Source organism: Contarinia nasturtii, unplaced genomic scaffold (genome assembly GCF_009176525.2).
Source record: "Contarinia nasturtii isolate CC-2019 unplaced genomic scaffold, AAFC_CNas_1.1 Cnas_scaffold_5583, whole genome shotgun sequence".
Classification (NCBI taxonomy): Eukaryota; Metazoa; Arthropoda; class Insecta; order Diptera; family Cecidomyiidae; genus Contarinia; species Contarinia nasturtii.
The window spans coordinates 4,568-76,656 of NW_022202854.1; the positions used below are offsets into that span (position 1 = coordinate 4,568).

Below are 72,089 nucleotides of genomic sequence, written 5' to 3' on the forward strand. Positions count from 1 at the left end.
TCCGTTCATGAGCAACATTTTCTGTTTCTGTTTTTTTTTTTTTTTTTTTTTTCAATTTTAACAATTACGACGATTTGATTACAATTCGGTAAATTATCATCGATTCACTCGAAAATCGATTTAATATCGAACGATGTCTGATGGTAAAAACCTCGTACACTACACATATTCACACGAACAAGTGAACTATTTTTTGGTTTTCCAATGCCTCCAAAGTTTCTTATTGTAAAATCGAAACATTTCATCATTCGACAGACGTTTACTTACGTTGGATTTCCAAATTTTTGTAATAATTTGTAAATGTGCTCACAGAATTTTTTTTTTATTTACCAATTAATAAGGCGGCCTTCTATCGACTAGACGAATATGCAATGAAAAAAAATATATGCTCTTAGTGAAAATAAGCAAACAGGCAGCGGCCATAAGTTTTCGATTTGAGCAGTCCAATGAGGAAAAAAAATGGTGTAGAAAATAAACGGAGCTAATTACTTATTTTTATGGAATACCGAATCAAATTTGGATTTCAATGGCACGAGCTCATTGCGATCATTAGATTTTGATAGAAAATGAGAGGCGAGGAATTATTTTATTGCGCTGATTGTTTACTTTTTTTTACGGTTAACATTGTAAAAATAATAATGCGCTCCGATTTTGATTTCATTTGTTCGGGGTCTCTCGATATCGGCTTTACGTGAAATAACAACGAAAAAAAAAATTGTACGAGAACCCACATCCAACGTTGCATAATCTAACGTTAGACTATTTATTGTAATGTATGGCGTATTCTTGCACGCATGCCATACGGTAAGAAACACATTTCACCGATTCATTTGTTTCACTACGAAAAGCGGCAGTGCATAAACAAAAGACAACCAAAGTGCTTTTGTTCCGTTTGTCGATTTTATTATTCAATTCGTTGGCATTGATTTTTTTTTTTTCAAATTCAAAATCGTTTACCGTAAATGATAAAAAGAACGAACCATAAAATTGTGATGAAGAAAAACGTTACAATTTATTGAATTGATGAATTAGAATCAGACTAATCGGAAAATTCAAATTTTATCAAACATTCTAATTACTAATTTGAATTATTCAAAATAGGGTTTATCTCAATTTGCAAATTTATCGAAAATTAATTGAGTCATAATGATTCATAAGGCAATTAATTTACGGTAGCAATTAAGTGTATACAAGTCAATCGATTGTGCACTTCGCAAAACTTGAATGAAAACAACAGAGAAATAAATAAATAAAATTAAAATACAAAATATTTAAATGAATAAACAAATTGTGTTACATAGAAGTGGCTGCAAATATGAAATCGAAGCCGAATAGCATGCGTATGAGAGTGGCGAGAAGAAAAAGTAGAAGAAGGCTAACGAAAGAGAAACCGAAAGCAATGTAAAATGAGAAGCAAATTACTCATTTATGATTACTTTCGAAACAACAAAATCGGAACAGTTATTTGGCCAATTGCAGACATAAATTCCGCATGTATGTGTGTTACACATTACATGATTTTTATTGCATGGGATTCACTTATATTTTATTGTGTGCGCATAATGTATGTAGTTTTGTTTCGCTTCATATACGCTCCGCTGTGAAAGGGGTCAATGTCAATCTTGTGCATCGAAAAGAGCCAATCACGTTATGCAACTAAATTGTCTTGTGTACACTGTGCGGTTTGCAAGTAGTCAATTCTTTCTTCGTCTTTTTTTCCCTTCTATGAGCGTTGATGTGCACTGACACATCAATGGTTTCGAACTCCTTGCGGTTTCTGTTCGATAAAACGATGACAAAATAAGAAGCGCATCTAAACACTCTCTTTTTTCATTTCTTTTGTGCATCAAACCAAATACAATAAATCCAAAAGAGAGGAAAAGTACTCTTGATTATGTGATTTAAACCACCGTACCACCAGTTTCAAGTCATCAAAATATGTTTTTTTTTTATTGACAGGTTGTTTAGCTCAATTTTTACGCAATTTCTCTCCTCGCCCATATGAACAACGAGGTGAGGTTATAAGCTGAAACACACGAATGTCGATCTTTATCATCGTTTTCAGATATATGTATTATAAATGCCGTGATGCTGACTAGACAATTGCAATTTAAATGTTAACCAATATGCTCACAATTTCTCATTGGATTGTGCACAATAACAGTTGTGTGCAACTCTCATCAATATATTATGCGCTAAGAAAAGATATGACAAGGTAATTCATAAATGCGAAAATTGATAAAAAAAAAATTAAATAAAAGATCAACGATCTCAATCGATAAACGAGTGAGTTGTAGTTGGTGCGTTATTGTATGGCAATTTGTGACTCTGGTCTCAATGCTTCGACACGAAAATCCGGTCAAAATCGAAATAATATTCAATCCACACCCAATACACCATTCGAACGATACAGATCGACCGAATGCGCCAAAAACAAAAACAAAAACCGAATGAGATCACAAAAGACGCAGAATTATCGATGTGGCGGATATGTTCGAATATGTTGTTGTCGAGAGAAAAAAAAACACACCAACAAAAATTAAATATTTTATATGATGAAATCCATCCAATCTGTCAACACACTCATTTCAACTCTGACATACACAACATACCAAATGGCAGTCTTCAATGCGACATTGCAAACAAGCCAAAATGATTTTCATTTGTTTTTCGTTTTCGTTTATTTTGGCATGAAATATTCATACTGATTACAATCAAGCTTGCTATTTAAGATCTTTTTTTTTAAGGCAGAACTCCATTGTTAATACGCTGCTTATTACAGAAATGACACGCTGAAATAACCAGCACACACATCACAACGAGAGTGAAATTAAAACAAAAACAACTGGCTCCAATTTATTCGTCGAATGTGCTAATCTCATATGCATATTTATCGCATGTGATTCGTTACGAGAGATGTTGATTATGGCATTTCCGTGCTGTAAACGATTTTACTCGACAAATTAAATGAATCTCGATCGACCGACTAAGTGGCGAGAATCAGCGAAAGTTCAGGTGCCATTTTTTTTCATCATTTTGTCGTTTACTGTAATTGCCTCAAGTATAATATCACTTTAGAAAAGCATTGCACCGGTTCGATGATGAACACAGCGTTACACGTAGAAATGTATATTTAATTATAATGTGCATTGTCTCAATCATATATAAAACTGGAATCGAGTAAGTTGTCAAGAAAAAAGATGCGCACAATCGATGCAATTTTTTTAACCAATTTTGGTCAATACATTATCTTGGTCACGCCGAAAAAGACCGAGAAGTAGCATGACAATATATAAAAAAAAACAATTGATCAATAAAATTTTATGCGCCATTCGGAAAATTGATGGAAATTTCTTTATTTGGACCGTAACTTAACTTTTTTTTCACTCCCTTTCAGCTGGATGTGGCAAGGAACCATGAATATTTATTATGATCGGCGTTCCGATAACTATTTACAATAAACAATTCAAGGTAGTTTTTACTTCTTTTTTCTTGTTTTTCTCACTCTCCCCATCTTTCCGCCCAAGTGAAAAATTACAAAATATTTATCACGACGCGTGACATCTCTTTTTTCTTGATCTGAGAGCCACACAAAAAAAAATTAAAAAATTTCCATATAAATGATTCATTTTTCGCGAGTTTTGATGTTTCAATAAAGTAATTTGTATGGTGATTAGTAGATTATACACAGGTACTTGATCATACTTTAGGTATTTGGCTGATCATGAGCGAAAAAAAAAATTGGCCTCAGTGAAGAGTAGAAAAAAAAGTGTTCGGAACTTTTCCATAAAGTCTCTTTCGTCTGCGAATGATTTACGGTTTAAATCATCGTTTTGTGTGCTCATTTAAAAATTCAATCACGTAAATGTTGTAGCAACATTGTGATTTTGGATGTTTTTCTTTTCAATTGCAAATTGATGATTAACATTTGAGTTATTGTTTTGACGGCGACGGCGGCGGCGGCGACGGCGGCAACGGCGGCAACTGCTATAAATCTAACGATTAATTGCGAATCATGCACAATGGAAAATTTCAGCATCGTTTAATTAAATATTGGTTTTTCCGCAAAATTCTTGCATTTGATTTTGTGTAGTTAGGACGAGAGAGAATGGAACAATTTAGAGGAAAAAAAAAGATTTGATGTGATAATGATAGCGATAAAAACAAACAATATTAAATCGATTTATGGTATGAATTAATTAATGAATTCAATTTGCAATTGATCACGGTATTATTTGCATTGTCTCGATTGTGATTGTCTATTAGTCAGCAATTGCAAGTAATCAATTTTTTTCTGAACCCGTTTTCATGCCCGTAGTCATGCAAATGGAGAGCAAAAGGAAGTGTGTGGCGCACATAATGACTAATTAATTTGAATCGAGAATTTAGAGATGAATGTTTACATTTCTGGACTTTTGCATGACTTAGAACGTGATCTCGGGGGGAATCCACAAATTATGTAATCAACGGCGCCGTAATTTGATGAATTACATGCATGAAAGATACGCGATGAGAGCGCACTATAGCAGAGAAAAGACTTAAACACACTACGAGACGGGGAACCTTCGAACCAGATGTTATCAACACATTTAGTATGAACAAAAATGTGAAATATTTCACGCATTCATTTTTTTCTTCGTCATGAGTGGCTTTTTTTTGTATTCTGTCTCTTGACTTTGTACGTCTTGTATTCGTCAACATTTCTCATTTCGAAGAAAAAATCGCGATGGAGAAAGACGAAGAGGAGAACAGAGAAGTGAGAGAAAAAATACGCTCTCGACAACAACATGCTTCCATCCGAAATCACGGTTTATTTATTTACCTTAGTTCGGTGTCTATTTTTTTTTTTTTTTTAAGAAAAGAGATGCGACAACCAAAACGAAACAAATAAAAGAAACGAAACGGCGTTACATTCGAGAGTGCGCGAAACTGCGAAGCATCGAAATCTCAGGTATGAATAAACACAAAACGAGCACGAAATCGAGATGAAAATATGCTATTTAAAATGAGGAAAAGTGATATGAGAAAAAAAAAACTGTCGTCAAGTTTAAGGTTAAAATCGTTCATAAATCGTCAAAGATGTGAAAAATATTCGAACGGAGTGTGAGCAAAGCACAAAAACAGAACACACATTTTAAAGATTACGTAAATATGAAGCCGTGTTCAAAAAAATGTGCACAGCATGCCATTTGAAATGATAAGCACATTTGGCAATATCATCGCCAAACTATCGCTATTCTACCGTCCAGTCGAACATTTTTCACTGAAATAACCACATTATAATATTTAACGAATGAATCGATACAGAACATAATCTTTTTTCTGCATCAACAAAATTAATAATAAACGGTACAATGTACGTTGTACTTCTTACAAATAATAAAAACGTGAACTGAACCACAGCTATCACTTTTACTTTCTGATATACATACAGAATAAAACATGTGATATACTTAGATTTGTACATTTCCCATAACGGATTTTCAGTGAATTGTGCTAACTTTGAGCAAAACGAAACGAAACGAAACGAAAAAAGTCGATTTTAATGCAAATTGACGAAAGCGTAATTGAAATTGAATCAAGACCAAAACGAACGAATTTCAATGTACAAGTGAATAAGTGCGCGAAATATGTGCTAATGTAATTAAAAAGCTCAATATTTATTAAGGTAAATGCCGTTTTTGTTGACGTCGTCACTCTATACATTGCCGATTAAATTGTTGCTTTTTATTTTCATTACATCTGTTCGGTCAGGGCATTGTTACGAGACACACTGTATACATATGTATTTGATTTAAGCGAATGGAAAAAAATGCATGAGCATACAAGCAAGCGAGCACAAGTATTACATCTTTCTGGAATGTCGTTCACATTGTAGCGCATACGAGAGGCAATGCAACTATAAAATAATACATTTATTTATTGGATAAAAAAAAATAACCAATAGAAAAAGTTAGCATCTGACACAAGTGAATACCAAATGTACGCGTAAACGCGTTCACTTGTCATGCTTTATTAAAATGTCTATTTTATGCGCTTTTATTCGACTCAAATGTTTATTTAAACATTTATTTTCTTACACTTCAACTTAAGAAGAAAAGAAAAAAAAACACAACGATCAAAATTCAATATGGATGCTCGGAACCGACGCAATCATAAAATTAACATGAATCGTTTGAGAAATAAATCATTGATGCATCTCATACTCTTTTTTTTCTCTGACGCAAACATCAAGATGTATTCACATTAACTGATAACCATAGATACAATCGCCATCCAGCCACATATCATTACAGCAGCATACACAGGTTGATAATTAAAATCATTGTAGTGTTTACTTTTTTCACGAGAGTCTATATAAATCTACTTTTTGGGCATTTTTTTTTTTTTGTAATTGTCGAGTTGAGAAATCGACATATGTACATTTTATTAGACGTTTTATAATGCGCAACATAATATCGTGGAATCAAAATGAAAAACATCGAAATTCATACGATTATTTATCACAATGCAAACATTTGAATAAGCTCGAATTAGCTAATAGCAAAAAAGCGCACCGATCATCGAACCATTTGTCAAAAACAATGATTGATTGTTGCTGCTACTGTGACAAAAGCATTTCTTACTTTCGCGCCTTAGTTAATGCATCGCCTCGAATTTCATATTCTCTTCACAAACTGTTCACTATCAGTCTCGATGTTTACGGTGCGTGCTTGTGTGTGTGTTTTTAATTTATTTTATGTTTGACTGAATGTCATAATTCCGGCCATTGTCTTTGTATCCGTATAACAAAGTGATGCTGCTACTCGTCTGATGCGCACAGATAAAATGCCACTGATAATTGCTATTGCCAAAGATTGAAATGGCCAAAGATCGTCGACGCACTTGCGCACATGAATAGAAACATCGAATACAAATAACAAAATGTCATTGTTTGTTTTTGAGCGAATTGTGTCATCTACCACGGTGACTGCCAATTGAAAACTTTCATTACGATATTGCAGCATAAAACACATAAAACATTGAAATTGAAATGTAAACACCATAAAGAAAATAAAATGTACTCGATTTTTATGCGCGACTTAACTTGATCGTTTGCTTAAAATATCATTTTGCTTTTCAATGAATATCTTTATTTTTTTTTCGTGGATTTATTAACAGAGAGAGAGAGAGAGAAATAAATACATAAATATGGTTTGATTAAAAAAAAAAACTTGAAGTACTCACATTTGGCGCACAATCGAACGGATGGTTCCAAAATGTACTTCCGCAGGCAAAATTGGTCAATCGCTTGTGTTTACCGTTTATTGAAATTTGTCAAATAAAAAATCGACTCACTTGTGGCTCGTCAATTTTAATGCACTATTTTATGCAAAAAAACACTGTTTCAGGCTGGTAAAATCAATTTTGATTTTCGAAAAAAAAAATCCAAAAAAATGAAATTATTCAACTATTCAAATTGTACTATCACCACAATGTAAATATAATCTCCAGAAATTTTGGATGAAAATCGTCTTTCCCGAATATTTTGTGGTCGAATTCAGTAAAATTGTATGATCGTTCTTGGTTTTATTCACCGTTGACATTTTTCTGTCATGTATTGTGGATTTTTAAATAGATTTTCAATTTTTACAATTGCACTAACGAGCATCTCCTGGGTATTAAATTAGTGGATTCTTGGACAAAAATCATCTACAAATGTTATTGATTGTCATTTATTTTGAATACACATTAGCTCACAATTTTATAAATCTCGTACACTAACTTTGTTCTTTTGTTTAATGTCTGGCTTCGGTTTTTTATTTTCTTTTTTTTTTTCAAATTTTTATTTACTCTTCAATTATTTTATAAACTTCGGACCTTTTTGATATTACATGGAAAATTCAGGATAAAAATCCTTTTGATCTTGCTCCGAACGCCGATCAACAAAGACGATAGAATAAAATCACAAATACAATTTATTTTATGTTTCGTTTAAAAAGAAATCTTTATAAAAAAAAGCACAAAATTTCTGGTTGTGGTTTGCTTATAAGTTTTTGGCGGTTTGGCTCACGAATGAAAAACACTTTACGTGCGATGAGTTAAGACATCGATAGCGAAATGAAAATAATACCGATCGTATGCCGCTTTTTCCACTCCTTTTATTAATCAATGTACTTGATGATGTTGTACGCTTTTCGCGTATGTGTGTGTATGTGTATTGTGCTGTTGCGGTGCTGTGTTGAGCTTTGGTGCTCTGCTGCCATAGCTGCCGTTACTACGAAGCACAATACTCTATCGAGACAGTAAATCTTTAGTGCAACAAAGTGTTCATTTAACGCAAGCTTAACGCTCTCTGTAATACGCTATCGCTTCCACGCACTAAACCGTCAACGGCGCAACATGGTGTAGGTACATTTTTATTTTCTTATTCCGGGCCATATAGCATGTATTAAGCCAAATCCAGTTTAATCATCATCGACTTTTGATAAAAATTTCATTAAAATATATAGATTCAACGATGCATAAGAGCCTTGATCACATTTTTTTTTATTGAGTAAGGTCGTAATAATTGTGTCAGCAAAAATGTAGGAAATCTTTTTATTTATCACAAAATCATAGTATTTGAACAAATAAATAAAAATTGACGACTATAAAATGTATTAGAAGATGCGGACGTGAAAAATAATAATTGACCGAAGCCATAAAGTGATATTTTCCGCAAGTTATTTTTCTTTGTTGTGGATCGCTTAGCTTCAACTTCGTCTGTGGTAAATGTACGCGTGAGAGTTTGTTTGTTTGAAAAGCTAGACATATTTGTGTTCTGTTTATGTTTTTCAATGGTACATTTTCATTTCGGCAAGTGATCGTCAACAGAAACTAAAGCAAAACAAAAGTAAACACACAAAGAACCATGAAAACTCATACAATACGAGGGCAATTCGCATACTAGAGATAAGCTGTCGTACAGTGTACAACACATTAACTAGGCATATATTTTTTTTTCAACAACCAGAACGAATAGACAACGAATTTTATTACAAATGCACCAATTTGAATTGGTATATTTTCCGTAGTTTATCGAAATGTATGCGTTTTTAACTGTGTATGCGTGTGCATGCGTCTAAATGATCATATTTGTATTGATTGTTTGTGCGGGTTTTTGCATTTGCGACTACCTGCTACACATTTATAAAACTTTGCCAAACGCGATAACGTTTTGGACATAAACAAATCTACACCGTGAATCGTACACATGTGATCGTCTAACTTGTATGACACAGATACATGCGCTTGCAGTATGCACACCACTCGGTCATTTAAATACACAAACACATGATAAGTTATGAGGCGAAAAAATGTGTGCGATACGTTACCAGGCTTAACCAGCTGGGAGTATGCACCACCCGGTGGCTTATATGATTTAATAATTATTGCAGTCAATCCAAAAATAGCCAATTCTCATCGAAAGTCATTACATTGCAATCGAAAACACGATGACACACACGACTGTTGATACACTTAAGATTGGGCAATTTATGCCATAAAATATAACGACGACAACATTGAGTGGGTTTTCGCGTGGCATTTTTTTTTCTTCGTTCATCTACGTTACGTCGTGTAATTTTTTTTGTTCGCTTCTTTTCAATTTGTTTGGTATTTCTTTCACTTTCACGAATGTATACTATACCCACCGTGCGAGCATTTTGTTGATATGACGATAATCGTGTGGATTGACGATCTCAGGCATTTGCATTATTTAAAAAAAACGTTACTATATATTTTTTTGTTTTGCAAGAATGTAAACAGGCACAAAAAAAATCATATTTTTTTTTTCTGTCGCATCCGCATTATTGGAGTAAGCCTCGGGAACAGGATTTTTTTTTACTGACTCACCGAACGCAAGCGAATTGTGATAAAGAAGTGTCAGAAAACCCAAAAATTCTTTTGTATTTTGGCAGAACGTAATCAATTACGTAGTTCACATACATTTCCTCGATTTCACACTCGTGAAATTTTGCTGACATATCGTTCCGATGTCGCTCCTATTATGTGGGGAATAACAAAACCGTGTTATACGTACATTCATACAACGAAAGAGAATGACAACTATGACGATTATCGAGAATGAGTCTTTCTATCGCATGCGTTGTATAAAAAACTTTGCGATTAAGATTACGGACAAACATCTCTATTCTTTGATGATGACAAATCAAACAAAATCCCAATTTAAATATTTCAACAAAAAAAAAACAAATTTCCTCATATGATGTTCATCTTTTCTTAAATGTTGGAATAATGTTTGCATTTGAATTTAACTTTGATTTAATATTAGAGTTCAATGTAGTGATAACATTGACAAAATATATATCGGTGTTTTCAAATACATAATTTTTTTTTTGCTCTCTTCGTTTTTTTCCATATTTCATATGACTTTGAAAGTTGAACGAGAGAAGCTCGCCGGTGTGATTGTATTGAGAAAGTCATTGCTCCGATTTTTTTTCTCTCTGTGTGTGTCAATTTGCCGATTTGCAACATCGATCAATTGCTAAATCTTTTGAGAACGCAAACAATGTCAGCATAAAATCTGTGCTGCACTTGGGGGATTCTCTTTACATTTTTCCCATTCGAAAGGTCAAATCAATGCAAAATTTTATACGCCTTGATCGTGTGCGTTTATGTGTAAATTGATCTATCTTGCCGTCCGTTTTTTGCATTTGTTCCATCGTTGCAACTAATTTTCATCTTTGCTACTACGAGCTACTGTGCTTGACTGCATACTGGATATCCAAGTCAATCAATCAAATATCAAATTGCTTTTTCAAAAAATCAACACAATTTACTTCAAATTCGCTATGAGAAGAAACAACGAAAAAGTAACAAAATCACCTGTCTGAGTATGCTTATGCACATATATACTCCCAAACCGAATCGAATCTGAAAACTGATTTCTTGTTGATGAAAAAAAAAATTGAATAAATGCACCTACTTGCAAATGACTTAACACATCGAAGGTCGCCACTATTAGTTATGCGTGTAAATGTGTTTTGGTCGTTTTTCTGGTCATTTTTGCTTGTTCATTTTTACATTTACGTTGCATTTTATACACACATGTACACACCGAGTGTATTTCATGCAATTTTGCAAACATTATATTGAGATAATCGTTCGGTGTGGCGCATGCGGTACCACGAAATCAATACTGAAAGGGAAAAAAACAGTTGTGTATTTTTTCCGCTCCTCTCTCAATCAAATTGATTGTCTTGTCTCCATTTCCTATAAATGCACCACTCGGGCCAAATGAGATTATATTTTTTAGAAAATATTTTAATTGAAACGGTGCCAGCCATTTTAAAGAAGTGTCATTAAACGAGTTTAATTACACACGAAGATAACGCGACGGTTCTTTCCCAATCCAAAGAAAAATCAGAGCGGCACGTGGAAAGTTACATTGAATTATAGCCTAATAAATCGTTTAAAATACTGAAATAGTTGCTCTTACGACGCACCATCGTATCCATTGCTATTAATGTGACCGAAAAGCAATATCAAGAAAAATACCGTCGACATAATGAAGCACACGAAAAAAAAGAGCACGAAACAAAACAAAAAGAAATTAAATTCAAGTTCTTTTTTTTGTTTTGTTTTTATTTTCTTGATATTATTCTTCGATTTGAATTAAATGCATAATTAAAACTAAATGCATAATTTAACTTGAGTGAACCTGAAAAAAAAGAGTTAAGTACTTCGAAATTGGTAGTGAGCTTGAATGCATCAGCTGGACGAGCGAATTAATGCATGTTCTTCGTTTTTTTTTTATATTTTGAAATATTTAAAAATAATACAAACCAAAAAGAATTATGGTCAAAGGGGATCTGAATGTGTGAGCTTGTGTTTGCGCTTTCCACTATACCGTTGTTGTTTTTTTGCGTGTACGCAGGTTTTTATTTTGTTTGCATACACACTGAGTGCGCGCTTTGTGCTTTGGATTACGTTGAACATTTGCGTTTGTTTGCAGTTTCTTTGCGATTCAGCGGCATACATGAAAAACTGATATGGAAAATATTGGTAAATGATATAAACGATTCCATTTGCTTCGTTTTTAATTTCATTTGCTGGAAGTCGTCACGCATGACAATGCCGATCTCTCAGCCGTGAATTTCATTCAGACACAATCGGAACCAACAATTCACAATAAAAACATAGCCAAAACGCATTGCACATTGCACAGTGATACATACGATGGTTGGATTATTTCATTTGTTTTTGTTGCCTCGTTAAAATCGCCAATTCTTTCGTTTAAAAGGAATTTAACATTGTCAATCTATGCGATTGGGCCGAAACGAGCGCACACAAACCAAATGCGGTAAAAGCGATAATTAATGGAAAAAAAAATGACAAAGAAACCTAGCAACACATACATGAAACAATTGCAAATACATATATATTATATTCTGCTGACGGTACAATGTTCTTCAATCACGCAAACAAGACACAACTTTGGCTTCTGCTGTCAAAAGATTCTTACCGATAATTGAACTCGTTTACACATACAAACGAATTCCATTTTTTAAAAAAATACATTGAAAAAATAGACCATTTTTAGATTGCGACACTGGATAGAATGCGCTTCCAATGGTCTGTTGACTGTGCATTGTCCAATGCACGCGAGTTCATTTTGTGTTCAAAGTCCGAAATCGTTTTTTTTTTTTGCAATACAAAGAAGAAGTGCAACTTCTTATGGCAAACAAGCATATAAGTGCGAGGAGTGTTATGCTTTATATATGAAGAAAAGAGAAACAAAAAAACCGAAATGTTTGTGTATGCGCGTAACCCACGCACTCAAGGTCACAAATGCCTTACCGTGCCGTCATTTAATTACCTTCTTAAATAAAATGATGGCAAACTAAGATGGTCAAAGGAAGAGAATTTTGTGCACAATTGCCATCGAACTAGCCGCAAAACACTAAAAAGCAAACAAAATTCAACATTTATCTTGTTTAATCATAGGACACATTGCCGTTTGTGTTGCTCAACAAATGGCCGACTATCAAAGTTGATTGCGTTAAGTTCACATAAAATCAATGGCAAAAGAGAATAGTTATATTGAAACTGGGTACTGATAAAGTAATTTAACATAAATAAATTCACTAATAAAGCAATCGCTTCTTGTAAATTGGTTTTGCTTTTATCAATTGACTTTAACCAATCAAAATAATTAACATTTCGACCCCTAATCAAATTTAACAAAAAAAAGTGTGTGAAAATTGAGCATAATATTCAACGCCAAGACACATATTTTATTTAATTACATCATTTTTATTTTAACCAAATGAGACATTAACCGCGATTATATCGTTCCATGAGAATAATTTTTTGCCACGAAGAACAGAAAAAAAATTCAACTAAAAATATCCATTGAATAGACCAGTTTTGGAAGGCGGCTTGTTTTCTTTTGTCATGTTTTGCGGTAAACTAGACTCTTATCAAAGTATTTCCATTTAATTGCAGGATACGCATCTTATACACCAAATGCATACAACACACAATTAAGAAAAAAACAACGAAAATACAAGCAATGCTATCAAATTAAGAGAGCCACTCTTTGAGATCGGACCATGGTAACAATCGATTATAAATTTACAGGACAATTATTTGCGAAATGACGCCATTTAAACCGTCGACATTCGATTGGAATTCAACTTGTTTGTTCGTTCGTCTTTTTTTCATCACATCTGACTACTGTTTCGCACAAAGAATGAAGCCAGTTTCTAAGCATTCGCCGTATAATATATGCAACGAACGATGACAAAAACAACAAAAAAAGGCTACGCACACATAAAAATAAAAATATACCGAGAAACAAAACTGATTGCTGATTAAACAGCCAGCCGATCGTCAACGTTCACATGTATGAAATTTCAATGTTCCTTCTCTCTCTCTCTCTCTCTCTCTCTCTCTCTCTATTTTCAGCGGCATTTTTTGGCTTTGGGTTTCATTTAGGTTTCATATAGAATATGATTGTGTCGCCGCTGAATCGACAAATTCAATTGGTCTTTAACCTTGACCAGCAACAATTCACTTGATTTAGTGACCCTTATTGCAGCCCAAAAGCACAAAAATTCTTGATCAAAATTAAATCAATGAAACGAGCGATGAAGAAAGAGAGAAAATGAAAGACAAAACGCACGGTGGAGCAACGGGAAATTGAGTAATAGAATTCAAAATGTCTATAAATAGAAAAAAGAGAGAAAGAGAGAGAGAGGGACACCAAGAGATTTAAATAAATTATAATTGAATGCGATCGCCAAATTGATGAATATCAAATTAAAATATTAATTTGTGTCGGGACGAAATAAGAGTGAACGTATTCTGAGCAAATCCCAGCAAATAAATTCAACAAAAAGAAAATGAAACATGCAAAATGAACGTTTTGGCACGATGATGATCATAAAATCAAGATGTGTTTTTGTTCAGCGTTCAAGAGAGTTCATTTATCCACCATATGCAACGCGATGAAGACGACAAGAAGTACATGCGAGCGAAAAAAAAACAAACAAACAGAAAGACGGGGGAAAGATACGCACGCCAAAAATGATTTGTTCAGTCAATGAACCAGTGACACTCAGTGGACTGTATTTGTTTCTTTCTCTCTCTCTCTTTTTATTATTAATATTAATGAGCGTGTAAGTCATTAAATTGGAGGTTTTTATCGAATGATAAGCCAGTGAATAGCCATCACCTTCAAAACATTTTCTGTAGTTTGACCATATATTCATATTCAAAACGTTTATTGTCGCTTGAATCTCGTACAGGAAATAAACTTATTGTGTTAGGAATGCTCCGTTATAAGATCCGTATAACACGTTCATTGTACGGCTGTGTAACATGAGCCAGTGAATACGAAGAGAAAAAAAAACGATACATTGCATGAATTTCCCATGTAATTATTGTTTGTTCTAACTGTATCCAATGAAAACTGAGGTAACAAGATACATAAAATGAACTTTAAAAAAAACACGAACGAACAATTGGACGGTGGAAATAAAGTTTGTATGTTGACAGTAGACAACGTGATAAGACGAAAACAACGAATGAAACATGTTGCTATTTTTGTAAAATCCTTCGAAAAATAATATGCAAAGTTGAATCACCGTTAGAGTTTGCACAAACCAAACAAGCCGGAATCAAAGCCGGTGAAATAAATTAGAAAACATAAAAATTTTCCCTATCTTTCGTCTATTATAACCGGTTAATCGATTTTTTATTTGTGGTTTAACGAAAGGAAGTAACTCTCGGTGTTATTTAACGAATTGGGTGGAAATAAAATTGACATTTATAATGTGAATTGAAATCTTTGTGACACAATAGCATAAAAGAACACCAAATGATTGAGGTCAAATAGACCAAGATTTTGTGTTGATTTTCAAATTTCAACAATGACAACATTTGATATAATCATAAATTATGATAGAGTTATTGTAATACAGAAGAACAAGAGAAAGAGAGAAATAGATTGACGAACATCCGAGATACAAATCAACATATCAACAAATAAATGCACACATGTTCACATTGAATGCGACTTAAGACGGGGTGCGTGCTATGGTCGCCTGTCGCAGCTTCTCAAACACGGTGTGCTGTCAATTTTCTATTCTTTTTTTCTTGTTGATAGTTAATACTTAATTTTGTGTATGTGTGTTTTATTTGCTTCACTTGACATCTATGGTCTAGCACAAATCTCGTTAAGCTGATATCAACCAATTATTAATTTGAATAACGAGCTTTGAATTAATTACAAGTGAAAAGTCTTGACATTATTATTTGATTAATTCATTGTTTGTTTGTTGATACGCAGACACAAGTGCAAGCGCAAGCGCGTGTACACATTATGTTCTGGTACCCTGTAATTGAGAGATGGAAAAGCGTTTTTGCATCACAATGAATTGGTTATAGATAAGAACATTGTAAAAATTGAAGTGCATTTTCAGATTTAAATAGCGAATAAATATGTTAATGGGTAATGTGGACTTGGCTCTCATCTAAATCTAATTTACTTGACTCACATGTCGATGTGCTTTTTTCCTTTGCACATATGTGTCGGTGCTGATGTGCGTGTGCGCTCGCACTTTACTATGTGTGTGTGTGTGTTTTTTTTCGTTTGTTCACCTCGTCAAGTCAATGGACACATACAATTTCATTAAAAAGTATAATTTATCGGCGTGGCAGTACTGCGTCGTCAATAATTTATGTCAGCATGTTTCACAATTTTAATTGCTCACGAAACATAATCCATATCAGCCGTAAACAATTCTAACATCATAATTACCGTGAATGACAATTAAATCCGAAATCGGAATGAGGCGAATGAGTGAGTGAAAGATTGGCGATGAGAGAGCAAAAGCGGCACACATTATAAATTAAAATGTTCATTTTTTTCGCGTCGAAAGAGAGAGAATCCGATTTGATGTTAGAGTCATTGCCTTGTCGGTCAGTTCGGCCTAAAATGACAGATTCTAAAAATGTTCTATGCAAATCGCTACGATGATGTCAGATATTATGAAAAATTGAATGTTAGCAAGTTGTCAGCCGATTGACATTAATTGTCGCTTATCGATTGATTGTGTGTTCTTTTCAAATATAAAAGAACTGAATTAAAATATGAAAAACAAAGCCTCTTTTGTAGACAATGTAACAAACAACATCATTAATATGGGATTGGTTTGGTTAAATACGTTTGACGTTCATGTGTTATCATTTTCAAAAAATACGCGGACGTTTCACATGTCTTAACACACGCCAATTTTCAATTCTTAACATTCGTAGAAATGACGTTTCATGTTTACTATTTGAAATGTAACTGAACAATGTTTTGTTTACTTTTCTGCAAAAGTTCACAATGGCATCTAATTGCGTTTGTACTTTTCCTTTAATTTCAGCGCAAAAAAAAGAAACAGACAAAAAAATAAAAAGAAACTACGTCAAACATAGGTTCCAATCAAATAATTACTCGTATTCTAGATATGTTCGTGTGTGATTGTGGTGAATTGGGCGTATTTCGTGGAATTTCACGCTTGGACACGCTGCCCGAATCGATTAAATTGCATTGATGATAAACAAATAAAATAATTAAATCGAAATTGGTTGGCACGGATCAACGATGATGATGACGTCCACGGCGCATCATATCTGAGAAGCAATTGTGCCCAAAGGGCATATCCGTACTAAGTAATCAAATCATTCACAATATTTTACAGATATAAACACCTCGTGTCAATTGATTTGCTTCGCTTGCGACACGACTGACTTTTTTGCACGTACCAAAGCATCATTTGGCGTTTTGCGGTTCAGTTTCTGGTTTCCTTATGTGCGCTCACTCACTCTATAGCCGACTAATTAAATTATTCGCTATCAAAATTGATTCGAAAAATCTACAAAAACAAATAAAATAAGTTTAATTGAATCGAGGCGAAAAACTGCATTTTCCACTGGATTAAGATGTATATTAATCGAATAGAAATCTGAAAGAAATTTCGAAAGCATAGAGCATTGACGAATGATTAAAACAATAGTAGAGTCCCTTATTATTAACATGGCGCAATTGATGTAATTAAATTAAGTTCAGCGAAAACAATAATAATAATTAGATGGAAAATGATTTTATAATTAATTTCAATAAAAAAGAGAAATTAAAAATTAATAAATGGATTCGAATTAAAAAGAACGATATTTAAAATCATCAAGAATTCATTTGTTATTGATAAGATATTTGAATTTTTCGGTTGAAAGAAAATCTGGACAAACTTTTTGATTCTGACCATTTGAATGGGATGCACAAATTGGCTGGTAGCAAATATATAAAAGAGAAAATTGAAGCACACAAATAGCATATGTATGCCGTATTCCGGCACCGCCACCGTAAGTAGGTTTTAAAGTCCATTGAATATCTGTGTTAAGTTCGTTGCTATTATCTACGGGCCGTTTACATAATATCTATGAACAAAAACTATGTGTGGCATACATGTGAAACAAAAGCGTACACAACTTACTATATGTACCGCACAAATAACGAGACTTGCCAAACGCTTTATCGCTTTTTAGTTGTATCGTGTGAGTGTGTGTTTTTTTATGTGCATGCATGTGTGTATTTGTGCTTTTTTGTCTTCTTCTTTTCTTCGGTAAGGTTTTATTTTAGCTTTGCATCGACAATGTTTGGCATTGAAGTTGACGCATTGTAAATGCTTTCTGTTTGAATTAGACAGAGAATAATCGCATCTTTTTTTATATATGTATTTTGTTATTATATGCATCCAAGGTATATGAGGTGTTTTATCTTTCGTCGTTTTGAAACAAAAAAAAATGAAACGCTTGAGATTCTTGGTTCACTTTTGATAAATTAATGGAACCAATTTAAGTCGAATGCTATTTGCTGAATGAGAGTGAAAAATTGCGATATGCGTCTATTGGAATTTGTTCTTTTTTTTTCATCTAAATAGAAGCGAAAAAATTGTTTGAAATGAATTATTTGTATTAATTATGTGATTGTTGACAAGCTAAACTGGATGAATGACAAAAAATGGCATTAAAATGCACACGACATCGTGTGTAAAATCGTTTGTATGGTATAAAATCGTGCGACAGAAGAGAAGAAAAAAAAAAAAACCGGAGTCAATACACAAAATCCGCATCACAAATGAATGAACGAAAAAGGCGTTCATCACCAAACAACCGAGTACTGTTCAGAAATTTTTATTGTGTGTATTTTCATTTCTTGTTTAACATCTGTGTGACATTGTGCACTTGAAAATATGCGCCGCGCTCTGCTACAACGCCAACAACAATAACGAAAAACCAAACACATACATACTTTGTACCGACTCACATTATTTTTTTGTTGTTGTTGTATTTTCTCTCTCTATCTCGATTGCAATGATGCCCATCAGTGTCTTTGCTAAGTGAGTGCAATACGCGTTTTTCGCTATCTCATAAATTGTGTATGCCTTTTATGTTCGTCGCATTGCACTGATAAAATCGATGCATTCGTCGGCAATCGATTCCTCATTCAGACAAAAGACAACTCGGTAAGCCAGACATTGCTGTCATATTTTAGTTGTTACCTTTTTTTTCGTTCTGACTCTTCATGTCTTTTTGCACGTACACGACATATCGATAAAACAAAAAAAGAAAGAAACACACAGCAGTTGAAATAATTGCACCGTAATTAGACCTAATTATATGTTAATTTGAATGCAAAATGTTCACAGAATCAATCACAACACGCGTTTGTTTAATAAATTACAAAAAAAAAATTAAAGCGAAAATCACGTAGAGAGATCTATGGAAGCAACATATCTTCTCGATCACCGGCACTGAGTTCGGTGTGATTGCATTCCTGTTCGCAGGGAATCAATTTCACGTATTTATCCTCGATTCAGTTCGGTACGAGAGCAACGATTAAACCTTATTATGGAAGCATGCAAACGGGGTGCAATGAAATAAGTGGCTGCAACAACAACGACGAAAACAACATCTACGAAAAAAAAATCTCTTTTTTTTTTTAAATTGAATTGTACTTTTACAATATTGCTTGATCTCTATGAGTTATTTAAGGTGGTTTATTAAAGCGCAAAGTATGAATATAAAAAAAAACTTGTGGCCACAGGCGTAATTATGATATGCAACCGCATACAAATTTATAGACTGGTATTTAGTTAACCTCTGGACTTGCGGGTGCATATGCTCAACAAACAACTTTTTAAGTGATGACTTTGATTCAGGAAAAACATTTCAACGATGCACGATTCGAGAAAGCGAAATATACAATCATTGAACATCGAACGCTAATTAAATTAATAATTTCAATTAAATTCGTTTTTTTTTCATAGGAAATTCCTCATTGAGGCGCTAAGAGCTTTGTTATTTGCTTTTTATAAATGATCGATAAGACGAAATCCGCTTACCTTATAATACGAAATAGTTGAAATTGACATGATACAGAGGGAGGGGGAGAGAGAGACGGAGGAAAGAAGGGCTGCGTCGTTCTCACATACACAGGAACTTGATGCCCTATGCGATCAGTTTGATCTTTAGATTATATTTGAGTTTTTGTGCAACTAATTAATATGCTGAGTGTTAATCAAATGATGAAGAAAGCAGCAGCACTAATTTGCACCTTGACCTCGACACAACGATTCAAAACAAAGAATATTCAACAATTCATCCGCTGAGTATTTTTATAGTTCCGCATTTGCTGTGATTAGGGTGTCTGTGCCGATAATGTGTAAATCATATGAATTCATCGGCAAAAAAATAGAAAAATGCCCGATCACAATGACTATTTTATTGATGACACAATAACTTGAAACTATCACTAACTATCTATCATTGCATTGAAAGAAAACACAAACATCTCAATGAAAGTGGTTTCTATAGTTGAACGGCCTCATTATCTATACACAAAATGTGATAATTAAGAACAATTGAAGAAAAAAAAAAACTCAAATCACTTCTTGATGCAAACCAAGAACGGGTGATATTAACAGCAAATGATTTAAATGTTTTTCAAAACTTCCTGTTTAAACGGGCGTGGTGGTCAGACTATCGTATTTTATTTATTTTGCATGAAACGAGTGGTATGAAATGAAAAAGAATATACATTAGAAAAAAATCTATATGAACAGAACATGAACGATAAAAGTTAGAAAAATTCGCAATCAAACACTCATACACAAAGATCGTTAGTTTTTTTTCTTCTCTTCTTAAAAGTTATACTATATGCATGTTTATTGGCCGTTTTAGTTTGTAATTATTATTTACTCTAAGAAATAACCAAGAGTTCGGGCCACACGAAACAGATAGAGATGACAAACACTGTGAACACACGAAATTATCGTTCAATAAAAATGAAAGAGTAAATTATGTAGAATTTTTCAAGCCGATTGCGCGACATTTGCATATGTGACATGAGACAAGCCACACATACATGGTGTGTGATGTGGTTGCGGTGAATCGCTACATGAAAATAGTAAATTAGACGAAAAGTCACTTCCAGAGCGAATGAGGTGGACATGCGTGTGTTCGGCAAATTTGACATAACAGCGTCTATTAAAAGCAATTCAAACACTTGAACGCACATCATGAAGTGGACGCACTTGAAATTGAACAAAAAACAAATTGGCTCGCATTCATACTGAAAGATGATCAATGAAACAGTATGTTGGCTGTTTGTGCTATAGAAAAAAAAGTGATAACGATGGTGTACCGAATGCTCTCTCTCTCTATCGCTCTTCGTTTTATGTGCGTATGTCAAAAGTCAGAATGACTAATTTAAAAATAAAAAAATAGTATATACACGCCGTTGTCTACTCATAATGACCCTTTTTTTCATATGTGAGCAATGCCAAAAGTTCGTTCTTTTAAAAGCACTTTTCTGGATTTATATCAAACAACAAACAAAATGTGAGGCATTTGATGCGAGGGCATTTCATATCCAAAACGATTATGCCTATGAATTAATTGGACTTGTACTTTAATCCTTGGATCACCACTTGATCGGGGGATTTTTTCCCTCTATCACACATAATCTTACGTCATCATATGAACCATCAGATTGAACGATATTGGACGATAAACATAAAGTCATTATGCATCAACGATTATTTATACAGTAACCGAATCGATTTGCGTTACTCTGAAATTCAATCGGAAATCCCAATATCATTTTTACGTAGTGAATTTACCTATTTTTTTCTCTATCGTTTCTATTATATTCATAATTGTCGATTTACGTGGGTATTATATCTTTCTGTTCTATGACGAATTTCTCCTAGAACTCTTAATCGCTATGTGTTTACAAAACCGTTTTATTTATTTCTCTCTTTATTTGTACACGTAAAACACGGTTCGTATACCTCAACACATGTGTTTTAAATCTCGAAATGCGTACACATAAAATTGATTGCATCTCTGAAAACTCTTGATTCTAATTGCGCCACCAATTCAAGCATTGTCTCTCTCTCTCTCTCTCTGTGTGTAAGTATTCAATTTTGTAATTACGTTTAATGGTGTTAATAGCAATTTCGTCGTAATAATAAAAATTTGAACCCAAAATCGGCTGGGTCAAAATCGCTCATTATTATCATCTAATGACCATAACATTGCCAATGTAAGCAGAACGAGTGCGATCTATTGCAGGCGCATGCCTATTGCACCATAGCGCACTCACTTACACATAAATACTTTGCGACTTTGGTGATTGTCAATGGAATTCATTAATCTAACAGCATCCAAGTTTACGTGAAAAGATGTGAAAAAATTTCCATACCAAAATCAAAGCAGAAAGCAACACTAAAATTCATTCCGCATTCAAATGCAAATCGAATGGCAAATCACCATTTTTTTTTTCGAGAGTAAATTACATTCTTCCATCTAAATGCATGTGTGCGGCCGGAGTTAGTGTATTTTTGTTGTGGCAAACAATTAATATTTCATTTGAATTTAATGAGATTTAGAATTGAAAGCTGAAATTGTTGACAATCGCTTCGACGACCGCACAAAATTTAATGAAAAATCTGTGCGGCGAAAGAGAGCGACAACGAAGGGAAAAAAAATGCGTCACCAATCACTCGCAGAATGCATGTTCTGGAAAATGATTACATTAGAAATTATTCAAGTGTATCGAAAGAGAAAAAAAACTTGCACGCTCAATTCTAAGTCGATATCTTTCAACAAATCATACTGAGTAGTGCGATATCGAAGTTCTTTCATTCAAATGAGTTAGATGCACTTTCTTTGACTTTTCCTTGAACAAGAATAAAGGAATTGTTGTATACAACTCTGTATTTTAATTTCCTTGAAATGAAAGTGAGTTGTGTTTCGGCGTTTTGCAAAAGTCTGTTATAAATTTGGCATTGGTAAATATAATATATGTAATGTAAAAACGGTTAAAAAAATATGTTTTTTTTTCTCAATTTTAGCTTGCATCGGAAAAATGTGTGTATTTTTTTACGAGATAGCGAAAAATATCTTTAAAATTTCGACATATACACACAAAAATGGTAACCGTTAAACCATTTTCATGCGGCATGATACCATTTCGAATCATAAACAAAAGCCCATCAACAGCATTGGCAAAGCCAGTGGTAAATGTTTGTGATAATCGGTTTTATGTGAAAAAAATAGTAATTTTCGTATTTGCTTTTATTTTCCATAGATTATGTTTTTTCTCTCACTTCTGTTCAACATTCAGACATTGTATTATGGAGTTTTCTATAATATGTTTTATGCTTTGTGGTAGATTATGGGCTGTGTTTGCACGCATGTGTGTGTGTGTGTGGGTAACATTGTGTTGGAAAGATTGCATTATTTACACATTCGAACGGAAAGGAACGAGTGCGATCTCTCGAGTTATGGCATTCATGTATTACGCATAGAAAGATACTGGCGCACATAGCAGAGTACACTCACGGCAGACGGTGAAAAAACGCGTTTGGCAAGTTTAAAATCAAATCAAGGTCTTTGAGTACATTTCATGCATGGAAAGTAAGTATATAAGTTTTTTTTTTATTTCTTCACTCTTCTGAATGTAAGAGCTGAACATATACAAATATGATGTTGTTGAATTTTTCGTTTGCATTGAGAATTCTGTTGCTGTTGAAAAGCAAAAAACCCCGAAAATCATCAAAAGAAGAAACATTGTATCTTTCACTCCGATGGGCTTGCTCGCATTGATATTTGTCACAGTCTAATAGTTGTAACTAACAATATGTGTATCAGTGTCACATCAACCGTGTTTCCCCGTGACTTTAAGATGTTGGCAGGTAGAAAAAGAATTGAAATTACGTTTGAGATGAATTGGTTTTTATTTTCGGAACGGTTCAACCGATGGAAACATTGATGGTTGTGAAGTAGTTTACAATAATTTCAATGTCAATTTCACTCATTGAATGTAGTACAATAAATCGATATTGATCCGAAAAAAAATTCCATATCTTTGTCATACGACCAAAACTACACGGCATTGTTAAGTGCATTTACAATATGCACATATATTCTCTTTTTTGATTTTTTTTTTCTCACCAGACAAACACATTGTGAACGAGTGCACTTTCGCGTTTGCCATTGTGTTTGGTTTGGCCAACGATTGAAACAGCAAAATCCATGTAATGTAATAGTCAAAAGTCAAACACAACAAAAACCAAAGCAAATAGTAAACATATCAAATTGTGTGTAAATATCCGCATCAGAGAATGAAAGAGTGTCGAAACGAGTTTATCGGTTGTTGTCGGGGATGCAATTTGCAGTTGTTTGTATCAAATAACAAGGCAAATAAAGGGTAATGAATTAAATGTTTACAGTTTTATGTTTTCGATCAAAAAGAGAAAATGTGTAACATTTCCATCAAAACTATTCTTAATTTTGTGGCATGATTGACAGCGTGCATGTAAATCAATTCGGGTTATTTGCTTTTGAATAATGAAACATTGCGCATTTGTTTATTTGGTTAAATTTTTTTCTTCACTCATTGTTGCCCCGAAAAAAGAAAAAAAGAGAGAGAAGAAAATACACCGCAAGATATTTGCATAAATGCACCAAACATTAGAAATGCAAATAGATGGATGTCATAAAATTTCATTTGAAACGACAGTCATGTCAAAAATGTATATGAAAGTAAACAAATCCAACTTTAAAATGTGCAATATTGTTTCTATCAAACACTTTATTCAATGTTTATTCATCTACAGACGTTTTTTTCTGCTCTCCTCCATCGACCGTTTTGAATTTCAATGGCATCGCAAACTCTTTCATATACATCGGTTTTATGTGAATTCAACTAACAACGAGACAATGTACAAAAAAAAATACTGTTTGAAAATTTCAAAATAAACGATGACAAATGCTAAAAAATGTCAACGGTCACAGATTTGATTTCTAGTTTTGAATAATATTTTAATCTAATTCTAAAATGATTCAACTCATTGAAAATCGGATGTCTACCATTTGGCAAAAAGTAACCGTGACGATTGTTGACAAAACATACGCATTCATCCGTTTTTACAATGACACAATAAACTGCAATCCGAAAATACTGCGACACCACAACGACTTTTTTCACTTGAATGTCACACGGCTCTGAGAGAGAGAGAGAGAGATGAAGATTTTTTCCATTAATGCGAACGGATATTGCGATAACTTTATGAATTTCGTGCATTTATATTTGACTCCTTGGCTCTCTCTCCCTCTCAGTCTCTCGGGCACAAGTTCTCTATATCAATAAATTGAATGTATAATAAACGAAACGAATTAATGTTATTATCTGCATAACATTTTAATAAACCGAAACCAGCTGCAAATGCGATTGAATGAGCGTACACATACGCAACCAAAGAAACAAAAATAAAACAGAAAAAAAGCACATAGAGACAAAGAGAGAGAGGGGGAGAGAGTGCGAGCGAGCCTCGCATCACACCGATTCGATGCCGAAGCGCCGAGGGTGACACATTCGCACACATTGCGTAACAAAATCCATTTCAATGTATCACCAAGACAGAAGCACCAATTGACTGTGACGAAATAGCAACATTCGCATTGGATGCACTGCGTCGGATAAAAAGGGAGCACACATTCAACATCACACCCAAACAACAACAACAATGCCGCCGCCAGTGACCGACTCAATCCGCTATACGCACTTTAACAACAGCAACAACAAAAAAAACTAATAAAAACAAATCAGTTATGGTCACGTGGCAGTTATTAGAAAATGTTTCGGCTTAATGGGACAATCGATGTGAATTAGAAAATTTTCTCCACGAATTCACATTCAATTCTATATATTTTACACATTTTAATTGGTTTTTATGTATATTTTGATATTTGCTTTTTTAATCATATTGCCATGCTCTTAAATGGGGTATTCATTGAAATTGGTCTATTTGTCGTGGTTTAATTTAATTTGATTTCATGAAGTTGACATTTTTCACAGTTGAAACAAGAATTAATATCCTTTTCTTCTTTTTCGTGTATTGGTTCTTATGAAGTTTTATATCCCGATTATATGATTGAATGTGATAATACGGCGGGAAAAAATAAATAACGATCAAATAAAAGAGAACTAATTTTATTGAAGGTAAATGTTGTGGATCTTTATTTAAAAGCCTTTTTCTATTTCACTCGATGTTTGTCTGATCTAAGATTTGAAGTATGCCAAACATTGTTATTTGATCAAAAAGTGCATTAAAATCGGCTATATGCTATTCTCTCTCTCTCTCTCTCTCTCTCTCTCTCTCTCTCTCTCTCTCTCTTTCTGAAGTACATATAACAAAATTACACCTGGCTTTGTTTGCTTTGGCCGTAAGTTTTTCACTGAAATTAATGGAAAATTCAATCACAGGTCCTGTCACATGCAAATCCCGTATCGATTTCTCTCTCTCAACTCTCGAGTAATTAAATAAAATTGAAACCATAAATGATTGACGCGAACAAAGCGAAAAAGCGGAACAGTTTTAAAATTTGAATGTTCTTCGGCCCCCCTGGCAGGCTGGTGCCAGTCATTAGCAGCATGCAAACGCTTCTGAATAATTCCAACACAAGCATTCAAATGATATTGGAAACTCTTTCGCCACAATGAAATGAAGAGAAAGACGGAAAAAAGCATTTCGCAATCAATTTCCTGAACGAAACGGAATAAAATGATAATCACCGCGTAACAGTTAAAATAAAAATTCCATTGAATTGTGTTTATTGTCATTGAATTAAATCTATGGATCGGTTGGTTAATTTACTCAAATAAAACGATGCAAGACTAACATGCAAATTCTATTTTAAGTTTCGAAATGAATTATAGGCTGCAGGCGTTCAATGAATTATTGGCGGAAATCAATGTTAATAGAAGCGAATAAGATTCGATCGAACGCCACCAATAACCGTATACTTTTCGACACATTTCCCCCCTATTAACGATGTAGGAAATCTGATCTGTCATCAATTTATAATTCGCTGATCGAGCAATATTGATATGCATGTAAATCATCATCAGGCAACAACAAAATCAAATATCGAAAATGCAATGCGATTTTTTTATTGTTTTCTGAAGTCAAATTTAATTGCTAAATTTGCTAATTAATTATAAACAGATAGAACGAAAAAAAGGTGTGATTTTCTTCCGCGGTATGATTTCTCTTCTTGTTATTAACGCTATCATTTGTAAAAATGAATATTCTTTTGATTCGCAAGATGTGAACGCTCGAAAAATGTGTTGCTTCCGAATTGCTTTTTTTTTTTTTAAATATCATTATGTGTGCTAATGTGTCAGCACCATTGTAAAGTCTATATTTTTGCAATTGATTTTGCAAATAAATATTTGCTACCTGTTTCATTCGACGTTCAGTTGCTGCTAAATTCAGTTTGCAATTTATCATTCGTTGACTTTTATACATCATTTTTTTACAATTTGTTTCAATCGTTTCGTTTGTTCAGCGATTTCGTTACAGCACGCAAGACTAGCGAGAATTATGTATTATAATAATTTGCGTATAAATTGTTTCGGTATGTTTAGCTTGAAAAGATATAATTGACGATTCGTAACTTTGATTATGAGCGACGAAACAGACTGATCAAATCAAATCAAATAAAGTATTAATGGCTCAAATTGACCCCACACGTATTGAGGATCAAGAACATCAACTACAACGGCGTATTTGTTTTTTTTTAGTTGTTTATGTGGTTTTGTGCAATGCAATTGTTTCTTTCTTCTTCTGTACATTCAAATGTTTTTGTTGCTGTTCAGCAACTTCGTCCGAATTGAATAGAAAAACAAACCGATACTTTGATTCATCATTTTCACGATAATCGCAAAGAAGCCATCGTCTAAATTATCACATGAAAAAACGTAACCGTTAGCACGTAAGGCCAAACAATTTATGTGCTTATTTAACGCTCGATTCAGATGTGATTTATTATTTATTGGTATATAGTGGAAAAACAATTAACACAATGACGAAATGAAAATTAAATCATTAGAATGAATGCAGGATGCACGGCAATGATCTCTTTACGAAATGAATGTATTTTGTTGTCATAAAATTTGTGAAGAAAAAAAAAACCCTTTATTATGGGATACAGATATAAATGTCTGCGCACTTTTATCCAATTTCTGTGATGTTGAGCTTATTCAAAGCGTATCACGTTCGTACACCCATTTGAATATTTTTTTTGTCAACGGGGGGTTTTGTTTTGTGTTAAAATGGATCAACACTCAATTTGCTACACGCGAGAAATGTAAAATTTGCGCCTCCAAAACCAAAATGTGTCAAAGGCAGATTTTTCAGAAAAGCAGAACCAACGCCCGCTCCAGATACACGACAAATAAACCCTTATACATACGTACACACAAAACGAGAACGTTGGAAAGTATCGAAGCAAAATGACTGCAGCGACGACTATGGCCCACACAACATGAAACAACCAAGTCGATGTGCGTTTTTTTCTTTTTTTTTTGTTGCACCAAACGCAAACAGGCGCCGCAAATTTATTATATTAACACAAACAGTCATATTGCATCCAAAGATTTGCACTCATTTTCACACAATTGTTTTGGGAATTTCAATGACACGACGAATTGTGTAAATTTTCCTTGAGTACACCAAATATTAATGCTTTGCTACACACAGAATGCAGTGGTCGTTTCTGAGTCGAAAATTGTCACCAATGCAAGAGACTGCATCTCCCGTTTTTTCACCCTTTCAACTTGCATATCACAATCAATATCTTGATCTTTCTTGACAATATATCAAATTTCGTTTTATTAATTCACATGAGACAGGTGACAGTAGCAAACTTACACTCCAAACGATCGAAATTAATCATTTAAGATTCATTGAATGCAGCATCGGTAACAGCAGTGGCAGCAACAGCAGGAGTAGCAGCAGAGAAATGTAAAAAAAACTCAAAGAAAAATGATTAAAGTAATTTGTACTTGCATAAGTAGGAAGAGCGTTGTCGTGTTGTTGACGTGATTATGGGCATGGTTATGTTCGTATGTGTCTGTGTGACAAGAAAAAAAACGGTGTAAAACACATTCGAGAACATGTTGATTGTCGATTGTTCATGTTCACAATTATGATGAATGCACGAAATTTTTTCGCTGTAATTAATTTATTGTGTTAAAAATATTAACGTGCTCAGACAGATTACACGAATATACACTAACGGCAAAACTGAAGTAAATCGAGTATGCGTGAGCATTGAGCACGTTTGAGGTATTCTCATATTGGGCATTCAATGGCTTTTTGAATTCATCTATATCATATATTTAAGTATGCGCGTATTGTATGGTGGTAAACAAAAAATCAACCATTCATCCACTGCAGAGTAATCATTATTCTCTTCATGTTATGTCATATTTCTCATTTAATTCACTTTTCAACTGCTGACAAAATTCGAATAATAACATTGTTGTTGTCTTTATTTTTATTAATTGTTCTGTTTGCAGTTTGCTTTACTTTATGCACGCGCATTTTTTCAATGATCACAATGATTGTTTTTGTGCAATAGCAATAAATGTTTTCAGAGTATGTTATGGCTGCACTTAACATATATTTAATTTCTGTTTTCTGTTGTTGCCAATTTCCATATTAATGCATTGACAAACTACAAAGAAAAACGAATACATCACTATCATATAATATTTTGTAAATAAATAACACACTATAATCAACAAGTTCGGTTAAAATTAACGTAAATTCTTCCCAATGATTAAATAAATCTATAAACATAATCCAAGAAAAAAAAAAAACCAAACAAAACAAACTCGTTTGGTGGCTTAATCAGCACAATTCGGCGGATAAATCTGTGACTAACAAAAAAAAGGATGCCAAAAATTATTCGCGCAAATGTTGACGTGTTTACCCAAATTTGGATGAATCAGAGTAAGCGCAGACAAAAAGGCAAAAAAAAAAAAATAGATAAATCAGTGCTTATTAACACGAGCCTCAGCAATGTTAATAATAAATGATGAGATCCATTTAACTATAGTTAGATGCATTAAGCTGTTGGCGTGAAATTGCTAAATAGTTTAAATTTGCTAATGGCATTCGGCGTCGTTTAGTAGTGCTCTTTGTTTTCCATGTTATTATGCTTTGGGTATAAATTTTTGTCGGAAAATTAAATAATTTGAGCAATATTGTTACGCTTACGCTAATAAATAATTTACAGGGCACACGAGCCATTCACCAAATACATATGCTCGTAAATATTTCAAATCTATATTCAAACGCGCACATTGATAGGGAAGCATGTGCAAAAGCGGCACACGTGAAACTCCAGCCAGTAGCTGTATGCTTGTGATTTGATGTACCATTTCAATGGTATGAAAAAAAAGGATTGTTTTTACATCCATGCCAAACCGAAACGAATCACATTTGCTTCACTATATTAACCCAAAATTTGGGTTCTCGTTGATGCTGTCTGTACTACTGGAAATGCTTTTTTTTTGTTGTTGTTGTGTTTAAATATATCAGTCCTTTTCGGTTCTTTCCATATTTCACGGTATACTCCAAATTATGCAACAATTTTCATCGCTGATCATTACGAGCAGTTCTTTTTTTTCATCTTTAAATTTTATTGTCTCTTTGACCATGAGCATAAGTTAATTTAATATTCGTTCAGTTGGAAATGCACGCATAGACAAAATGCGAATTTAAAACAAATTTGTAATGGCTCCTTAATTTGAATCGAGGCACCGTTTTTTTTTCGTTTCATATTTTAACTCGTTTTTTATTCACTTTTTGTCTCACATTTATTTTTCCGGATCGGCTTCCATATGTGTATGTATGTTTACGCCATTTTTAATTCATCGCATGAAAAGAGATGAATTTTGCTTTTGATTCAAATGAAACTACCGTGATAAAAAAAAACGATTTTTTTCTCATTCACATTTTCCATAAGAAAAAATTGAATAGATAGACATTCTTTTCCAGATATTTTATTTTTGTTTTTCGAAACAAGTTGATAATACTTTTTTAAAAAAACATTCTGCTTTGTAGTGAAGATTTTTTTTGTTCAAATGTTCATTTTAATCTAAAAAAAACAACAAACAAATCATTCTTTCGCATTTAAATGAAGAGTTTTCATGATTCGACACATCACAATGGGATTGTGTGTACTCCGATTGTGTGTACGCCGGCCTTTCGCATTGATATAAACAATGTTCACAATGTTCACAATGTTGAGTATGTGAATCACTTTATCTCAGTTTTAACAAGCATCAGAAATGGTGGTTTAAAAAAAAGTACGCGTCTGCCTTTTAATTTCATGCGTTCGGCTAGAATCTAACGGTGGCTTGGTGAGGTGAGCAAACAAAAAATCTTCTGATGCGTGCACAACCAAAAAAAACCCCGATATATCGAAATGCAAAATGCTGCATTGGAAATGGAAAAAAGGCTACAACAACACATTTCAAAACAATTTAAAACATTTTTTTTGCTTTGGTAGTAAATGGATGCAGTGTCGTTTTTCGCGTGGAATTCTCTTTATACTTTGATTTTTTTTTGAAAAAAAAAAAAAAACATTGACCAAAGATATATACATGGAAAATGAGCAAGAGATGGTGAATGAATGCAAAAGAATGAATGCATTGTCATTGAATTATTTGAAAATCTCTTGTGGATATGTATATTTTTTTGTTTGTATCTCTGTAAAAAAAAGCCGTGTTTCACTTCATCCAAAATCAATCAAAATTGCCTGTGAAGCGGCAAAAAATCAACCAAATAGCACGTGGATTATCCACCAAAAATAATTAAACAATATTGAATGAAAAGAAAAATAAACGAAAATGAAGAATGGACAAAAATGTGGCGCAGTGTGGTCTTTTTGCACTTCCAAAAATCACAGAAAAAAATATAAAAATATTCTGTTATTTATTGTAACGAAAAAATACAATGACAGTTTTTTTTTTCGATTTGAATTGGCTTTCCGTTGTTATTCGCACGAAAGTGTGTTTTTGTTTGTTATTTGCACGAAAGTGGAAGAGAAAAAAAAGTGAACTGAAGCATTTGTTGTTTTATATTCTGGCACAGGTGAGTGAGTGACATTTCGGGTGTAAATGTTCATTTGAAACCATTTGTTTTGATTATTTTTACGTTTGGCCAATTCCCTTGGATGATTCATGTGTTCTGATTTATATCAAGCTGCTGCGTCTATTTATTCTCAATTTGTTCGATGCAAATTGCAATGATTTGCTTGAATTCTCAAAGGTCATAAAAATAGCATATATACATACATATATTGCTTGTAGGCTAATTTAGTAATGAGCCATAAATGTCAATTCTAATAATGAAAACATGCAATTTCTTGTCGTTGCCTACATTGTAACCGAAACTCGAGAAAAAAAAAACACAGTCAAAGTTAATTTTATTTGAAATCGATTAGATTATAAATCATTTGCTATTTTTGTTTTGCACAAGTTCACAGGCAACGAGCATATCTCTAGTGCTTTACCTTCGTGTTTTTGTTTTGCATCGTTTGATGTTGTCATTTAAATCATAAATGAGACAGTTCATTTGAGTGTAAAACATAAACGATGCCTTTAAATGTGCAATTTTGTTGTTGCTATTATTGTTCTATGCACTATTGTGTGTCTTGAACAAGGGAAGCAAGAGTGCATTGTGTACATCTGTGACAATGCTATTGGAGTGCACATAATAAAAAAAAATGTTCACGAAAAAAAAAAAAATAAATAAATAAATGGCAATGCAATGGGAGTGAGAAGATGGTTCAAAGGTGATGATGCTATTTTTCAGTCTTATTTACGACCCCACAATTTGAATTCAGCTTTAACCAAATGTACAACATTATGTTGTTGTTGCTGCTGCTGCTGATGCTGGATGATGCTCTCAGGCCAGGTATAACTGAGTGCCATTCTTCGTTGCATACGCTTTCGCACTGATGCAATCATAAATCAAAGCAATCATCTATTGACAAATATGTTATATGAATTCAATTACATTTTTGCATTTCGCTTACAATCATACACATAATACGTTACTGTGCTGCCTATATATGAACGCACAGAATGCAGAATAGAAAATGAGTAAATCAGACGCGACCAAATCGAAATTCCAGCGGCGATAGCAGAAAGATTTAGTGTTTATGTCATCGTCGAAGCGCCAATTTGAAATGGACTCGCGCTCGCAATAAGAGTATAAATCAGGCAATTTGATCAAAGTTCACAATAGCAATGAGAATGAGAGATAAGTGATGATAGTGTGTGTGCAATTGCAATTAAGCATTTTATCATTTCAAATGAAAACTGAACTGAGAAGAATGACACCATGTGAATTGTGTTTGGTTGTGTTGTTATGATGCAATTGGAGCACCGCGTTTATTGCGTGTGTCGAAGTGCTACAATTAGATTTACAACTTTCTATTAGATCGTGAGCACATTGCATCGAATCGAGCCTTAGATATTGTGCCGCGTTGCATATGTGTACATTGTATAGTGACAAATGGAAAACACCAACTGTCCAATTACGATTTTACGCTAAGCACACAGTGACCACACTATTCGAGAGGTGAAAGACAGAGAGAAAGAGAAGCTAGAAAGAGTGTGTGATATGCGGTTTGAAATGCTCTTTGCTTACGGTTAGCTAATGACTAGCCACTGCACTGGCCACTATAAGCTCATAATACAATATTCTGTACTTGGCAATTCAATTGTAATTGTAACGTTTGCCACTTAATTTATTAGAAAATCAACAAGTGCTGCGGTTTACGATTAAGGTTGCATACAAATGTTCCGTGCAAGTTTACACGTTGAAATGTCGTGAATTTCATCTCATTTTAGATTATTTCAATTTGGAAAATGTTGTTGTTCAAATCTTCGAGAGAGGTATTACTAAGAAAACAACCAAGATATCGCGTACATATTCTGATAATGTTGCCTCGATGAATTAGATAAATGAACCGAACATACGAAAATTAATAAATGAACTGTGAAAAAAGTCAATTGAATCACATTATTAATCATGACGGAATCGTTATTCTTTGGGCAAAAAAAATCGCACGAAATCCATTTATTTTTATTTTTCTTCTTTGTTTTCGTCTTCATCTTTCATTTTTTTTTTCGACTTTTTTTCTTGTCGCGTTGCCCCTAATAATGTAGATACTTCTCTATTGCTTTCCTGGTTGCATTTTTCTGAAAGTTTTATTATTTCCCGTTGACTATGAATGAACTCGTAAAGTCGTGCCTTACGTCGTCGAGCTCAGCATAATTGTAACGATGAAACGACCATATTTCACTTTTTAAATGTTTCACAAATTGATTTTGTTGGTGATGGCAACCGTGGCGGTGGCGGCACCATTCAAAATGCTGGTTATATCCAACGCTTCAATTGTGCAAAAATACACCCGCACATTAAACGATTTTTCTCTTTTATATAATATTTTTCTGATTTGTTTCCTTCCTTTTGTCCTTGTTTCTCTCATGCCGCTCCGTTCAACAGTTTACCTAGTCATTTTTTTGCTCATATTTTTTTTATTCCTTCCGTTTCTTCTGTGCAATGATTTAATTCCATTTTTTTTTGGTTGTGTATTGCTTTCTGTTCATACTGTTGGACAAATTGGAGTCTTTGGCTTGTGTTCGTTGTTGAAAAAAGAGACCGCCAGGCAGCGAAAATAAGCACATCTGAATCTGTTTGGCGGGTTCATATTATTTATTATGAACATCATTGGGTGAATATCGGCGCACTTTACCGCCGTTGTCGTTCGTCATGACCATAATCAATTTACTTTTTTCGGATTTTTCGGCCGTTCACTTTTTCACTCGTTCTCTTTCTCTCTTTTCTCATTTGTGCATGCATTTCTGCGACGAGAAAAATCAACATTCAAAGATCATTCCTCATGTGGGAATTGTTCACGTATCAATGCATACATTTAAAAAAATTATAAAAAGCCAAATTGCATGCATTCCTTTCATTTCTCTCTCACATTTCGCTGCTGCGTTTGGATACGGTGGAGAAAATATGTGTTTTTGAAAGCACAACAAATTTGAAAAAAAAAAAAAAACAGATTGAAATGAAAAAAAAATCGTAAAGGCGATTTGCATAGACCGCTTTAAATATTCGATCCAATGCAAATCTGTGCACTGCTGCCTGGCGATGTATGCTTCGTTACCGCACACCCACACATACACACATATTGCACATATACGGTATAGGTCTGTGTTTAATGCTTATAACATGATATGTTTTAATATAATGTTGTTATTACGGTTCACTTAAGCTGGGACTGGAATAAAAAAAAATCAGAGAGAGAGAGAGAGAGAGAGATGGGGGGCGAGAGAAAAATGAAGGAAAATAAAATGAAAGCAAGCAAAAAAGCAGCATCAACGGCAAGCTTTAACCACCGACGTTGTGATTACGGATGTTGTATTGGGGTGGAGATGGTGTATTGGTAACGAGTCCAAGCTGAAAATCGCTTTGGCTGAACAAAGATAGAAAGTCAATATGTATCGGCAACACAGACGTTCAATGTCATATACATGAATGCTCATTCGTGTGCATTTCACCGTTCGTCGGCAGATGGAAAAGTCAACCAAATCCCAGAAAAAAAAGAGAGAGTGAGTGAGAGAGAGAGAGAGAGAGAGAGAGAGAGAGATAGAGTTCGCCAACATCTCTATACGAGACACAATCATCAAATATAAAATGTATGTATATAAATATTGAGACCGTTTTTGCAAATGGATGGAAGTGTGTGTGTGTGGTTGTGTGCGGCGCACACCGAACGACACAGAACTTTTCAAACACTTGAAAACGGGGAACAAAAGAAAATGATAAAAGATTAGTATCGGCGACATCTGGAAGCGACATCTTTTAATAAAATTTTCATCTTTATTATTATTATTAAGGGGGTGATAAAATAATTTATTGCTATTCTATTGAATTATAATTTGTGCGTTTTTCTCGTCGCGTTGTTCGGTCGACGATGAAAGTCTGTTGCATTTTATCCGAAAATATGTGATGATCCCTGAATATACGTGCACCCAATAGCACATAATTTCAATAATTTTTCAAAGCCAAGCACATATTAGTGTCGCACTATTGCCGACAAATCGGACGCACATCCGTGCACGGAAAATTACACCAACGACACTGTATTATTATAATATAATAATAAATTTTTCTATGAATCGGCCATACATACTAATCGTAACTTTGTGTGCAATAGCAACATTTAATACGCTGCCGTTTCGCTTTTTCAGAGCAATAAAAGTTATTGCAGTACATAATAATCGAATTTGTAGTCGTTTTTATCGTCGTTCAATTTTTTTTCTCTCTCTCTATTCTTGCTTCTGTTCTGTTTTTTTCAACAAGTTTTCGAGATATATGCTTCGCAAGACTGAATTCTGGTAGACCATTTCGACTTTGGGTTTATTTACTTTTTTGCGTAAACATTTTTTTAACAGGTCTCTTCAATCAATTTTACCCAATTAACTCTGAATCACTATTCGTACACAAAAATTGTCGCATCATTTTCTTATTAGATTACTGTTTATTCTTTGCTTATTTCACTTACTGTGAAATTCCATCGAAGTCTGTAATTCTATTGAACTTTCGACGCCAATAATTTTGCATGATGTTTTTTAAGCACGACAAGTCGCGCTTGATGCTCTCTCACTGACTGTCGTCATCGTGACTTGCCAAATATGACCATTTCATTGGAAATATAAATAAAAATCGGGAACATGAAATGATTACACTAAAATTGACATGAAAACTGTATAATCCAATATTTTCGAAATTTTAAGATAAAATCTGTACAATATGCGCCGTATTGTTTCAAGTTGTTGTTTTGGAAACTTTAAGTGACATCACTTGACAATTTATTAATTTGTATACAGATTATAGCTTTTGTTGCATGCATTCTCGTTGTCTTTTCTATTCTTTTTTTTCGGGTTTTTTTCTTCAAAAGTTTACATGAAAAGTCAATAACTTCCAATCGGAAATGTTTGAGTAAAAATCACGTGCATACAAGCAAAATGCACGAGACAACCAATCACACGGTAAATCACTTTTGCACACATTGAAATCGTGCATTAACTGATAAGTGGAAGTTTTCCATAGACAAAAATTTATTTTTGGAAATAAAGTCTTCGAAACATTTTAATCCATATGTTTGTTTCTGACATAAAAGACTTTGCGAATCATTAGAATGTGCAATTTCAAAGGTTTATCCGTATTTTTCCCATCCGCAAAAAAAACACAACAAACTTTCCACTTTCCGTTTTGTGCATGATATCACGAAAACATACTTCGTTTTATCTATATTTACGTCAAAGTGATCAGTCACTTTATTTAATATCTCAATAGTTTATCAATTTTAGAATTTGTAATTTCGTAGTAAAAAAATTACGTTAAATCTTGATTTGGAGCTTATGAAAGTAAAAATAGAAAACAGAAGGAAACGTAGGGGTTTCCCCAAATATGTTTTTACTATTCTTTTTTTTGCATTTTCTAATTTAATTGTACAGAAATGACAAAATGGATGGATTGTTTTTTGTTTGTTTGTGATTTCCGCTTTTGCTGCTGGAGTTAATGAATCTCGTGTGTTTCGTTTTGATTGAAGAAAAAAAAAACAATTTCCATTGTTAAAAAAAGCAGCCTGATAAATGACGTAAATATGTAACCTCGTGTTGTTGATAAATATTTGTCGTAAATATTGGTCCCGAACGAAGGGCAACAATAGATTGTGGCTACAATGCAAAAAGTTCTATGAATGAAACATGGAATTCAAAGTGAAATTGCTGTTTTTTTTTTCCTCTTCTCTGTTTTATTGAAAGTGGACTGACTTCGCAAATGAATGTAAAAAATTATTTAACAATACATAATTAATGTCTTTGCTTGCATTAGATTTCAAATCATTAGTGTGTGTGTGTGTGTGTTTTTTTTGTTCGTTGCATGTTCAATTCCAAATTGTTTTAGTTCAATCGACAATCAACAGTCGATTAGTCATGGTCATGGTGAAAATCATAATTAAATTAATTTCGATTTTACGCATTTTGATGTGTTACTTACGTCAGTCAATAAATGGAATGCGACAGAAAGGCATATGCATAAGAACAAATGTTGTTTGCATGCTTTAGCCATACAAAAGTTCAAGAGTATCATTTGTAAAATTCACGATTTGTAATTACTGGGATTATATTCTTTACGTATATTGTTCTACGTCGCCGGCACTGAAATATTCTATGTTTTCTACACAAAAGTGGTGATCTTTCATTTTCGTCACAAAACTTAAACCGGGAAACATAGAAACAAATGAACAAACAAAATCTGTTGAATGTTTATTTAATTTGTTTATTGTTTCAATGCTGTGAAATCATTGGAAATCAAACGTTTATGCCGTGTAATGTGTGTGTGTGACGTCATATATTTTTGTGGACCATTCATAAAACTCATCGACATACACATCATATTCAAATGTTATATTCTATGGAAAAACATTTCTAAATATGAAACCCTTTGATTTATTCAATAACTTACCTTTTACAGTTGTACACACTCGAATGATAATGTATACGTCAGCATATAAATGTTTCCGAATGGCATTTTACTAACAAATGTATAATAATTTCGTTTTAGTGTAAAACACTTAGGAACGTATGTGTTTGTTATGAAGCAAAAAAGGCTCGCACCCAATTGCAAGGGAACGAAAGAAGAGCGGAGCGAGTGATTCAAACACAAAATTATGCTTAAATAATTGACAAATTATTTTGGAGTCGTTCAACTGTGTTGTAATCATAAAATTTATGATTCAATGTGATTTACAAAGCTCAAGAAATGACGGAGTAAATGAACATTGTGCACATAGCACATGAAAAGAAAAACAAGTAGTTCGGTTATGTTACCAAGAAGGGAAAACGAATAACTGCTTTCATCTGGATTTTATTGCCATTTCTTTTTGTTATTTCTTCATAGTTCTTTGGTCCAAAATGCCGTCGCTCAAATATCCGCATCTAGTTTTCGTGCTCATTTTCGGATTTAATCATAAAATTATGCATTTATGTTGATGTGATTACCCTACACAAACAATGGAAAGTATATTGAATTTTTCGATTTTTATTCCACATTAACCGTTTTGTTTTGATTAAAACGGTAACAAAAAATTTACAGCCATCGACTTCATTGCAATCATTGAAACGAATTCAATTTGTGTTTAATGTAAATAAATTGTTTTACGTATGACAACACAGCCAAGATCGCAATTTATCATAGAATGCGTCAACTGAGAGTAACTGTGTACATTTAGACGGTCGGTAGAATTTGTTATTTCCCCGTTTTTACTATATTCACTGCGTGCTAAATAAGAGGTGAAACGTCTGATTGAAATGAACATAATTTTGTGTGCATTTTTGATTAATTTTTTTTTTTCATCTTTTGAAGTTGGCGCCTTTTTGCTATTTTGTTTGGTTGTCCTTTGTTAAGTCAATACAACGCGGATTCATTGTTATTTCAAACACGTTTTACACAATTTTTCTTTTTCTCCTTCTCAGAAAAGTGGGATCTTAACACAAGAAGGATACACACATGTACACGCATCATTCTCGTTTAAATGAAACAGAAAGAGAGAGAGGCGCGAACGAGTGCGCGCGTTATTTGCTTCAATTTATCAAATTTAACACTTGAACAAACTTCTTGTAAAAACAAATTAAACTTTTTACATTATTCACACATTCATTTAACATTTAACATGGTTTAAAATCATTGGCACAGCCACTAAATCAATGTGAGAACACTGAAACACGGTGTGTGTGTGTGTGTGTGTGTGCGTGCGTGTGAGAGGCTTTTGTTAACAGCTTTATGTTGTTTTTCAATTGCGTTCCAGTTTTATTCGCATATCAATTTAAAAAGGTGATATTTTTATGAATAGATATTAAAATGATTGGGATGAGACAAAGGACAAAACGAATAAAGACTGTTAAGCACAAAACGTATGCGAAATTTTGCGGGAAGAGGTGATAAATTCAAAAGTCAGTTATTGACACTCCTCATCTTCGAAATCAATTCAATGTTAATTGTATTTTTACACCCATCCCGCAAATAAACCATACGCAATGGCTGTTATAATCATTTTGTTCTGTAACTTGTGAATTTCTGATCGAAATTTATGCCTTAATTGCATTAATTTATGGGACACAGACGGTATTCTTCCCGATTTTTGTAATTTTCATATTTCGCTTTTTTTTCATATTATTATTATTATATAAAACGTCACGAAATTATTTACGGAGCAAAGTTGTGTGTGCTCCAAATTGTATATATGCGTTGAACATAAGTCCATATCATTAATAATTTATATCATCATTATTATTATTATCATCATAAAACATTTATAACTTTTAAGCCAACTTTGCTTACGAAAAACAAACAAGCCATAATTTGCTTTCGTATCTGAAGTGCCGTTTTGCGCTGCTGTTTATGAGCGTGAGCGCAAGCTTGAAGCATGCATACATCTCCATTCATACGTAATTTTCATGCACATGTATTGGAATGCGCACATACAACAGTGGCAGCAACGGACGCACCACCGATGTGCTCAAGAACTTTTGCTGCAATTTCAACTGTCGCCTTGATGCGAAGCTCAAGTTCATATTTGGTGTGATTTTAAATGTTTTGCTGTTCAAAAGTACTTGCACACACACTCTCTCTCGCGCTCTCTCTCTCTATCACATACAGAGAGACACACTTTCACGCGTACATACAAAAACCATTATTACCACCAAAATAATAAGACGAATAACATTTTTGAGCATGAGACGAAGATATACATAAATATATTTGTATAGGTAGAAGAGTCTGAAATATTTGTCTGCATTATGATGAGTTTTGATGCGATATGCTGACGTTCTATTATTTCCTTTTTGCGTCAATTCTTCGCTTATTACTTTTATTATGATTATGATTTTTCTACACCATTCTTTTGGCAGCGTGCACGTTTTTGTTGTTGTTGTTGTTGTTGTTGTGATATGATTTTTTGGTCTTTGGTATTGTATTTTATGTGAACGTTTCGAGTGTGAATTTTATTTACGTAAATATTGTGAGCATATTTTTCATTTTCGGCGTGCGAAAAATAAGCAAAGCAAAAAGATCCGAAAAATGTACAGCATGTAGCTTATTTCAACTGGCAACCAGAGCGGGAAAGGGAGTGGAGAAGAGAGAGAGAGAGAGAGAGAGAGAGAGAAGGAGAAGGGGAGAGTTGAGAAAAGCGGTGCAAAGAATTTGGGAAAAGGAAAATCGTGAAATCTCGTATGCAGGCAGTAAGAGATTGTAGCGGCAAAGCAGCAGTTACACAGTTAACGGTAAAACGGCATTACAACAACATCGTAAAAAACATATTATTCAGACAATCGAGCTGTCAGTTACATTCGTACACACATATATTTTTGTCCCTTTTGTGCCCTCTGCGCTCAAATCTACCAAATACTATTATCTTCGAGCTTGGTTCTTTCGCGTGTGTTTGTATACCTCTCTCTCTCTCTTTCAACATTTTTTATTATACATATTTTATTTTTCGGTTGCTGGTGCTCCCAAGAATGAGAGAGCTGGCTGTTGTTAACCCCCTTGCCTTAAGTCGAGTGCCGTGTGCTCTATTTTCACCATTTCGGCCATGGCTGAAAACTGGATCAATATAGAAAATCTCTCGGGTCGTCTGTGGTAAACATTCGCATTTCATTTTTGACGTCAGTTTTTTTGCATGCATGATAAATGTAGAAAGTGAGCGAGCAAATGAGCGAAAGAATGAAAGAGAAAAAAGTGCATAAAATATTATCCATGTTGAAAATTGAGTAGCAAACGTTTTGGTATGGCTATGTGCCATTTACATAATCCCTGTCATTTTCTTCATCTATTTTGGTTCACAAACATGAATTAACACACAAAAACTATTATCAAATTAAAGGCTGATCCTTTAATCCACTTATTCATCCAAGAGTTACCTGCTACCTATAAAAGACATGTAAAAAATGCAAAAACTAACCAAAGAATAAGTTTAAGCATTTTCGGCCATTTTTTATTATAATAAAGCGATCAAATTCAAAGAGATCATCGTTGTTGTTTTCTTTATTTCGATCATGGTTCATATTTTCATCCAAATCCAAATTCACTTCACATTCGATTTATTCACGTTTCGTATGATCAAAATTCTATGTTTATTATTATTGTTATTATTATCGCATTCTTCCGTTCTCCATTCAAATCAATTCGATATATTTCAAATGGAATAAAAATCGAGGAGAAAATTTAAATCGATAATCATAAACAAGTTTTTTTTATCACCACAATCATTGAATTGCTCTCTGATGGTGACTTTAGCAAATGGGGCCATTCAAATATGAAAATTAAATAAAAAAAAATGAGAAAAAAAGAAGCAGATAATGGGAAAAATTTTCCGAAAAAAGGCCAAGCAATAAAACATTCGGTTTTATTTCAAATCGGTATATTCGGTATGGTTGTTTCCTTTCTTTTTTTTTGTGTAATTCTCGTGCTGGGTAGTAGCAGCGACAACGGCAACGACATACGATAGCAGCAAATATGCCACGAGTCGTTTTAACCACGCCTCTTCGGCAGAAATCTCCTTAAATAGAATTTATATGCTCGATGAACACTGATGTGTGTCTCAAATGGTTCACACATACACATTCAGGCATTTGGATGTTGAAAGTGAGAGAGTGTGTGTGCGCGCGCCTTACCCTCTCTATTTTTGGGACGAATTTTCATACGTTTTCTCAATGCAAACTTGTGATTCGTGGCTGTATATGTTGGCTGGTTGATTATCTCACGGACAAAAACAATGACATATATGCACCGATGATTTTCTACAATTCTTATCGCAACAATTCTAATCGAAATTCATTTCTTTTTATTGGCCTTTTCGTACTATCGATAATTTCGCGAAACTTGAGCTTATGTCCGATTTTTCCATTAAAAAAAAATGATGGATTTATTACACATTATTGAAACCACACTTTAATTAAATTGAGTTGCTGTAAAAGTTCAAGTGAATCTTCTTTTGTTGAGTTGGTGTCGATTGAGTTATTCGATTTTTGGTCCTTGGCATATCAACACGATGATTTGCAAAGAGTTTTCCATTACACAATTGAGACCAATCGGCAAGAAAATATGAGAGCAAAGCACAAGAAAAAACATTTATTAGAAAAATGATACACATAAGCATTCAAACGCTATACATACACACACAGCACGTTTCTGCGCTTGAAATGAAGAGAACAAAAAAAATTTCACTTAAGTGAAATAAAAAGGTAGGAAAAATAGGGTGGGTTTATGTATGTATATTCGGTATACTGTGCTCTTTATTCATCCGCCACAAAATTTAGAGAGAAAACTGGCGGATATCATATTCAAAGGCATGAATCATACTACTGGCTTTTGCGTTTTCCTTTTATTTTTTTTTTTCTCTTCTTCCTGATTTCATAAAACTCTGGTTATAATAATACGGCTGGCTATAATCGTCATAGATGCTGCTGCAGCATAAATAAAAATGTTTCGAATAGGGTGCACGTCTCTGTGTGTGTCGATGTATCTGTGTATTTGTGAATGAGTGTATTTGTGTGCCGTATATTATTTGAGAAAGTACACCACTGGATGATTGAGTTAAATGGATAAAAGGCGAAGTAGGAATAAAACGGGAGAGAAAAAAATCACGGCAATGCACAAACACAATTACGAGTGTACACATACACACATACATTCTTCAATCAACACATTCGCAATTTGTGAAATCTCCCCGCAGAGCAACCACCTTTTTTTGATATTAACATCAGACGTCATCATTGTGTGTGCTCGACATAATTTTATTTGAAACGTTTTGAAATGATTTTCAGTAGAACGGATGATGTCGCATTGGTTACACGTCGTTCGACCCCTGTTTATATTTATATTTTCATCTCATCATTTTCGGTTTCCCGGTGCGAATGTACTTGAATTTAAATGTTTGTCGAATGATCTTACGGAAGTTAAGTTCAAGTGATTGCTTTAATTGATTTACCTGTGATCGAACCATGTGGAAAATTATCAAAATTGTGTGAATTGTACAAAATGAAAATAAAAAAAATCAACTCTTTATGTGTTACATTTGTGTTCTGAGTGATTGAAAATAAAAAGAAACAAATGAAAATTTAAATGGATCAAGAATTAGAAAGTGCATTCCAGTGATTGATTCATACTTTTATGAAATTTACAAAACAAATTAAAACAATTTGGTTTCGGTGCAGAAACTGTTTATCATTTTTGTTAGTTTCTCTGAAACAATTTGGTGGAATAAAAATAATAGAAAATTTGATAAGATGTCAACTGCATTTTTAGTGGATAACATTTTAAATGATAAAGAAGATCGTTCGGATTCAGTAATTTCGGATACGGATTCAGATGCGACGTCGGATTTAAAAGATTCGTTGTGCGGTTCACCCGAATCAAATGAAAATATCTCACCTTCGCATCATTATTATCATCACCATCATCATCATCACCATCTACATCAGCAAGCATCCGGTAACACGCAAAACCAACTCTCGGAAACATTATTGCGAACATACAACACAATGATACGGAACAGTGATTGTGCCACATCTGATGACCATTCCGACGATGCAAGCAATCATTTCATCGAAATGTGTTGTACAAAGTGCGGTCACTTTCAGCAATTAAACAAAACACGTAGCAACAACGGTACAAATGGCAGTGGTACGATTAAACACGGATAAAACACATTACAAATTATACACAATATCTGTATCTTTAAGTTGGCCAAAAAAAAATGGCCTTTGGCGATAATCGAATTTTATTCATTCGATCACCACTACACATATCAATTTTCAAATTCGAATGCGACATTTTCATTCTTTGACGCATGAACCATCAATAGTGTTAATTCAATAAGTTGAATCAAATGTTTTGCATACTTAAAGATTTTCTTTTCTTGTTTTATTTGTCATTTTTCGTTTGGTGCATTAGGTATTGACGATATTAATGCCGATATCGATACCGATTTCAAGTGTGATAAATGTGACAGCAATGAAGGTGTTATTAGTAGCCAAAAGGAAACCGCAACCACAATTTTAAAGGACAATGCCAAACCCATATTAAAATTTAGTGTGTCAGCTATTTTAGGTGATAAAAAGGAATGTGCCAGAGTTAGACACGGTAAGTAAAGTTTTACTTCTTTTGTTTCTATCGCGTATTTTCATTTTGATCATTATTGCCAAATGAAATTATTGATTTTGCTTTGGTTTGCGTCGAATTGAATAAAAAAAGACGGAATGATCGCTCTCAAAATCGCTGAATTGGTCCAAAAATACATATGTTTGGTATGCTGTAAAAACAATTTGAAATATATTGAGTTCAAAGTTTCCCAAGAAACTTTAATACTTTCATCGAAACAACTCTTATAATTGAAAAAATTGAAATTATTTCAAAAATTCTTTAATTTATTCTTCTAAAAAAGCGAAAAATTCCGAATTAATTAATTTCGAAGTAATATTTTTGCGAAGAGAACCAATTACATTTAAAAATGTAATTCGAACGAAAAAAGGATAAATGAACGAGTAAAGGATCGTGTAAAGGAAGAGTAAAAGATATGCGAAGAGAGTGAATGTAATGTTGCCTTTGAATATAAACAAGTTGATTTCCATTGAATGTAATAGATAGAAAGACCTTTTGCCAATCATCGTTACCCTTACGACAATTGCAATAAATAAATTCATTTCGTCGAGTAAGAGCAATATGAATGCCATTCATAATCGAAAAAATCGACCACAAAAACCAACAACTGTCGACCACGTAACATACAAAAACCCAGCTACAAAGTTAAAAAAAAAACTATGAAAATAAACCTAGTTGATCCGAAACAATAACATTTCTAAAATTGAAATAAAAACAACAGAACCAAACTGATATTTTTTATGCATTGCGTATATCTAGTCCATTTAGTACGTCTTTTGTTTGGTTCACGCTCTTCGTCTGCGGCTCATTCAATCCTTAACAAAAATATAGGCGTTTTCATGACAATAAATTTTATAACGATTATTGGTTTGAAGTACAACAACACCGAAATACGAACCGAACGACGAGAAAAAAACAACAATAACGAAATGAATGTTTAAAAAATACAAAATATAAACAACAATCAATTCGGATACATTAATATATTTGAGCATGTTGGGATGGTTTAACAAAGACCTACCATGTACAATGTCGAGTTGAGAGATAGTTAAAAATGCATGTGCAGAAGATGGAAGGCGCAATTTCATATAAACCCTGGTTTGCACAACAACAAAAAAACAACAACGATAGAAGACGATGTCGATGAAAATAATGGAATGTGATGATCCATTGTTTGTACTGAATCTCGTTGTTGGATAAAGTAAGCCGGTACAAAGCCCACAAGTAGGCTGTAAAAACATAAATAATTTGTGTGATCATGTGCTTAAACATCGATGCGTATTAAATGTACGTTCAAATCCTTAGTCGGTTCATCATTCTATCGTCTATTTTTTTCACTGTGGGATTCATGGTTTTTTTTTTCTCTGCGTGTAACATGAATGCTCTTTTCCAATGAGGTTCATTATTGCCTAAAGTGTATTTTTCAAACTTATTCATCGCGAATGCGTAATATAGCATCTATGAAAGACGTGGAAAGAACAGAAAAATAGTGTCTATTTTTTTTGGTGTGTGTGTGTGTACAAAATACATTGCCCCTGGATTTAATTCAGTTAGAAAAGCAATTTCTTAATCCATGCACATTAAACGTCTGCCAAACTACCGCACACACAGTTTGAGAAATGCGCATTTAGCTCAGGTACGATACATACATAGTTGAATTGAATGGTCACCCAATGTTCTTGTGAATTTATTGATACATTGTTATTGATGTCTGTTAATAGCAAAGTTCTTTTTTTATTGTGAGCAATACGTCAATAGTGAATAATTATTAACGATCAATAAAAAAAACAGTAGCGCACGCACTGAATGTTTTATTAATGTTCAATTTTTGGGGTGATTTTGGCATTTTTTGTTACTTCTGGAAACACTATTGAATTAACTATTGTCAATTTTGTTCACATGGAATCTCATTAATTTGTGGGACGTACGGCACACGTAAATTATATGTATTAAATCATTTTTCGACAACGAAATTGCCTTTTTTACCAAAAAAAAATCGTTTATTGTCACCGATTTCACATGAATATCGGTACCGACTAATGTTTCAGTGCAAGAACTTTTCAATTTCAATCGTAAGTCAATAATAAAATTGATGAATGTGGGCAATTTTTGATTATGTATACATTGTATATTGCTATAGCATTTTTTAAATGACATCGTATGAAATTTCAGTCTTTTTTGTAATAGTATGTGGAATATATTTAGTTCAGAAAGAAAAAAAAACTAGCAAATTATTTGTATGAGCACATTGAAAACAATGCATTGGAAAACACTTTGTAGCAATTGTTGAGCGCCATTTATTGCATTCAATTTGCAAACTTCACATTTTTCAAAAGTTAAATGCATATTCGACGTACATCACTTTCCATTGAAATCGATTTCGATGGAATGGCGCTTAAATGACGAAGTTCATCAAACAATCTCACTTTCAATTTGATGCTATCATCATGTTCTTTTATTTGCAAATAAAAATGTTATGAAAGGAGGAAGCAACACAAAACAGAAAGCGAAACAGAGTGCGAAGCAGAGAATAAAGTAGAAGAGCGAGAAAAAAAAAGCAATGAAAGGAGTTGATGCCACTGAAGTTGATCACGTTTTTATGTTTTGCACATAAAAATGGAATGTGGGTGAAACTTTTCACATGTCAACTAACTTTTATCTGGCCAAAATGGGCCACATTGAAAACATTGCCAAGATACCGAACAGAAGGGAGCGAAAAAAAAATGAACAACGCTTTAAAGACGGAACAAGGCCAATGTGGCCCGTAATTTTGTGAGCCAATAAAAAGAATGAGCGATCGAATTGGTTGATGAGCATTTAAGTTCATAGATTGCAAACAAGGTGTCCATAAAAGTGGCAAGTGTGTTTAATGTCGATTTGAATCTCATTGAATGTTAAACGAGATTGATGCAGAGCTTGAAGCGTATCAAACAACCAAAACTCTCCGCCAACTTAACGACTGAGTGGCAATATACAGGCAATCACCATCAAAAAACATTTCCTTTTTTTTCGATTTCTTATCGTCGGAAAATGTTTGAAAACGATTCCTTCAGCCGATCAAATTTCATATTTTCACATCGTACGTTGGTTACTGAAATGGGCAATTAGATTTTATTAAGTAATGCACGGCATACACTTTTGTTTTTCCAATTTTCTTGGCATTCAAACTGCGCATTTTTTTCCAAGTATATATGTAAACAGAAACTTGGGAAAAATCCTCAATTGAAAAGATTTCTAATTTCAGCAAAGAAAAAATACAAAACAAACATAAAAAGTCCACCAGCAACAAAGTTTGTAAATTTGAATGAATTCGTTGATAGGCAAGTTCATCTGTTGCGCGGAACATTTATTGTGTAACCTTGTGCATTCTAATGGATCAATCGGCTTTTGTTCGTTTCGATGAAATCGTAAACAAACATTATTTATTATTAGTTATTAAGAGTTTTGATAATAATTGTTGGCACGCGCGCTCCTCTGTTTATCTTGCACATACAATTGTTTTATCAATGTATAATTACAATATTGCTCTATACACACACACACACACACACACACACACACACACACACACACACACACACACATTTTCATTTCAACTATAAATTGAGAGCGTGAGTTGGCAAACGAATGGTGTGAGTGATGGACGAGTGTTGATAATCTGCTCATCTATTGCATATATTAAAGCAATTCTGAGGCATTCATATATTGAATATGTCATTTGTGTTCGAAAAGCATCGTTTAACACACAAAAGCATAAACAACCAATGGTGATTCGATGGAGCCTATGTGCAACGCATCCGAATGATTTAATGAATTTCTCAACACTGGACCAGTCTCTCTCGCTTCACCATGAAAATCTGAAATCATAACATTCACAACACACACACACACATTCTCTCCTCACATATTCTGGCCTCTTCACTGGCAAACCATATTTAATATTTTTGAACACAAAATACACGCATGCAAATGTACAATAATACACTGGGAAAAGGTTAATCATACATAAGCCAGGACCGTCACTTTTACTGTTGCACGTAAAATATGTGATATGGAAATTTATGAATGCATAAACGTTTACACTTTTGCTCGCCTCAACCGAATGATTGAAATTCGAGATAAAACAGTAATGCAGATAATATAAGTGTTTTGCGTTAATTGTGCACAAAACATGTGTGTGACGATATGCGGTGCGTGAGAATGGAATATTAATTAATATATGATTCGTGGGAGACGGCACAAAAGCACCATCGAAGCAACAAACACACACTGAAGGTGAAATATAACAATTATATTTATTTATTTCAATTCCGCCATCTATTTGACACCCGCACATAAACACCTTTGAATTCATTCGATTGTATCGCATTTTATTTCGTATATGATTTTATTTACACTCCAACACGCATCATCTTCTCAACGCAGTTTGAAATCAGGAAATACTTTGCACATAGTAAGAGAACGAAACAAGTCAGTAGATGGGTGGAGAGTGAGAGAGAGAGAGAGAGAGAGAGAGAGAGAGAGAGGGATGGAGAGACGTAATTTGCTCCGTAAATTATCCTTCGGCCAATTTTCTTGTTGGTTAAACAAACCAAATTTGAATCAATTCCGTCTGAATGCCTTCCAAAGATTATTCTCACTTTTTAATTTGAATAAATGTACTAAACTTTCTTTCTTTTATTTTATTTTATTTATTTTTTTCAATTTTGTGCACACAGAGTTTCTTCAACCGCAACATATTTGGCCTTATATTCAGCAAAATTTCATGCACCATCATTCACAAGTTCATTACCAAGGATTTCATGTAAGCTCAATTGCGAATTCTAATTCAATTACATTAATTGCAACAATGTGTTCACACACTTTTGATAACACAAACAAAAAAAAAATGTTTCTGATGGCATAATCTGCAAATGACTTTTTGTCGTGTTCCCTTTTTTTTCTCGTGCATTGAATTCAGGTCACAAACAATAATCATCAGCAAAATAACCACAATAATTTACATCAAGAACAGCAACCGCAGCATAATCATCATCAGCATGTGCCATCACCAATTAGTAGTAACAATGAAATCGACAATCTATCGAACAGTAACAATAATAATAGCAGTAGTCTTAACAATAATGCAAACGGAACAAATGTCGACACAACGCCCATTGGCTCTGACATTCAGGATGCTGAACAACAAAATAGATTAAGGTAGGCATAAAATGTAGCAAACATTAAAGCATGCATTAAACAATGTACTTCACGCTGTTTTGTCGTCGTTTCAAATCAAGATAATGATCGGAAAAAAATATGCTATGACTTGATTTGAATGATTTCGAAGAAACAAACATTGAATATTGAAAAACTCATGATTAAAAGTCATACGATATGTGCAAAAAGCAAAGTAATTTCATAACTTCAATCACTTCCAATGTATTCCGTTCACTAGGGAAAAACAACAGTTACAACAGCAACAACAGCAATTGATTGCAAAACCATTGGCGAGTCGACCAGCTCCACCATTTTTGCACCATACATTAAGTCATCCTCATCTACATTCTTTACTGGCCCATTGCCGAAATCCTTATATTGGAGCTGGTAAGTTAACAAAAAAAAAATGTTTAACAATAATTTTAATCAAATCGTTACCGTTTTTAAAACACAATTTCTTTTGATTGAATAACAAAACAAAAAACAAAATAGGCGCTGGACCTCAAGTATTTCCTTTACCACCTGGCCAAGGTTTTCCATGGGCGCATTCGACACGCGGTAAACCACGACGGGGAATGATGAGAAGAGCTGTTTTCTCCGGTAAATGATCTAGTCATGCTTGAATTATTCAATATGAATTTCTTTTCCCATTCGAATTTATATGATTTGAAAAATTGATTGATTCAGATTCACAGAGAAAAGGGCTTGAAAAACGATTTCAAATGCAGAAGTACATTAGCAAACCGGATCGCAAAAAACTCGCCGAAAGACTTGGCCTTAAGGATTCACAGGTAAATTAATTTATTTATTTTTCGCATACTTTTTTCCTTTTGGATTGGTTTTCGTATTCAATATACATTCAATACATACATATGTAAAAATGACATCTAATGCAAAAGCGTTAAATCGATTTGGAACATAAACGATAGTGATAGAAAGAGAGAGAGAGAGATTTGAACCGAAAAAATCCAATCGGTAGCTAAAGATAGTTAGGATATGCATTGAAAACCATAACAATTATGGTTATTATCGACGGTGCGCAAAAAATCGTTATATAAAATGATGTGTATGTTTACCATGAAAAATATGATGTGAGATGATTGACATGAATCAAACAGGACGCCAAAAAGGGTGCTGGTCAAACGGAATGCCAAAAGCCAAAAGCACGAATACAATTTCGAATACACGAAAACAACAACAAAAAATCACGTAAAAACGGAAAAAACTCCGCCTTGCTGTAAACAATGCTCTATTTTACTTTGCAGTAATATTTTCATTGTTACGCTTATGGCTTTTTTCTCTTCTTTTTGGCATACAAAAGGCCACATCCCAGCATCTTAAGTGCGCAGACGCCTATATATATACGCATCGTATAAATTCTCTGTGTCGAAACGTAGCATACTACCCGTCAACGAAATGTGTGCAGTACCGTGCAGAGTGTGTTCGTATTTGTTACGAATGAATATAAACGCAATGCCGTACACAACCCTTATTATTTTAGATCCATCCCATTTTTTTTCCAATTTTTCGGTTTTTGTTCTGTATGAATACACTTCATCCATCATTTAGAATATGTAGAGAACGATCAGTGAGAACGAAAATTGTATTAAAAAATATGATATATACATGTATGTATATGTATAAATATGCATTACGGAATTCATTTCATTATGAAAATCATATTTTTGTATTGAATCAGAGCAGCAAAAAAATATGAATTCAGCTAGCATAAAGGGTTTTATAATTCGTTGGCATTTGTCAAATTGAAAGAAATTGTCTAGATAAAGCGTAAAATGGAATGAAAAATGATTTTCATACACTTCGTTCCAATGTAATGTGAAAAATCGCATTTTTTTTTTCAAATTCACCTTTTTATATCGACGTAACAATAGTAAGGAAAAAAGTCCAAAGTTGAATCGCAACTTTTTATTTAAAAACAAAAAGTTTGAATATATTATTATATTATACGGAAACTTTTCAAAGAAAATGGAAAACAAAAAATGTTTGAATGCGATACGATTCGAGTTAATTAAATTTTGCTTTGTGTGAATGAAGACATCTTTTCAATTTCCTTTCAATTCGGCTTGTGTTTGTGCCACAAATGCGATTGATTTCCTGATCCCTTGTTGAGATAATGCATTGAATGCGGAAAATCCGAAAAACGTTTTGCCCATTTGATATTCATTTCAGCTTGTAAATACATAGTTAATTGAGTAGTAGCCTTCGAGCAATTCAGTTATAATAAATCTGAAGTGTAATGCCGAAATGTTGGTGTGGTTTTGGTTTGGCACACGCTTTGGCTCGCTCCAAATGAAATAAGGGAACGATTAAAATAATCAAGTCCAACAAACGACAGCCAAGAGCAATAAACAAACCAATCGAATAATCGCTTTAATTTTCAACATGCATTCAAACAATTTACCAGTCAAATCTGAATGGCGATAATAATAAAAAGCGGTGCCCATGCCCAGAGAAGTACAGAATAGAAGGAGGATAGAGAGAGAGGGGGGAGGAAAGGGAGAGTAAGAGTGAGAATTTGAGTGTGCGTAACGACTATTGCAAACACAAGGAAAAAAGCGACCACCAAAAATCCACATTTCAAGTCTCACTCTATATCGCACTAGTATACAGATCGTTTACCCGATTTTCTTACATGAATGAATAATCTCAAATTGAAGTACTCGCTTAAATAAATAATATTTACCGCAAGAAATCTAATCATAATCCCATTGCTTAAATTTATATCTGTATGCATAAAACATTATCCCTATTTATAACGGCATTCGCTCACACTCCATTCTGCCTCCATCTTGCTGAGACACTCTATCGCACACTTCGCAATCCACTTCACATCGACTCAATTACGTACACCGATATATGTTTGTTGCTATGTATGTTCGTGTTTTTCTTTCTTCATGTATTTTTATTCGTCTTCTTCATCCGTATTCCTTGTGGCCGTTGAATTGCGTGATTTTTTTTTTCGTTGTGAGACTCGTTTATTCCATGATTTGCCGAAAAATTTATTGATCTGAAAAATAGGACCGTTTAAGCAAAGCACACGATGTGATATGGTTGAACGACAAACGATGGCAATCGCCTATGTTGATGATGATGATGACGACGACGATGTAATATTCACTGTTTGCTTTCGATGTATATTCGGCATTGTGCGTTGATTTTGCGTTTGGAAGAACGAGGAAAAACAAAAACTTCAAAAAGTTAAAACGTCAAATACAGTTGTGACATACTCTCCTGAACAGCGTCAGTACATCACAGTGCCCAAACACACGCATACCAATCGATTTGAGGGTGAAAGACGAACCAAATATATATAATACTGGTGTACGGTTGCCTGTGCATTTTTAAACGCAGAAATCAAACAGCATCTACAAAGGCACAAATGGGGGCAGATTGCTCGTTCAACTAAAAGAAACAGTTCCTCAGTAAAATGTTCCTCTATCCTTCATTTTTCATTGTTAATCGAAAGGTCACAATTGTCAATTGCAGTCTTTTCACATTAAGAATGATTGTTGTGTTTATATGTCGACGAAAGAATGTACGATGTGTACGTGAAAAATCCGCACGCACACGGAATTAAATTGAAAAGAAAAACGTTACGAAAAAGAAAAAGCAACAACAACCACGTAAATAAAAATGCGGATCCCTTCAAGTTTCATCTTCTAAGGCAAAACGATTAGGAAATCGATTAAGGCTCATTTTCAAAGAGCATTTTTTTTTGGTGGGAGGCATTTAATTTCCATCCCCGCCGATACACAACGATAATTAATTATTCAATCAATTGATTTGATCTCGCCTTAAACAAACAAGCCAATTCATAAGTCATTCTTCTAATTGATTATCCGGCCAATAAATTCATAATCAAATCAAAACGCGATAGGCGAACAAAAAAGTTTGGCAAATTAATTATTATCGTCGTCGTCATCATCATCGTCATCAAGGGACTTGCGTTAATTCAACGAAGTCTTTGCTCAGAGCATGTTTATCTTGGGATTTGCGTTGTTGTAAACATTCAAATCGAAATAATATATAAAAAACCGACGACCGTCGTTTGATGATGCTTATGATACGAATTTAAGATGCAAATGTTTGAACTGTTGCACAGCACACTTAACGCAATATGCAAACAATCATCCTCGAAGGCTAATCTGCTTTTTCACCCTCGGCACAATAAAACATGTCATCATCATAACTATCTGTAATCAAACATCAACGGGCATATCAATCGAAACGGTCATATAATTTGTGTTGTGTGCATTGTGTTTTCCATTCCATTTGATTTCTCTGAGTTTTTTTTTATTCAACCCCCTTCTATTGGCCCTCATCGTAATGCCGAATGTGTGTGTGTGTGTGTAAATGTATGTATGAAGCATCAGTAGCACTAAACGCTCCACATATAAATATCATTTGAATCAATTTAACGGAGTATTTACTTTTTTTCTCGAATTCAATAATAATGCGAACACAATGTGGAAAGCAAAAGATGTGTGCGGTATGAACACCAACGCCTTGGTAAAAAAAGGAAACATATTGTTTTCTCTTTGCGTAACTTTTATTTAGATGTCTTTGTCTCGTTTATTGTTATTCACTTCAACAGTCATTAGCACAGAATGTTACTGCTAACGTCATTGCTACCAATTTAATATGTTTGCAGAGTATCGAATTATACACCCCGATGTTCGTTCGTTTATTCTCTCAATTTTTATTTCAACACACAACATTACGTTCATTCTGATGCCTGATTGCTTCGTCTTCAACATCTTCTGCACTCGTTCATAATAAATAACAATACACGTTTTTTTTATATTCCGTCTTTATCTTCTCAATTTCGATTTCGGTGGGTTGTGTTTTTTTTTTTTTTTATTTCTTCTGACAATCGAAATTTTCTTCTAGACCAGAATACAAATGCTGTTGTTGCGCCAACGATGACCAGAATATTGAATTTCCTTTTTTTTAATGGTTTTACAACGATTATAAATAAAATGTTGAAATGCTTCATCAAAGCATTCATCATTATTCAATACAAATTGGTTTCGACGATGGATACTATCAAAATATTTATCCATTTAGTTTGGCACAAACAACGATAGTAATAATGATCGAATGAAAGTGTCACATTTCGTTTGCAATGTAAATAGTTGTGAACATTTTGTAAAATGACTTGTGTTCGCATATATTCAATTTTTGGTTTGGCATATCGGTTGTTGAGCAAGCAAAAAATCGTTTGACGATCGATCGATTTAATACTATTTGAACAATTTTCGTAAACATTTTCCTTTATTATTATTGTTTTGCGCTTTAAAAGCATCACAAAATGATTGTTACGAAACGGTAACTGCATTGGCGACGTCGGTGAGATGACGACGACAACGGCGACGATGGCATTGATGTGATGACTACAACGACGATGGTAATGTCGACGAAAAAGACGGGGTGACGATCTTGTTTGGCCCATCAAAAACATATGCTGCACGAACGTCTGATAAATAGACAATTGCATGCTGTATACACATCCACACACAGACACGATGAGCGAAGTGTGTGCACACTTTTTCGACGATTTTCGAGTGGATTTGTTGTGTGCGTGTTGAGAAAATCATCTCTATTTCGCGCAAATTGTTTGGACTAAGAACAATTTATTCGAAATAGCACACCAATTTTCCATTCAGGAACAGCCCGACAAAATGATAGAGAAAGAGAGAAGAAAAAGGAAAAAAAATATCGACAACAGGCGAGAAAAACCTTCTTCCGCACACCGACAGATTGAGAGAGTGAAATGAGCGAAATTGTAGAGAAAATCAATCGTCTGAATATGCAGACACAACTGTTGTGCTGTGTATGTGATTATGTAACAAATTTAGCAATAGAATAAGATGTTACTTTTAAGAACAGAAAACGATTCGAGAACATATGGTGGAAGTGATAAATGAAAATGTAGAACTTGTGAACAAACATTTATATCGAACGCCTTGTTAGAAACGGCATTATGTGAATCGATCGGCTGTATCAAAAACTTTCGACGCACACACACACACACCACAATCCTTGAACATTTCATTTGACAACTTGTTACCGTCGCCACAGCAACAAACATTTTAATCTAAACAATTATCTCTTTTGGTAACGATAAAAACATAAAAATGATTGTGCCCGCAATAGAGAGAGCAACGAAAAAAAAAACACACACACACAATGGTTAATTCAAACACAATAGCCGGTTTTTATTCATTTGAACTTTATGAGCCCAAAAATCCAATTTAAAGTATTCGCTTATTATTATTGCACGGGATTATGATATGCTTGTTCTTTGTTCATTCACACTTTGTCATCAGCATGAAATCACACTTATCGCATTGGTTAAATCAACACCATCGTCCATTTAAGCATTGTTTTAAGTCGAGACGAAAACATCCAAAGCGATCTGTTGTTTGATATATTTTTTTTCTCTCTCTCTCTCCCTCTCTCTGTATGTGTGTGTGTTGTCATTTGTTTTGCGGTTTTATTACATATTTTATGCAACAAAACAAGGAATGCGTGCGACACACGCGTACAGAGACAAATAAAAGGTTCATTTCGGTGGAAAAGTTGTTTGTGAATCGTTTCGGCTTAATAATTTAGATAGAGCCAGAGAGTGTTATAAAAGTTTGTTTTTTGGCCATTTTCAAATTTGGGGTTTTCCACTTTGTGTGTGTGTGTGTGTTAGCTCTCGGTCTCTTTTTCAATTCATTGTCATTGTTGTTATTACTGTCTCGTGTATGAGCGTGTGCATACAGTGGTGTGACGCACCGAAAATAGTGGATGCCTGCAATTGACACATTTTGGAAAAAGGCGGGAAATTCCATGATGTTCATGTAACTGTTTTTGAATTATATACATTCATTATACGCTCTCATCCAAAACTTAATGCATACCAATTTTCTTTGCTCTCTCTCTTTATCACTCGCATCATGTTGTCGGATGTTGCTAGTATCATGCACATTGCTTTTTGTGCGGCATCGTCCATAAAGCATATTTTAGCTGCCTTTAGTCACAAAATCACTCGAGTGTCTATGGTTCACACACAGCAAATCACCCACAACAATTTACACAAACAATTTGAATAATATGAATATATCGGTTGTGAACCCTCTTGTTTGTTCCGGAGGCGCTCAAAATTCCCTGCGGTCTTTTTCGATATCGAATGAAGTGAAATAGCGTGTGCGTGTGTGTGTGTGTGTAAGCGAGAGAGAATAATATCGTACTTACAGTATCGCTTTTTGATTTTCATCAAATGCCCAAATAAATCGTCATATTAATCTATAAATATCTCCTTCTCTCGCATTCACTCATTCTCTTGTCTCTTTCGTCGTGCATTTTATTGCCGATGTAATTGATTTGAGACTCAATGAATTTATTGTAGATGTTGGGTGTTTATTGTATTATAATTTTAATAATGTATCCAATCCATTGACACGTCGCTTTTGTTCCTTTTGTCGTTCAATCGTGTGCATTTATATTAAATGGGAACTTATCTGGAGCATTCATGAACAATATAATATATTATATATCAATATGGAATGAAACATTTATGGTTTTAATGCATGGCAAATTATGTGAATTTTAATTAATTTCACTCTTTCTCTCTCCTTTGTGGCATCCATATTCATTGCTCATTTTCACACAAACAAAACTCGTCACATTTCAAATTCAATGGTTTGTATCCGCCTTCTTCAAGTCACACCAAGAAGTTGTCAATTGAATTAAAGTTGAATGCAGAAAAATAATATTAAATTATTTCAACTTTTGTGGACATACAGTGTATACCAAAATATTTAACACTACGAAAGCATATTCAATTGAAGAATACGAAAAAGAAAATGGTGAATGTTTAAAAGGGATACCGATGCAAAATGCATCCGCAATGACGTAGTTGGTGACGAAATTATTTTCACACATCTGCATGATGAGTGATTAACTGAGTTGTTGTGTAGCTGCTCTTGAAAGGATATGGCATGCGTATCTAAAGTAGTTCCGGTGAATGTTATTCAAAGTAACTCATTCAATTTGTGCGTTGATTGATTTCTTTGCGTATATTTTTGATTTTACCGTACCGAAAATGTTTGAATGGGGAAACAAGATGAGAATTGATGATATGTGTTTTTTTCTCTGATTCCATCACATACAATGATCGGTTAAAATGCGACCACATCAGGATGCGTTCATTGAATATAAATTCAATTGTAGAAACCATGCATTTTCATTATTTTTAATCATTAAAGTGAAAAATAAATGTCTCCTGTTTTTTTTTTGCTTCTCTGGTTCACACTGTATTAAAGCAAAAAAAGAAATATCTAAATTTTTACGGACATTTAGAAATGCAGACAGAAATTAGGCACGGGCTGAAAATTGATCGATTGGTTAGTTGATTATTGTTGCCGAACAAAGTGTAATTGTTGTTGTGGCGCACTCTCTCGTTCTCTTCACTCTGTCCAGCTATTAATCACATACATTTGATTATGAACACTGATGGTGTCATACCGATTATGAAACACATTCATTTTTATTCTGTGCTCTGTGAATGACTGCGCTTTTGTTGCGCCATTCAATCGAATGATCGATGAATTTTGACAAATTTTTTGTTATGGTTTAATTTTTATTGTGTTACATTGTTTCTCTTTAAATGCCCAGTGGCAAATGACAATTCAACAAAAGAGTGACGAATAAAGAAAACGAAATATAAGTAAAAAGGCCGTGAAAACGGTCCAAATTGAATATGTTAGCAACATATTGTATTTTAACTGAATTAATTCAATTGAATACATATGGATATCACATTGTTAGCCTTGCGCAATTGTCACTAATAGTGGCTCACTTCAATCAGAAAAAAAAAAATAATTATTTGAGAGAATTTTTTTGTTTTTCCTTTTTTTGTTTGAATAAATATAAAAATAATAAATGTATTGTGTGTTTTTTTTCGATTTTAGGTGAAAATTTGGTTTCAGAACCGTCGTATGAAATGGCGAAATTCCAAAGAACGCGAACTTTTGGCAAGTGGCGGAAGTCGCGATCAGACGCTACCCAATAAGAATAATCCAAATCCCGATTTATCCGATGCACGTACGGACCGTCAACCATCCATTTCGCCAACATCAGCATCACCGAATTCAACTCTTATGGATCAATCGCAGTCATCACAAAATCTGGACCATTTTACCAATTCAAATATGACACCAACAAGTAAATCCGGCTTGGAATTGCATAGTAAATCGAATGTAATTCTATCGAATGGCTGTAATGGCAAAGATGGAAAACCATTTAAGATTGAAAAGGGCGCATCGATGAATGAATCAAATCATCCATTTGTCGATCAATTCATGCCGAATGCCAATCAAGCAATTTTATCACACTTGGGCGCATCATCAAATGAAGAGAATCGACGCGAATCAACAGCACCACCACCACAACAACAACAAATCTTTAATCATTTTTATGATAAAGTACGCGACATCAATAATTCCGTTGCGTTCAGCAATCGTTCGGAAAATGTTGGCAACATGTCCAATTATTACTATGACGAATTCGATTCGAATTCCGATGAAGAGATCAGCGTAACTTGAAATGATTACGTCAAAAATCGATTCAGGTGAATGAAAATTAGATTTTCTTTTCGTTGCCAATAACATTTCAAACTCATTTTTTTTATTCACTTCAATACCAACCATGGGAATTTAATTTTTTTAATGAGACAATTCTTAAAGGAGAAATCTATATAACCGTTTCACTTTTAATGTTAATTTGCAAAACTCAGTTGAAAATGCCACTCAAAATGACTCAATCTATGGATTTTTTTTTCAAGCATTTTTTGTTAAATGTGTTTTTATATGAAACTAAATGAATCTTCTTTTTTCAATTTTGGAAATGCATTTTGCATAAATGATTTATTCAGTTTTGTGTGGAATTTAACGTCTTATAAACAAGACATATTGCCGCCGGCTGAGATTACAAACGAGAAAGAGAGATAGAGGAAGCTACAGAACATGTAATTTGTAGATCAAAATCAGGTGGAAGCTGAAAATTTGTAAATGTAAATAAAAAAAAACGGCAAATAATATAAATTTGTTCTGTAAGTGATTTGCTAAGTGAAATAAGAATTGTCTTAAACCATTCGTAAGCATATTTGTAAGCAAACAATTAATATGTATTTGAACTGAATGAAAGAAATTGGTTGAAAAATGAAACATTTTGGCATCTACAACAAAATGAAATTATCAGTGATGGATTTTTCCTATCTGAATAGCGCTAGCTATTCGCAGCGTCTGAACAGCATTGCTGCCCAGATGCTGAATCGAAGCGGTTGCCGCACGCGTTTTGTACCACACAACATATTGTCATATAGTCTAAGTAACCAGTGAGCTCACAGAGTATGATACACTAATACCATAGTCAGTATACAAACGCATGTCGAACAGAGAACGAACGCGAACGTATAATGCTCTGTGTGGTACAAGCGAAGTGTGTTGCGCGTGCGGCAACCGCTACGATTCAGCATCTGGGCAGCAATGCTGTACAGGCGCTGCGAATAGCTAGCGCTATTCAGATAGGAAAAAACCATCACTGGAAATTATCGATAAATAGTATTTAGTCAGTCAAGTCAATCTATGTGAATTTTAACTCAAACTCAAACCAAATTTAAAAATAGAGACTATTTAATAAACTCATTGTAAGATTGTCGCTGTAATTTATTTAGTTGGACAAAATAAAGTGAAAAACATACGATAAAAATTCAAGCAAAAAATTGTTCGAATACGTTTCATTCACTTTTTTTTTGTTGAAGAAATGATGAAAAAAAGCGGTTATTTTTAGTTACACACGCATTAAACTTGATGACGTCAATACAGGTAAGTATGAATGCATAGTGGTATCGGTGGCTCACCTAATGAAAACTTAAAATGAAGCAATTTAAGTAAAAAATAAAAAGCCACTTGTTAATGACATTAAACAAAAAAAAAGAAGAAGAACCAATAATATGTCTTTATTTTAGTTTTGAGGTAATGTTAAGTCATTGAAATTGACTATAACCATCACAATAATAACATGGAAAGTTGTTTTCAAAGATTAGCTTGTTTTTTTTTATTGTTATAATCACTTTTTGCTCAATTTTAAATACCAAAAGAATATGTTGCATTTTGTAAATGTTTCAATCCAATAAGTATCAAACTTTTAAATATTCGGGAACATTTTGTCTACTTATGTTAACAGCACTATAAACTAATATTTCCACTTGTCAAGCGGTCGATCCCGATTGGACGAGAAACTGTTGCTACGATGCATCGTTTCGTTTTGATGATATGACGTAGATGGTGTTGAAACATTGATCTGAATATCGAGCATTGAATGTGATTTGTTGTTTGTCTTATTGTTTTCACTCTTTGAATTACTTGACGTTGATGATTCCATTCCTTTGTCGTAAGTTTGTGAATGTGGTGAATTTGTGTAAGAATTCTTTCTTGTGTTATTCGAACCATTTGCATCTGATGGATGGTAGACATTGATTTTAAGACCCAATAGTTTTCGATCCAAAAGTAATGGTGGCAATGCTTTGTCCCGTTTCAATTGAGTATATTGGTCAATCATATCGGCATAATTTGTGTGCTCGTTGCTGGAGAAAATGTAATCAATGTGTTCACTCATTCTTTGACGCATTTCCATGGATACATTTGTTGCTGTCTCTTGACTAATGACACGTACACATTCTTGCAAATCAAACAAATGACGCTTTCCATCGCCCAAGCCATATCGTCCGAATATGATCATGTTTAAGTGTTTACGCAAGTTACCAATTTTTTTAACGTTTGCCTTCGATGGATTCTTTTCGGTTGCGCGTATTCGATGAAAAATCGTATGAACATCACATAGTCTACTAACATTGCATGTTGGTGAATCCAATATAGCCAATTGATTCCGAACAAAATTGATCAATGTGACACGATTTTTTGGTAGTTGAACGATACTGCTTGATTTTTTCGACACTTCAATTGTATTAAAGAATTGCTTTAAAACATTATGAAAATTTTGTTGATCACTTGCGATACCATTGACAATCAAAACATTTCCAAATTGTCGCCATTCCAAACGTACCGATACATTGAACTGGGTTTCACTGTCACGTAAAAATTGATGTCCACTATCCGATAGCAAATGTTTGCAGTGTTTTTGGGTGAGATGGATTGTGGCATCACTTTTTTCATTGGCATTTGTCGTTGAATCGGCCGAAATGGGCGATGGTGATCGTGTTGGCTTATATTTGTCTGGTTCATCGTTTGTCAACGATATGAAATCAGGTAAAATGGATGCAGTTGTAACAATATCATTTGCTCGCTCAGAAATCGTTGATTCACTCTCGGTGGTTGTGTTTTGATCACTGCTCTCATCTTCCTCCACAGCATTTGACTTATGCAACAACATTTTCTCTCGTAGTTCTTCAAGAGTGTGGATTTTATCATTCAATATCTCAATTTCAACATCTTTTTTGGCTGAAACCACAGTATTATCGTTTTTGGGCTGAGCATTTTCCGTTTCATTGGAAACTGTAAGCTCTTCAACTTCATGTTCTTCTTTGGCTTCTTTGTCTTCTTCATCCTGCACGTCGTCGATGGTCATGAAACTATCATCTTGTGTATTTTCTGAAAATTCCTCAGAAGCACTAACATCTTCAAGTCCCGACATTTCGAAATCAGCATCATCAACAATTTCGATTGTAGGACCATTGGTGCTGTGTAAATTCGTTTCATTCACAAACAGCACATCATTTTCGGAAGATGTGCTTTTGTTCAGATTTGTATCTAATTTGACTGCCCGTTGGAATCGGTTATAGAATGTATTTCCAGTCGTTATTACCTCGTTTCCAAAGTTAAAACCATAATCATTCAAGTCAGATGCTAGGATTGTGTATTTCGGCTTCATCTGTTGATCCTGGTTTTTCGAAAATAATAATGGACGATAGCTGCTTATATGTACATTCCATTTTGTTGGCCATCGACCACGTATATCATTTGATTTTTTGCATGTATCGGCGTAGTGACCTTCAGTGGCACAGATGCAACAATATTTGCGCTTTGGCGGATTTTTCGATGACCTTGGCTCTTCAACCAATGGCTGATCTAAGGTAGTCTGTAAATTAGAAACAAGATTTTTTCGATCATGTTTTTCACTGCATTTGTTTGGAAAATTTATTTAAAAATGTGATACTTACCGTTGAATGATATCTACGCCATCGATCTGGACAAAATATTTCCCGGTGACCTTTTTGATTACATCCAAAACAAACCAACATTCGTTCGCGTGAACAATTTTGACAACCCCGAAAATATCGTTGTGCCTTATTACCACACTGTGTCAAATGAAAAATATTTTTTTTTTTATATGAATAGAATGAAAACAAATGCAAAGTATCGAAAATCAAAATAAATTGAAACTCACGCTTAGACAAATTGTATTTGGGCACTTTGGCTCAAGATGACCTTCCACACCGCACATGTGACAAATCTTTTTTTGCTGGTGGTCGTGGACAGTTTTTGGCCAAATGGCCCTTTTCCTGGCAATTTAGGCAACGATATTGACGACCCCTATTATAACTGGACCCTGGAAATTTATCTTTGTTTGTAATCATCCAGTTGAGGTAGCCTCCTTTAAACAGAGCAAAAACCGTAAATTAATTGGGTCAAAAGTTCCATGTAAAAATGGACGAAAAAAAACACTTACTTTGCATTCGAGCACGAATGTTTCTCATGCTGAACGTTTCACCACCCCATGAATCATTGTAGAATCGTCTCATCTCATCATTCCACCCACTTTCTAGATCAAACTCAGACACTTCGCTGTCATCTTCATTTTGATTAGTTTCATTTTCGGTCACATTTTCATTTGATTCATTTGCTGGTGTTGTTTTTTGTGCCGAGTCTGATTTTGTATTTTCCGATTTTGCGTCATCCGATACCACTTGATCACTTTCACCATTAATATCCGTAAATATTCGACCCAAATTCAAATCGTCCGTTTCGCCTACTTGATCCGTAACCTCCCATGGGTTCGTTTTTTCATTTTCTGGTGCAACAGTTTCGGCTTCAACAGTTTGATTCTTTTTCGATTTCTTTGTTCTGCGTTGCAACACAGTTTCAACAATGTCACGTGCCTCAATCGTTTCAGTTGGTGTTTCTTGTGTACTTTCCAGTTCATCATTGTCACTTTCATCTTGACCACGAACGATGCTCGACAATTTATTTATAAAATCATTTTCCGATCGGTTTTCGTTCGTGTTTTTATTGGGCTTTGTCGATTTTTTCTTATTGGAATTTTTCACTTTTCCAAGCGCTTCACCACGCACCAAATATGAAATTTCATTCGACACCTCGTCCTCATCGTCATCGGTGTCATCATCCATTTCGGGTAAATCGGAGCTAGATTCATCGGAGTATTTGTGATCCGATTCTTTAGCGCTGCCCGAACTCTTTTTTCGTTTTCGCAAACGTTTCGATTTTGGAATCGTTATACTTTCCACACTACTGCTATCCGAATCAGACAATTTCTTTCGTTTATTCGATGTGCCTTTTGCATAAATTGAATCTGGCATATCTGAACTTTCCGATTCGTATACATCGACGGCAGTAAAACTGTTGGCACCAACTTCATATGATTTCTTGGCTTTGTTTTTATCTTTTTGCATTTGTTTTGGTGGTGTGAAAATCGCATTGTCATTATTAGTTGGAATGGGCGTTCGTTTGCTTGATGTACTTTCTGACGTTTTGTTATGAGTCAATTGATTTTCAACCGTTTCACTCACATGACAAAGATCTTCATCCGAAAGTGTTGCAAATGTGTCAAAGCCAAATGTTCTTTGGTCATTTTGTGCAATAAAATCATCGGTCGATTGAATTGAACTGGATGGGCTTGAACAGCGTGGCATTTTACGACGATTATCACTAACGGCATTTGGTTCGGTGAATGCATGCTCTGCGACATTAGTTGCATTGCTTTCTTCATCGTCCGAACTGTCAAGGCAAATCAATGGTGGTTTCTGTGTTGGCAGTATAATGACATCGTCATCATCTTTATCTGCATCGTCTACATCGATAACGTCGGCATTTGCAGCCAGTTGTTTTAACTCTTCGCGATTTTTGCGTACACTTTTCGTATCTGATTTCTTCTTTTTCGCCTTTCTCGACAGTGGATTGAACGGATTCAATCGTTTTTTATTTAGAAGAGTTTTATTCGCTACACTTACGATCGAATCATCTTCGCTTAATAAATTTTTGTATTGTTCAATCGTGCCTTTTTTGCTGAATGGATTTATGTGTGTGACTGTTAAATTTTTACGAATCAAATCATTATTTGTGTTCAATACAGTTGATTTGGGTTCACTTTGTTTACTTGTACTGGCCACCGGTGATGGTGATGGTGATTGCGTTTGCTCTTCATTAGCAGTGGAATCGTTAAATGGTAAAAACGATATGTACGGTGTAAATTGTTTGGGTGTAACAGTTGTTGGTGCATTACTGATACCATCACGATTTTCATTATTTTTGGCATCATCAGGTGCGCTTTCATTCACATCTTTGGTCGTAACTTTACCCGTTTTGTAAATGCCTAGAGATAAGTTAAAAAAAAAATGAAATCAAATGAAAATAACGTGAAAATGAAAGTGAAATGCTTATGTAAGTACCCGACTGTTTTTCCTTGTGAAATGGCTTAAAATTCGATGCAGCCCTATTGTTTGGGGTATTTGTGCTCCAGTATCGTTTGGCATTTCGTCGTGCCGCTGAACCATTTGATCGGTCCAATTCAGTCAGTGTGTTATCATCATTGTTACCGTTATTCGATGCAGTCGATTGATTTTCATCGTATCCCGTATTATAATGAATATTTGCATAGAGTAAATTTTCCACGTGCTCCAAATCTTCTCGATCATAGTCATCATTATCATGATCCTAAGATAAATGCACACCGAAAATTAACTTTGTTATAAATAAACTTTGAAAAACAATAAACAAAAACTAAACAACTTCTGCTGATAATTTTACCTCGCTCATGATTTATACTCTACAAATCCACCTTTTGTGTGGCTTTCACTTTTTATGTGCAACTTGAACTAGTTGTATTATTATTTTTCTTTTTTCCGTTTTCTTTATTCTCTTTATTTTCTGATGTGTTATTGACAGTTCAATTTGTATTGAGCTAATGTTAGTTAAAAGCTTGCTGGCACATGGCTGTGCACAAATGTCACACATACTCAGACATTAACAACACATGCATGTCATAACATTTGAATGGAGCCGACAATGCAGAAACAGAAACATTGCAGTTAAATAATTTCTGCAACTTAGGCAAATGAATCGAAAATAATTTCAAATCTAAATCGAAACAATTTCAAGATAAAAAATGTGAAAAAAGTTGAAAAAAAAGTGGAAAAAACATGCTAATGATTTAAGTACGTTAAGTACTTAAGCGCGTGGAAATATTGAACGCAACCAATTATGATAGAAGTGTCAAATAACCATCCATTTTTATTTTTCTTTTTCTATCACGATTCGTAATTGCATTGCATGTTATTTAAAGTAAAGTTATATTGTGTGAGAGAAAATTTCGTATAATTCAAAAGGTACATTTCGTGAATTGTGTGGCATTTAGAATTCAAGTGTTAGTTTTTTCTATAGAAAAATCTTGAATGTGAAAAAGTGTGAAATTAAATGAATTTTTATTGCAGGATTGTCAAATGTCGGCAAACAATCATTCATCATAACGAAAATAATACGCAAATGTTCTGGCAATGTGCTCGGTTTCAACTGCGTTGTATAATAAATCAAAAGCGAATCAATTGCAAAAGCACGACACAATAAAATCAATTGAACTGCTCTACATTTGAAAGTGGAAAATTTCACCGTTGTGGTGAAAAACGAGTTGTTTGGTGAAAATTGACCAGCACGACTGAAAATTGGTTGTGGACAACAACGGGTGGACGTCTGGACGACTGGAAAAGGAGGCATCATCAACATCATCATGGAAGGAAAGATAATAATAAAAGAGAATTTTTTTAAGCCATCCATCAACGATATCATTCAAAAGTTTAAAATTCAAAATGACATTTTTGATCGACGAAGGCATGCAACAAACAAAAAAGAAATTGTTGATATATCGAAATCGTGGCGTATACGGGATCGAATGAAAACGGTGAGCGTGGCATTGGTTGTATGTTTAAATGTTGGTGTTGATCCACCAGATGTGTTTAAAATAACACCTTGTGCCCGATTAGAATGCTGGATTGATCCATCGTCAATGTCACCGCAGAAGGCGCTCGAATTGATCGGCGCCAATTTACAAAAACAATACGAACGTTGGCAACCACGGGCCCGTTACAAGCAATCACTTGATCCAACCGTTGAAGATGTGAAAAAATTGTGCGTTTCATTGCGTCGCAATGCAAAAGAGGAACGGGTTTTATTTCATTACAATGGTCATGGTGTACCGCGACCAACACTGAACGGTGAAATTTGGGTATTTAATCGCACATATACACAATATATTCCATTGTCGATTTATGATTTACAATCTTGGATGGGATCACCATCGATTTATGTATACGATTGCTCGAATGCTGGCATCATTGTTAAATGGTTTATTCAATTTGCCGAACAACATGAACGTGAATTTGAGCAAATTGCATCGAGTACCGGAAATTTGAATGCATCGCCCAGTACACAGCCATTTAATTCATTTCGTAATTGTATTCAACTGGCTGCATGCAGTGAAGATCAAATATTACCAATGAATCCACAATTGCCGGCCGATTTATTTACTGCTTGCCTAACTACACCGATTAAAATCGCACTAAAATGGTTTATGTTACAAAAAACATCATTGCTGGTGCCACACCTTACCCAGGAATTAATTGATCGCATACCAGGTCAATTGAACGACAGACGCACTATGCTTGGCGAACTCAATTGGATTTTTACAGCAATCACTGATACAATTGCATGGAATACACTACCAAGAGATCTCTTTCAGCGTCTATTTCGTCAAGATCTGTTGGTGGCTAGTTTGTTTCGTAATTTTTTATTGGCTGAAAGGATAATGCGTTCGTACGATTGTACACCAGTTTCTAGTCCACAAATTCCCAATGGTTATCGGCATCATATGTGGCAAGCATGGGACTTGGCCATTGATTTGGCATTGCAGCAACTGCCCGATATCGTTGAACGCAATGCACCATACCAGAATTCACCATTTTTCGAAGATCAGCTAACCGCTTTTCATGTTTGGCTTGAGCGCGGCAACGAAGAACGTGAACCACCCGAACAACTTCCGATTGGTAAATTCAAGCATTTTTTCCTTTTCTTTTTCAGTATTTAAAAAAAAACGTTTCCATTTTTTTATTTCGCAGTTCTACAAGTGTTGTTGTCACAAGTACATCGCTTACGTGCCTTGGAATTGCTTGGACGATTTTTAGATTTAGGACCATGGGCCGTAAATTTGGCGTTGAGCGTTGGAATTTTCCCATATGTATTGAAGTTATTGCAAGCATCGGCCAAGGAATTGCGGCCACTATTAGTTTTTATTTGGGCAAAAATTTTGGCCGTTGATGTGACATGTCAAGTGGACTTGGTGTGTGATCAAGGTCAAAAATACTTTTTATCTGTGTTACAAGATCCAATAATTACACCAAATTATCGTACATTGGCTGCATTTGTGCTTGCGTCCATCGTTCATAATTTTCCAATGGGTCAAGCGAGTGCATTACAATCATCGTTAGTTTCAATATGTTTGGAGCAAATAAACGACCGATGTGCATCGTTGCGCCAATGGTTGGCCATCTGTTTGGGTCATTTATGGCAAAATTATGACAAGGCTAGATGGTCGGGCGTTAGGGATTTGGCACATGAAAAACTATATCCGCTGTTGTTGGACAGTGTACCTGAAGTGAGAGCAGCGGCTGTATATGCATTAGGCACATTCATAAGCTCACAAAAAACCGATCGCACCGAGCACGCAAATAATTTAGATCGAAGCATTGCATTAACATTATTCTCAACGGTTGGCAATGATATGAGCCCAATCGTGAGAATGGAACTTTTGGCTGCCTTACAATGGATCGTTATGCTATTTTTGAATGTATTCATGGCAGCATCAACACAAGATTCAAATACAAATAATGTTCCGAATACGCATAGTTGGGAACGAATAAAGCGTGTATCAAGCTCAAATTCAATATTGAACATAGGCACGACTGCCTTGGGATTCAATTCAATTTACATAAAGCTATGGCGTGGCTTGTTATCATTTTGCCACGATCCATGTCCGGACGTTGTAAAAATGGCCAAGGAAATTGTGATGTATATTATTGTCGATTTAAATCCAGCAAAAGAGGCTGAAAAAGAGACATATTCATTGAGTTTGCCACCAAGCCCAAATACAAGAGTTAATTATCTTGGTGGCAATTCGCCGCCGGTAGCCAATTTGTCATTGAGTCGTCATGGAATCGAGATTCATGGAAAAATTGAACGAAACAATTCACGAAGCACAACACCGATTCTGGATCGTTCACAATCGGGCAATCGTTCGCGTAAAAATTCACGCATTGAAACCGATTTGACGGCAGTCAATACAACAATAAATGCTGACATCAATATTACATCGGGAAGTTCATCAAATGATGAAAATCAAGATCCAATGAAACCAAAGCCAATTGTAACGACCAATTATATTTCATGGAGTTCGGCAAATGTCACCAATATGGGTGAAAAACATGAAAAATACTTTACAAAATCACGTTGCAAACATTTAGATCCGAAATTGGTGCGTGATATTGAGTATACAATTCAAAATGGTGTGTCCACATTGTATTTGTCACAATTGTGGTGTGCTCAAACACAAAGCACACCAAATCTAATCCGTTTTCATCCGTTTGAAGAGCAAAGTGCTGTTGCCTATAAAGATAAGGTTATGGTAAACGATCGAAATAGTAAATTGATTCATGCGTATGCACCGGCTGAAATACCGCTTAACATTCCAATGCATTGGCGGCATACACAAAATTCGGAAGTGACATCGTTTGAATTTATAAATCCATCGACACGAGCTCTTGTTCTAATCGGACATGATGATGGATGCATTCGCATTTGGAAACCACCGACAGACCATAGAGAAAAACCAACACTTATCACCGGATTCCAAGCAATAAGCGATGTTACCAATGCAAATCGCACAACAAACACATGTGGCCTAATTACAACATATCAACCGATGAATAATGTCATTGTAAGTGGCAGCAATGCGAAGAGTATTCGTTTCTGGGATCCAGAAACTGAAATGAAAAAGGCTGAAATACCGACCGATAGTGAGGCAGCTGTACGTGTACTCAGCACATCAAATGAAGGTTTAACGGTTGCCGGTTTTGATGATGGCTGCTGCAAAATCATCGACATAAGATGTAATGTCGAATCATCCATTGTTCACACATATCGTGAGCATAATGAACGTTTGCTTGAATGTTCAATGATCACCGAAACCGGTACATTATTTACGGGATGTCGAAATGGCGAATGTGTTTGCATTGATTTTCGTACAAATCGTGTTATGGAACGATGGAAAATAAATCGTGAAGCAAGTGCAATGGCTGTCTATCCGTATAGTAATATTGTTGCAATTGGCGCCGAATCAACAATCACACTTTATCATTATAATGGACAAGAATTGAATCGTACACGCTGTGGCAGCGACAGTGGCTATCGAGGATCTCGAAAGTATATTTCTTGCTTAACATTTCATCCGCTCAAAGGCCATATCGCATGTGGCTATTCGGATAATTTGGTAACGGTCTACGAAATAAACGACCGAGTAACCAGACCGATTTCATACTATTGGTGAAAATACACCGATACAAAGCACTTAACATTTATAATAGCGCATTTTTTAACGATTTTGTGGCATCAGCTTCTTTTCAAGGAGGACATTGTACATAGAATTTTTTTTTTAGCTTTAAATACAATTCTATATATATGTATGTATGTATTTAACAATACAATCTAAGAACGACAGACACAAGCATTGATTTCATCAACTGAAAGCAACAAACAAAATCTGAAAACGTTTCGATCATGTATACAACAATCTGAAGCTGTCGAGATAAATTGATATCAATGATAAGAACTTAATAATGACGACGATAAACGATAAAATTATATAAACAATATATATATATATATATGGAGAGAGAGAGACACACACAAAGAGAGAAAACAGGCCATGTTTATATCCAAGCGCAAATAAAACCAAACACATATTCACATGCTCAAGTAGATGAAACAAACGCTTTCAGTCATTTGAAATAGCACATAAATAGTTTCATACAAATTATGTACATATACAGCTTTTTCGTTCTTTTTTTTCTGATTAAATCTAGTCCCATTCTTTTAGTATATTCTGCAGTATATTTTCTTTATTATACAACAGCATACAAACACATTTACGGTATATAACACAAAATTGATATTGATATGAATACAGGAAAACGGTCTCGATTTTATTTTAGCACATCAACGAAATCGTCTTCGATTTGCATCTCAGCGATAGATAAAAATGGAATATTTGCATTTAAAATAACATATTATATATAAAAAATCACGAAACTGT

At 34.3% G+C, this 72,089-nt stretch overlaps 3 protein-coding genes across 5 annotated transcripts; 2 read left to right on the forward strand and 1 right to left on the reverse strand.

Annotated features, from left to right (window-relative positions):
• The first annotated feature begins 44,335 nt into the window (after positions 1-44,335).
• LOC116351507 (homeobox protein 13-like) lies at positions 44,336-60,695 on the forward strand. The gene is made up of 8 exons (XM_031783617.1): positions 44,336-44,450; positions 45,003-45,191; positions 49,928-50,013; positions 50,170-50,408; positions 50,647-50,795; positions 50,901-51,008; positions 51,096-51,199; positions 59,390-60,695. Exons 1-8 carry the CDS (start codon positions 44,336-44,338, stop codon positions 60,020-60,022), a joined length of 1,623 nt encoding a protein of 540 aa, XP_031639477.1. The 3' UTR covers positions 60,023-60,695.
• Positions 60,696-61,507: 812 nt separating this feature from the next.
• On the reverse strand, positions 61,508-66,638 carry LOC116351506 (myb-like protein X). Of its 2 annotated transcripts, XM_031783614.1 has the most exons (5): positions 66,482-66,638; positions 66,124-66,388; positions 64,167-66,047; positions 63,885-64,091; positions 63,680-63,795 (listed from the first exon to the last, which is right to left on the reverse strand). In XM_031783614.1, exons 1-4 carry the CDS (start codon positions 66,488-66,490, stop codon positions 63,916-63,918), a joined length of 2,331 nt encoding a protein of 776 aa, XP_031639474.1. In that variant the 5' UTR covers positions 66,491-66,638; the 3' UTR covers positions 63,680-63,795; positions 63,885-63,915. The 2 variants fall into 2 exon arrangements, with proteins under 2 accessions (XP_031639475.1, XP_031639474.1); XM_031783615.1 differs by lacking the exons at positions 64,167-66,047; positions 66,124-66,388; positions 66,482-66,638 and adding an exon at positions 61,508-63,575 and having other exon boundaries at positions 63,658-63,795; positions 63,885-63,990.
• A 344-nt stretch (positions 66,639-66,982) lies between these two features.
• LOC116351505 (regulatory-associated protein of mTOR-like) lies at positions 66,983-72,087 on the forward strand. Of its 2 annotated transcripts, none has more exons than XM_031783613.1 (3): positions 66,983-67,097; positions 67,165-68,769; positions 68,842-72,087. In XM_031783613.1, exons 2-3 carry the CDS (start codon positions 67,458-67,460, stop codon positions 71,322-71,324), a joined length of 3,795 nt encoding a protein of 1,264 aa, XP_031639473.1. In that variant the 5' UTR covers positions 66,983-67,097; positions 67,165-67,457; the 3' UTR covers positions 71,325-72,087. The 2 variants fall into 2 exon arrangements, with proteins under 2 accessions (XP_031639473.1, XP_031639472.1); XM_031783612.1 differs by having other exon boundaries at positions 66,983-67,059.
• Positions 72,088-72,089: the final 2 nt, after the last annotated feature.

Coding starts and splice junctions, on each gene's coding strand:
- LOC116351505 (XM_031783613.1), top strand. CDS start 67,458: ATGGAAGGAAAGATAATAATAAAAGAGAATTTTTTTAAGCCATCCATC. Junction 68,770..68,841: donor ACCCGAACAACTTCCGATTG/GTAAATTCAAGC, acceptor TTTATTTCGCAG/TTCTACAAGTGTTGTTGTCA.
- LOC116351506 (XM_031783614.1), bottom strand. Junction 66,048..66,123: donor TCACAAGGAAAAACAGTCGG/GTACTTACATAA, acceptor ACTTATCTCTAG/GCATTTACAAAACGGGTAAA. Junction 64,092..64,166: donor CATTCGTGCTCGAATGCAAA/GTAAGTGTTTTT, acceptor CTCTGTTTAAAG/GAGGCTACCTCAACTGGATG.
- LOC116351507 (XM_031783617.1), top strand. CDS start 44,336: ATGTCAACTGCATTTTTAGTGGATAACATTTTAAATGATAAAGAAGAT. Junction 44,451..45,002: donor TTTAAAAGATTCGTTGTGCG/GTTCACCCGAAT, acceptor TTGGTGCATTAG/GTATTGACGATATTAATGCC. Junction 51,009..51,095: donor GAGAAGAGCTGTTTTCTCCG/GTAAATGATCTA, acceptor TGATTGATTCAG/ATTCACAGAGAAAAGGGCTT.